Here is a 72,089-nt window from a genome sequence, read left to right as displayed (position 1 = left end):
ATATTAGTTAGTATCTGCAAAACTAGAATTTTAATGTGACGAGCTAATACACCTTCAGTAAATGGGAGTGACTTTTTATGCCTTTTGGTATTGTGGCATATTTAAGTTTGATAATTTCAGGCCAAAAGTAGTTACTACTACCAACACACATACACAAACAACATGACTTTTTCTTCGTATAAACTAAATATATCTGCTTTATATTTGTATATGTGTGTTTCTTTTCAAGACTGTAGATTACTTTCAACCAAAATTGGCTGTATTGTACTTTATTCAGTGGAGCTATAAACATATTGCTCAAATATCCATATTTTAAAATTATTTCAACCATGTTGTATACCATTCACTCAAAATTTAGACCATGTTTCTAGAAATGAGTACAACTTACTTCAGTTTTGCTAAGATAGTAAACTAACAGGGAAGGAAATACAGAGGATATAAAATTTCAAAGGTCAATGTGGGTTGGAACAGTATCTTTACCACATAAAGTCACATACCCTAATCTTGTTCATCCGTTACATCTTAGTTGTTCCTGTTAGAATTGTATTCTCTTCCACTTGTTTCAGAGTCAAAATGACCTTTAGTTTTTATTAAAATGTTGTCTATTAAGATCCAGAAAATGTCAGTGAAACTTACCGACTACACATCTGTCACCGCTTTGAACCTCCGTATCCACGGTGACAATATTTTTAATCTTTCAGGATGGTGGGCTTTACAGCAATTTTCTCAGGGCTGATTTCACGCCCCTGCAGGCTGAGTGGTGGCAAACATGCAGATCGGACCAGCACTGGAATTCAATGGTCAGGCTTTGAGAATTATTAACACTATCACTACTTGTGTGAAATTGGCAAGGTCTTTAATGATTCTGAGACAAGCTGTGTGAGGTGATCACGAAGACCTTACTAGGTGGCTCTTTGAAACGATATTGCTTGAAAAATAACTGAATAACCTGCAAAACCATAGCACACGTTACATCTTATTCCTGGTACTGTCAACAGAGGGGCCCTGTTTACCTAACATAACGCTTTCCAAAGTGGTCCAATGATACCTTACAAAACATGTTTTCAAAATAATTTTCACAGTTACACAGGTTTGGAAAATACTGTATTTCATAGCCCTGCTTAAAAGAGTTCTGTATCACGGTGCATGGAATGCTCCAAGATGTACTGTGGAAAAGGAAACTATTTTATATCGTTTAATTCAGGCTTTTGGGACTTACTTGCTCTAGAAATCTTCTGTATAATACTTCTCATATTCATTTAACTTATGGGGCCAACAAACGGCGAAATTAAATACCCGAAGATAACTATCATACAGAAATCAAAATAGTTTACATCAATTACAGTCTGGATTTGTATAGAGATTTGACTTTTAAACTTAGAGCATTTACCATCACAAGCCCAGGAAACACACATGGAGAGTATCCTGACCAACTTATCTGCTGGTGAGGAGCCGAGGTGTCTGTGTATCGTTCAGATGGACAGAGTGAGGCGTCCAATTATGGAAAGACCCCCAGGCAGGGTGGGCTGCAGGGAATGCATTCTGAAGGAAGTTAGACAAATGATCAGCCACATGGGGTGGAAAGAGAGTCCCCATTAAAGCAAACGAAATGCAATGTTCCAGAGGAGACAGGCAAGTCCCGGGGTGAGGGTGGTGACAGCAAGCAAATGAACTAGATGTGGCATCGCAGGCTGGGAACAAGGAGGGAAAGCTCAATGCGACGGAGTGAAAATCGAATCTTTGGGGTCAGACCAGCTCTGGAAACCGCTGTTTTTCATGGAACTTAAAGATCAAAACATCTACGGCATTGAATCAGCAGTCACCTCTGTTCACAATTCATCATAAGTTATCCTTCCCTTTAAGTACTAATTATTCCTGTCTAGACATTCAGCGAGTTATGTGTATGGTTTGGGGAAGGCTTGATAAATATTTTGAGTCTGCTCCGGAGCATGAAACAGACAGCCTTTGTGTGGTTTCCCAGCCAGCTGGTGAGAGTGACATGAAAAGCACGCAGCGGTGTTTTCACAAGAGTTATCCTTGAACACCCATCGTCCCCCACACACAGGCTTTCCTTTTACGAATCCACCTGCTCTCCCGAAGCCTTACTTCTGGGAAGACTTCCAGCACTTCTGGTTTTGAATAATGACAGCAGAATGCCAAGGAGTGAATTCCATGTAGCCTCACTTAACATCATACATCACATGTCAAGGTGAATCATTAGAAAGATAAATCATCAGAGATTCAAACACTTGTTTTTCAGCATATTTCACATCAGTAGACCATAAAAAGCCTTCATGATACAATACGTGTATTTTTTTTTTTTTAGCCTCCATGAAATCTGAGCCTTGGAGTAATTCAGATGAAGCTGTGGTGAGGTTTACAGAGCTTGTTGACAGAGTAATAAAAATAAATAAAAGATAAAAACAAAGGGAAAGTGTGTTGTGTATCAAAAAATAAGATATTTTTAATACATTAAAGAATATTCACCATGACTATTCATAAACCTAAAAAAAAAATTAAGGGTAATGATAGCTTAGTGGTAGAGCACATGCTTAGCATGCACGAAGTCCTGGACTCAAAATAAAACAAAACAAAACAAAAAAATTAAAAACAAAACAAGAAACAAAACAAAGAAAACCCCAAAACTAAACCCCTACCCCCAAAAAGAATTGTAAAATTTTAAGGGGAAGGGAGAACTCAAGTGGTAGAACACGTGCTTAGCATGCACAAGGTCTTGGGTTCAATCCCCAATACCTCCATTAAAAACAAAAACAAAAACAAACTACCTGCCCTGCAAAAAAATTAAAAAAAAATTTTTAAAAAACACGTCTCTGGTAAGGCATAGTATTATAGAACCTGTATTTGGCAATTTGCTTCTGGCTTGTGAGTCCTGTTCCCATAAGTGCTTCGCAATAATATAATTCTGTTTCCATGACATATTCCGTTATCTTTTGTTCTTTCCAATTCCAATACATCTTCATCAATTATTCTGAATGAATTAAGTGGAACTTCTTTTCAGGTGTTTCCCAAACCAGTCGTACAAGGAAATTTCACACGAATTTGAAGAATTATTGTAGAAACTAAGAACTGATGTGGCGTCCATGCTGGTTTTGGTCAGGTGTGTTCTTCCAGGAAGCCAGGCTGGGTCCCCCCGTGAGCAGCTTTTAGACAGTAGGCTCCCAGAGTTATTCCTGGCAAGCCGTATAGAAGTGAGGGGTCCAAACTGTGAACCCAGCTTCTTTAATGGCATCTCTATCATCCTAGGAAAGTAAAGCAGCTTTTCAGCTATTCTGATACTAATGGTGTGACTGAGGCAGTGTTTACCCACGGGCCACACTAACCCATCTGTCCCCAAGATTTGGTCCTCAACGCGAACGGGCACAAGTCCTTGGCTGTGTTCTTGCCACACTTCCAGCTTCTGGTGTATTTAATTATTTACCCTTTTCTTCCATAAAGGATGCGCACTGGCTTTCAAATCTCAAAGTAAAGAGGGGGCAAGGCCAGGATGAAGGCGGGAGTGGGGCTCGCGCGTCAGCCAGTGTGGTGAACGCGCACGGGGTCTCCTGCCATTTCTGCAGGAGGACGTCGCTTCTGGCCCCGGGTCGCCTAGGAACAAGACAGATGGAGGCCAAGCAGTTACTCAGAACACCGGGAGGATGCGCAGCAAGGAGCAGCAGACAACACCCTTGACAGCATCGCAACTTCACACGTAGTATTGAATTTGATACGATTTTTGGAGCGTTTCTCAGTGAGGCCATTGATTAAGATAAAGGCAGTTCTACAACCTTCCAAATAGACTCCTACCCTTGCTTTAAGCCACGACCCTGCAAGAAAGGAATTTCCTGCGAATCTCATGTTTTCCCTTTCCGGCTCCCTTAGAAGCCAGAGAAATTATTTATGCAATTAGCTATTCCTTTGACACCATCGAATCAGCATCGAAAAGCTTCATTATAAAATATAATCAGTGAGAAAAAGTATTGAAAATAGATTCCCTGGGAGTTGTGCAAAACGTGTACAAATTATAACAATATTTATTTTAACTGGTCTATTTAAACTAGGTTAAATAATTGTTTTCCTTAAGCAGTTTTTAAGCTAATTTTGATGTTTTTATCTGCATTTCAAAATTTAATAAAGAACTAAAAGATGTGAAAATTTCCTGCCAAACGATGGGCATTCTGTTCTTATTCTCAAGGGAATTTTACAGAGACTTTTCTGACACTCAAAATCCAATTTTTGGCGTATTTTCCTCATTAACGTTTGTCTCATAAGTCTCCATCTGTAAAATGGAAGAAAATTTGGCTTCTGAGGTATTTCTCTTTCTTCATCTAAAAGCCTTTAAAAGATAATGGATTATGTAACACGCAAATCTTTCACATTTAGCAGAAAAAAAAAATTGTAGGAGCCAGGCTTCCTGCTGCTGTTCACTTTAGAGGATTACTTACAAATAAATCTAGCTTTTCTTGGTGTTTGAATAATTATTTTCAAAGACATGGATTGACTTCAGTCATTTTTTATCTACATAATAACTGCTTAGAGTAAATCTTCCTGAATATCTCTGAATAGCAGTTCTTGAAAATTGGGATCAAACTGATGGCTAAAAAGAATGGAATTATATAAGTTTCCTTGTATGATTTTATAGGGCTTGAAAATGTGCTTTCTGTCAGTTCTTGGGATTCAGAGATGCAGAAATAAATGCCACCAGGAAACAGTATACTTGAGATGCCACGGTCCCCACCCTGCCCTCATGCCCTGCGGATGCAGTGGGTCTAGTAGCCATGTTGTGGTCTCTGACACTGCCTTTCCCTTTGTACAACCAGTTGGTCCAATGTTCTACACCTGATCCATGCTTAGCCAATTTAATAGACTGAACATCTTACCTATAACCTATTATCTGTGACCCAATAGGAAATGCAGTTGGACGATCTTATCTAGTGGTCATGCATTTGAACTGAGAAACATACCAAGAGTTTCGTCAACGTGAAGAGAGAGTTGAAACAAAACAGTTATGAGGAAGGAAGGGACTCTAAGGAGCCAAAGTGAAATAGGAGCCAAATTACAAGGGAGTGAATAACACATGTGAGCAGGTGAAGGTGTGCAGGGAAACTGATGAGATAGGAACAGAAAAGATTAGGTGGCTCACACAGAACTGATGGGTGATTCTGTCCACATGGATACGTTGATTCTGTTTGACCCAATAGTTGCAGTTGCTTATGCAGACATATTCCTAAATCCTCATTTGCTCGAACCTCCTGCAGAAAGTCTCTATATTTTAGAGCCCAAAGAGCCGGGCAGCAGATAAGCAGGCATTGGGGAATGTGATCCAACGGGAAATGCAGGTGACAGAAAGTCAGATGATTACAAAAGAAAGTTAAGAATGACGTACGTGGTCAGGAGGAGGAGTGTCTGGGAAACCCCAACAACGAGAGAGACATGGTGATGGAGAATGTGGTGCGGACTGTTCTGGGAATCGGAACTCTGAAGCAGATGCCACCTCCAAACCCTGAGGAGACCCTCCCAGGATTGCAGCTTCTTGGAGGAGAAGTGACAGAAGAAAAGAAGAGCCAGGTCCTTATATGAAAGGTCATTGGAACAAAAATCATAAGAGCAAACAGACAGACATCCAGGGATGAGCTCTGGGTACACGGAAGAGAGTTAGACTTGGGAATTCACAGTTGGGACCAAAATGGCAAGGCAGCCTCAGAAGCTGAGTTTCCAAGCAGAGACACTGAAGGAGGAAACTGGCTTCTGAAGCTGGTGATGGGGGTCTGCATGAGGGAGATTTAAAACGTTAAACAGCCTGAGAGGTCAGAGGTCAGCATTTCAAAGACGAAGGCTGAGTGGGCTTGACTCTCGCAGGAGGACCAGAAGGTGGGCGTGCTCTTCTGGGTTCCAAAGGGCTCCCTGGAAGGGTTCTTCAGCCTGCAAGTCTCCGCCTGGGGGGCCTCCCAGACACACATTCTTTAATCTCTTGCTCTGTCTCTCTCAGTGGTTTGCTCTGAATCTTGGCTTTGCTCACTACCCACACCAGTAATGGTCCCGGTTTCCTTTCCTGAGCTCAAGCTGGTCCCAGAGAGACGGGCCACATCTCTCTGCCTGTGACTCAGACTTGCTCCTGCCCCACAGAAGTCTTCCCGGTCCTGGGATGAGGGAGGTGGGTGAGGCGACACCGACCTGGCAGCCTACAGGGATCTCAGCGCTAAAAGCACAGCTTCAGCCAGAAGGAGGTGAGCAAGGGTGCCTCGGCCACGGGAACAGAGTTACTGGAATGGTCTGGAGTCTTCCAGCCCAATCGGTCTGATGTCTTGGAAAACCAAGGGCACGCCCTGAATGTGGGGGGAGGTGCTGGGGAGTTAGGGAATCAATGCTTGGGCACCGTGGCAGGTCTAGTTAATGAGTACTCAGTAATCAAATGGTAAATATGTGTGATCAGAAAAATAAAAAATATAAAAAGATCTAAAACGAGAAGCAGCGATCTGTAGGCGTACCGCAGTTTTCCCTTCATCTCAGTCTAAACGACTGCCACCAGCACGACAGTTAATGTGTCCTGAGTGATTGCTATTTCTTGCACAATGTTTGCAGTCATTCAGTAAAAGGCTATTGCACACTATTACCCTTTGCACAGATGTTGACCGGGCAGTCAGTATCCCCAGCAAAGGTCAGATTTCAAAGCCTGTGCAGTCACCATTCGTATTTGTGTCACGTACACACATGTGCATATGAGTCAAATTCAATTCTAATGGAGTTTCCCTATCAAACATTACATCGGTCACAATACACATATTTTATTCTAAAAATGAAAAGTATAAAACCTCAACTTTAGTAGTTCAGGATAAAGAAATTTAAAAAAAAATCTTATAATGATTTTAGAGTAAGTCACTTTTTAAATTTCTCTGATGTCTATGCTTGCTAGCAATTCATGATAAATAGACATTTAGAAATTATAAACTATTTAGGTATTAGATACATAATTAGATCAGTTATTGACCTAATATTGATGGCTATTGGCTTTCCTCCCTACATCTTCATTAAACTCTTCTAAGAATGAAAGGAAATTATATTTCATGGCTAAAACATAATTAGAAAGTTTATTTCATCTCGTAATTTCCTGATGATGTTACAATTTTACTTCATATGCAGACCTGCAAATTGTCTGGCACCAACCACAGTGACAATGCCTGTATTAATTACAATAAGTTGTTCCTCCTACCAAAAAATAGCAAGAGGAATATCAAGAAAGATGTTAAAATATCTTTCTTAGGGGATACTCAGTGACGACCGTATGGGCAATAATACTTTGTGACTGGCCAAATTTTAAAACGTGTGTTCCAGTGAGGGGCTCTGTCTTAAGTATGGACCTACTTGTTCCTTATTTGTGTGTGATTTATACCCCTTTTTATGTTTACAAGAGCTCGTTGGGTACATTTTATAAACACGAGCCTTGTCTCCTTCAAAAGAAGCTTCTACTTTTTCATTTATTGTTGAGTCAACAGGAAAGTCAGCCAGAAGAGTTTATAAATATTTGTGGCCAGTTTGGAGAATAAGCACTAAAAGGACTATTTTATTTATTTATTTATTTATTTATTTATTTATTTATTTATTTATTTATTCATTCATTCATTCATTCATTCATTCACTTATTCATTTATTCATTTATATTGAAGTACAGTCAGTTACAGTGTGTCAGTTTCTGGTGTACAGCACAATGTCTCAGTCATACATATACATACATATATTTATATTCATATTACTTTTTCATTAAAGGTTATTACAAGGTATTAAATACAGTTCCCTGGGCTACACAGAAGAAATTTGCTTTTTTATCTATTTTTATATATAGTGGTTAACATTTGCAAATCTGAAGCTCTCAAATTTATCCCCTCCCACTCCGTTTCCCCTGGTAACCATAAGATTATCTACTGCATCTGCAAGTCTGTTTCTTTTGTAGATGAGTTCATTAGTGTCCTCTTTTTTCTTCTTTTTCCTCAAAAAACTAAAAATAGAGCTACCATATGATCCAGCAATCCCACTCCTGGGCATATATCCAGATGGAAATTCTAATTCAAAAAGACACCTGCACCCCAATGTTCATAGCAGCACTATTTACAATAGCCAAGACATGGAAACAGCCTAAATGTCCATCGGCAGATGACTAGATAAAGAAGATGGGGCATATTTATACAATGGAACAGTACTCAGCCATAAAATAGAATAAAATAACGCCATTTGCAGCAACATGGGTGGACCTGGAGATCGTCATTCTAAGTGAAGTAAGCCAGACAGAGAAGAAAAATACCATATGAGATCACTCATATGTGGAATCTAAAAAGCACTACTTTAAAATGGGACATTTCTAGTGTCACTGTAATTGGATTCATTCTAGTGTGATTAGACTAATGTAACATGAATAATTCCCCATTAAACTTCACAAGGAATATTTTTATAGTGTCATCTAATTTATAACTAATTTTTAGAAGGTTCTTATGGTATTTCCCAATTTACTACTGAATAAACGCTTTAACAATACTTGAAAGAAGGCTCGGAGATAGTCACAGAATCACTCAAGCTATGCAGTAATCGTTTCTGTTGCTTTCAAAATTACACAAAATCAAGAAGTGTTTCTCTTGTTAAAGGACATAGTGATGAATCTTTTTATTTTCTAAATGTACAGTAAATCATATTTCTGAATATGGAATTATGATGTCATAATAGTAGGAAAACATCTTGCCATATACGCTCTTATATGGGAGCAATGTGAATCAAAATCTTGTTAGTTTGATTATTTTCTGTTTCCCATCAATTCCTGTAACACTATACATGGAAGACATTGTAAAGAAATTTAGATTGCAGAAGTGGGTCAGTGTAATCCCATGCTGAGACTTCAATTTTCACATTTTTCAAATATAACCCCAAATGAGAGGGCACAAGAGTTGAATACATCAGCAAAGTCGCACTAAACTTCTGAGGAAGATCGGTACATTCAGCTGATTTCTGTGTGCAGTGAATCCAAAGAGTGCTTTTGGCAGTGCGTAATTATGAAATGGAATATACTCTCTCACCCAGCTGGAACACTTCTGATGTAGGTACTTATCTAGATGGGAACATAGTCTAAAGTGGAAGAGAGGAACAGAACAGGACAGAGAACAGCTGGAGGGCAGGGTTGTGTGGAAAGGTCGTAGACAGCGGAGTCGGCGACACTCCGCCAGTCCTGAGTACCACCAGCCTCGTGAACAGGTCCATCCCTGAAACCTACGTGGGGATCCTGTGGTGCTGGCTCATCTGCTCACCATCACGGGAGAGGGCAGACTTTCTGAAAGGTTCTCTTCCATGAGGTTCAGATCCGATCAGCTATTTTAGTGGACCTTGAACTTCAGGGGAAGTGGTGGTTTTCGGGCTGTTGGTCACTTCTGAAAAGAAGTGATTCTATTCTTGAACACGTTACGTCAATGAAGTTCGAGGAGAAATCAGACGGAGGTACAAGGCTCTAAGTTTAGAAGACTTGAGTTTTTGCCTCTTCAGTGTAGACTACAATAAAATAAAAAATTAGATTATAAGATGCCCTAAGGCAAATCTTTATTTCATTGATTCAACATTGTTCCTACATCATCTAAATATCTGATTCTGATAGTAGGCTTGCATAAAGCTTATTCTTAATTAATGATTATTAATTAATAGCTGAGAAGCTCATAATTTGTTCACATTTTCCCCTCACACCCTCTAGAAATTCTGAGTGCTTTGTTTTTGATGGTGTAGACAATCAATGATTATGAAAATTCGTTTGTGATTTTCCTGAACTGCGTAGTAGAAAAAAAAAAAACAAAACAAAACCCAAAACAACCAGCTACAACCTAAACAGAACATGAGAAAATGGAAGCTTTCTGTTGAAGGAATAAAAACAATCATTAAGTATTTGGCTTGCATGTTAGGCTGCAGGAGACAAGCAAAGGGAAGTTGTGCTAAAATAACTAATGAGAGTGTCGCAGTTGAAATGAATAAATTCGCAGAGCGGGTTTTACAGCGTCCCACACCCGGCAGTGAAATCTGCTTCACGGAAGCCTGGGTCCTGGCCTGCTTTTTGCGCTGTCTGTCATTCCCATCAGGGCTTCGGTGATACATTCTCAGTGGAGGGCTTGTTAACAACCACAATTCCTGCTCAAATCTGGGTGTTCCATTAGCTCACAGTGAGGAAGGCCCAGCTGTGGAATATGACAGGACTGTTCAAGCTGAATCTGGGCAGGTGGTGGAGGACCTCCGAGCGTCTCAAGGCCACTTTTATCTTAGCCCTGCCGTCTTTGGCAAACCCACAGGGAGCCTTGTCTAACCACTGCTGAACAAGCAAGGGGGCTCTTGTTTCTTCGTTTTGAGAAGCACTCACCCTCAGAAAGACATTTAAATCTGCAACTTTGGAGTCCACTTTGCTAATAAGCCTGCAGAAAACCACAGGGTTTATGAAAACACGGATCAATGCCAACTACTTTATTACATGGCATTGCCAAGAGCAGGTACCTGCGGTGAACTTTTCTGCTTTTAGAACACCCCCCACACACATATTTCTATCTTTGGATGAGAGATTTTATACCAAGTAATCACCCACAGTAATTGCTTCATAGCTGACCTCATAATTCATATTTTAACCACATAGTTATAACTGGCTTTCTATTGAAGTCCTCTTTAACTCAAATGAAAATATAAGCCAACCTTTATTTTGAGAAATAAAAGGAAAGTAATATTTATTCTCGATGTTTTTCTATTTTCATAAAATAAACCAGTGAGAATTGCTCCGCATTTTTCAGCATTAATGCTCCTCAAATGACCAGCCAGAGCATATTTTGAGTATGTGTACTTCTCCTGACTATGAAAACTGTGTTCTTTAAATGAAATACCGAGAAGTTCATCTTAAGAGAACGACCAAATACTCAAATCTTAACTATGTCATTACATGAAATCAAATGTGTAGCTGCTTCTTATAACTCTAGAACTTCTTTTAAATGCCCCAATCTCACTGACGTTAAGGAAAGAAATGTGCTTAGAGATGTTTAAGGAAGGTGTTGAAAGAAATAAACATATCCTGGTGTGTGTGTGTGCACACACTTATACACCACGTGTGTCTTTTAGAGATTCAATCTATCACTTTTCAACTATACTTTAACAATTTCTTCTTGTGTGTGAATGTTTTCACAACAGTTACATGCATAGAAAGTGATTTTTTCACAAATACAGATTTTTTTTAATTTTTAATTTTTTATTAAGTATAGTCAAGTTACAACTTTGTGTTAATTTCTGGTGTACAGCATAGTGAGTTAACTATATATGTATAATATATTCCTTTTCATAATAGGCTATTACAAGATACTGAATGTAGTTCCCTGTGCTATACAGTAGGACCTTGTTTATCTATTTGTTTATGGGAATTTGTATCTGTGAATCCCAACTCCTAATTTATCCCTCCTCCCCCTTCTCCCCTTTGGTAACCATAAGATTGCTTTCTATGTCTGTGAGTCTATTTCTGTTTTGTAAGAAAGTTCATTTGTGTCTTCTTCTAGATTCCACATATAAGTGACATCATATGATATTTTTCTTTCTGTGTCTGACTTACTTCACTTAGTATGATGACCTCCAGATCCATCCGTTACTGCAAATGGCATGACTTCATTTGTTTTATGGCTGCGTAGTATTCCATTGTATAAATGTACCACAACTTTTTTTATAATCCACAGATACCTTATGCCCAATGTTTTCAGCTTTGGGGTTTGCTTGAAATCCAGAGACAAGAAGGAAATTCCCATTTTATCCATTTCACACAAGTAAGAAATGCAAGGCTTTTACTGACCCCCAGTCCTCTGCCCATGGGGAACTTGAAATCAGTCATTTTAGGATCTCAACCTAATTTTTGGCATATGTTGCTCAAAACACGTATCTTTTCTCCCACGCCCTAGCCTTTCAGACCACACCTATGTCCTCCAGCCACGGGCCTTGAGTCACTTCCTCAAGGTCATCACACCCTTGTTCCTCCAAGTTCCCCAAACTTTGTTTGATGTGATTCCTCTTCTCCTTACTTACCCACCTCAAATGTCAGCAAAATTTCTACTGACGCAGGTAAGCTCTCTCTGTTCCTCCACGCTGTAGCAGGTTTTCCTTTTATCCAAACTAAGAGACTCATTTGTTTTCTTCCAGGCTGCCTGCTGACGCTTGTAGTTACTTGTTATTTCTGTAAATACTGTGTCAATGTTTCTTCTCCCTTTAGACCTTTAGAGCCAAGACATCAGGGACCGTGACTGCTTTGCTCATCATAACGTCTTTGGTGCCTGACAAGAGCCTACTAGGTGCTTGATGGATATGTTCTATTATTCATTTCTTATTTTTATTTTTAAATTATTTTGGAGGGGAGATAACTAGATTTATTTATTTGTGCATTTTTTTAATTGACTGAACCCAGGACCTGGTGCATGCTAAGCACACACTCTACCACTGAGCTGTCCCCTCCCCTTGCCCCCTCCCCGTGGATATGACTATTGATGGAATAAATGGATGGATGATCTCAGACAAGTCCCACTTAAGCCTGTTTGTACACTGGGGAGATTTCTAAAGCTCCTCAGGGATCTAACAACGGCTGAACCAGAGCAGGACCTGTGGGGGGCTCCCTGGTACAAATCCTTTTTGGCTCCCATCTCTCTTTTGTAAGAATTAGGCTTCATCCAGCCCCCTAGACCTTCCCCGAGTTCCAAAGGGCAGAATCAAACAGATGCTAATCAAGGAAGGGAGGGAATGCAGGGACAGGGGAGGGACGGTCAAAAACAATAGTGCAGCCTTGGGACAGAGTCCTGGTTCCCCCTCAAGGGATATACTGAACAATATCTTTGAGTTCTTCTGCAGGAACTAAGGTCCCCACCCAGGTGGAGGATGGTAACTTCAGGCTGAGCACAAGATTCCGGGAGCACCGCCCTGTTACCTCCCCAGCAACCAATCAGAAGAAAGTCACATACCCTGCAGCCCTCACCCCAAGTTTTGTTTATAAAAACCTTTCTCCCCAAGCCATCCATTGAGCATGAGCCAACCATCCTCCTTGCCTGACCCTGCGGTGAACCTTTCTCTGCTCCAGACTCTGATGTTGCAGTTTGTTTCGCCTCACGGGTGCCAGGCACGTGAACTTTCGTTTGGTACCAGCTCTGCTGTGAGAGAATGCTGACGTGAAGGTGAACATGGGAGTTTCCTTTAGGGAGGCCACTGGCCCCTCAGGCAGGGGGCTTGTTCTCCCTGATGAGCGATGCTCAGAGGACCGGTTCTCTCACCACGACCCAGCTGAGAGCCCAGAGAGCCCCTGGGTACCACACGGAGCACCAACCCACACAGAGTCCCGAGGGGGCTGGGTCGCTTCTTCTCCCAGGATCAAATTGTGTCCTTTTATTCTTGGAGGTGAAGAAAGAGAAAAACAATTCAATAATGATGTAAAATCACCACTGTTTACTTTTTTCTCCTGCTTTATTTTTTCCCCCTCCATGTAGTTCCTTTGAATGGGTGTGTGTATGTCTGTCTGGGTCATTTAATTTTTTCCCAAATTTAATATTAAGTTGAAAAGAAAGCAGAATTAGGTTAAAATCAATATGAAAACAAAAACAAAATCAGAAAAAGCACAGAATAGAAGCTTTCATTTCATCTTTAGTGTTTTTTCCCCCCGTCTCCCTCTCTCTTCTTTCCGCTATCCTCTCCCACTGACTTATTTCCCTATAATCTTTAGGGGAATAAATGACAGGAAAGTACCAAAGGGCTGAGCCCTAGGATTACCAGCAGGAAGGAGGAAGGTCAGTGGAGGGTGGGACCACAGCGTTCGACTCTCTCATCTAGTCCAGGGGCTTCACATAAACTCCTTGGATCATCGCTGAGAACCTGTTACCCAGCAGAGGGATTACTACCCTCTCCCCCATTTTCTAGGTGAAGAATCTGAGGTTTGGAGAAGTTAAGTGTTTTGCCCAAGATTAGGCAGTGGGTCTGGGTGGATCAGGAGTCTGAGTTCAGGTTTTTCGGACTCCAGAACTCACATGAATGCCACCTCACCTACTTGTAAAGAAGAAACATGACTGTGAGGCATAAAAAAATCAACATTCTAAGGAAGTAAGCCGGAATGAGAGCAAAATATACGGTATGGTATCATTCATATGTAGAATCTTAAAACACAAATGGGGAGGGGGGACACAAATGAACTTATTTACCAGAGACGGACTCACAGACATAGAAAACAAACTTATGGTTATGGAGGCGGGGAGGGAGGTATAAACTTGGAGTTTGAGATTTACAGACAGACACTACTGTATATAAAAGAGATAAACAACAAAGTCCTACTGTATTGCTTAGGGAGCTATATTCAACATCTTATAATAACCTATAATGGAAAAGAAATATATAAATATATAATTGAATCAATATGCTGGACATCAGAAACTAACACAGGATTATAAACCGACTATACTTCAATAAAAAAAAAAAAAGTTGTTCAATCTCTCCCCAGCTGGTCGTACTGTGTAAGAGCAGAGTTTGACCTTGTTTAAGTTGCAGTGGACCCTTTAATTTAAAAAATGTTCAAGGATTTCACCAGGGACATAAATCTGTTTAGTGCTCAGGAAAAGAATAGCAAGAAATAAAAGAAGATCCATTGAAAACACACATGCATGGTGCCACCCCAGGGATGCACTGGGAGCTGTGTTTTGTGGGCACACCCACTGCCATCTGGGCTTCAGATTTTCCAAGAGAATTTCTGTATTTACTCACTCTCATGGCAAAGCCTCTCAGAACACTCCTTGGTCATTTCAAAGTCCATGTTGACACAAGCTTTTCTGGAGTTGCTTGTAAATCTGTAGTAACCAAGGGCCTCTCCTAGCCGTTTTCTTGGCTTTATTCCTCTGTTTGCCCTTCATGTTACAAATCTGCAACCGTGTCGAGTTTGTAGCATCTCAGTTCTTTCCTTGTGCCCAGAGACCGAAAGGGAGAGGAGAGGGTGGAGAAGTGGGGGAATCATCAGCCAAATTCAATGAGAAGATTGAGGCAATTATCTGAAAGATACACGTGAAAATCTGTTATCACTCAGACGACTTCAAATTTCTGTGTCATCGGGACTGAGACGACTCGAAGACGTTGCAGTCTCCTTCCTCTCCGGCGCAAATCACAGAGCTCACATCTGCAAGGATGGAGGTGTCACTGAAGCACTTGTTTAAACATAAATACTGCTTTTCGCAGAAGGGCTGAATTCACTCTCCAAGGAGCCGTCGTCATGGTAATGACACTTCAGCACGAAAATCAACACTACCCTCTTTGATGAAGCTACTTACTGCCTGGTTTACAGAAGTGCACACAGTTGGCTTACTTGAGTATTCAAACCATTAAATTACTGTTCTTAAATTTCTTCTCTTCAAGAGTATATGTGCTTCCTTCTCACCTGATCATAAAGGCTACTATTATGTTATTAAGTCAACTACTAAACGCAAGGCTTACCCACTTTCTCGGGCAAAAAGTTTATAATCCATGGCAGGAAGATAGACTTTCCCCCCTCATATTCGTAGGTAGGTGGTGACGGCTTCCTCCACACGTTATTTGCAGAATGAGAAGCTCACTTCAGGTTTTTGGTTTATGGTGTTTTGATGTATTTTTTTCTGTTTATATGAGTTTGTGGTAGATACTGAGAGAATATTCCAAGATGAAGGAGAATACAAGTCACAATTTACAACTTGCATTGAATATAACTATCATGTTCATCTGGACCTCGTAAAGTTCACCAAATGCATGCATCTGTACATCTATTTTTTCCCATTTCACACATCTCAAGTATTTTCCTTGTCGATGATACTCTGTAGAAAACTATTTGTAATGGCTGCATACTATTTCATATCCTAGATGTCGTGTAATGCCCTTAATCATTTGAGTTTTACATACATAATATCTACAAATTGTTGTTTCTGTTTATACAACATTTAAAACTGTTTTTAAAGAAAGTAGAGGGTAATTTGTTGGTTTGGAAATTTTCTTAAGTCTTGATCTTCTTCCAGAAAATACAGTGGAAAATACCAGAAATGGGTTTTCTGCCCTTACTTCTGGAACTTTATTTTATCAATCTTTATCATTCATGAAAGGTAATTAGGTTTCTACTCAATGAAGAAAACTGCAAATGCCTGGGACATCAAATAAGATCTTTACTTAAAGGTGTTATACATATAAATAAGACGATGTTTGGACAATTTGTGGGTCATAGATTTCCCACAACATAACTCATGACACTAAACTTTTTTTTATACTTCTTTGTTTAATTCTCTTCTCCACCTAAGATTTTATTAATAACACTTCTTCTTGGGAATTGAAACAGAAAGCATTTTCATTCATTCCTACCAGTTTTTCTGTTTTGTGATTTGAGTTCAAAGGAAGGAGACCGTCTTCATTCTCTGAACCCCATGGCTGGGCCTCTCTCAAAATGTAATAGTGAGAGGAGAGCACATGCTCAGCCCGCCTCCATTCTCCCTCCTCTGTCCTCACCCCATCACTTTAGTCTTTGGTCCCCCTGAGCAGTGGGGAATAGCATCTCTGGTGCAGCAGGAACAAAATCAATTGTCTACAAATGGGCCATCTGCCTACAGAGGCCTTTCTGTTTGTTTTCAACACCTGTGCTTTTGATCCTCGGTAACAGAAGAGAATTTCTGGTAAACATGAGCTTTACTATCAATGTCTTTAACACTCAAAGACCCCCCACTCCAACTGCTACTGCTTGAAGTATACAGATAGCTCTACTTAGTTATTTGGAACATGCTGATCATGACTTATAACGTTATTATTTTTGAAGCCTTGTCAACATCTGTAAGTGCTGAAGAAGAAGGAAGAGGAGAAGTTGGAGGAGGAGGAGGAGGAGAATTCCTTCCCCTTCCCTCACCCCCACACTTGATGCAGAGTCTGGGCATGGAAGACAGAAAAGGCAGAGGCAGTGGATAATGGTGACACCAAAGCAGGAGGCGGAAAGCCTCATTTTCAAGTTGGTTGCACGTTTGACTCTCACTGGGGATTTTTCAAAGGAGTCACCTCTATGTGTTCTGCTTACTCTTTGACTGATGGGCTTTGCCTGTTCTCTGATGAGCTGGGAATTGACTGCATTGGGTGCGCAAGATCCAAGGGGCAGTTACAGAGCAGGTGATTGGCGAGAGGAGAGGTCAGAGGGGAGGAGAGGGGGAGCCATGAGAGTAGGGTCCAGAGGGATCTGGAGCTGAACCGGAAGAGAGATGAGGACAGGGACACAGCTGTGTGCCAGTGAACACTGGACAGGTGACAGCACGAAGTTGTGCTGGCAAACCCATCGTAAACTCCTCTCTGGTTGCTGCCCTGTTTACCATTTAGAGCTCAAGGGAACAAAACTGATGAGGAAAGTCATGAACAAATCACCCCCATTTAATTAATTCCCTGCTGTTTCTGTCGACGATCTTTTCAAAACCAGTGAGGGAACCATCCAGTCTTTCTCATGTTGTGTCTCTTACACATTTTTCTGTCTCATCTGACATTTTACCAGGATCTGTCTCCAAAATTTTGCTTTCTGGCTAATTATCCAAGCTCATCACTTACACGTTCTTCTTTCTACATAACCGCAGGACACTGTTCTGCTAAGCTTTCTGCCACTACATAGTAAGGATCCCTTTTCCTCCAGTTTCTGGTGAGACGTTCCTCACTCCCATCTGAGTCCAGCCCAGCACCGCCAGGATTGCCCATGTTTCTACTGACAGTCTGTTCACAGCAACTTAGGTATTCTCTGAGGAGATTTAGGTTTGCTTTGAGGCCTGGTGACTCCATTTTCCTTTCATTTTCTCCCCTTTAAACTGGAATGAATACAAATGTTCTCCTATGCCTGCCTCAAAATTGTATTTTGGGAACTGACAAATTGTTTTCCAGTTTCCCGGATCCGCAGAGAGTAAGGAGTTGTGCACTGGGATAAACTGCATTTAGCAGGGCCTCACCAGAACCTGACTTCAATGATTTTGATGATAAGATTGGGGATGTTGAGCTGATGAGAATTAGATGAGATCGGGGGGGTGCTTTTAGTTGATGAAATAATGAGAGGAGGAAGTCTTTGGGAACCTTGGAAAGGATGAATGGATTTTGCCTGCTGTATGAATGTGAATCTTTGGTCTGTAGAATAACGACTCCTCAAGGATATCCGCGTCCATGGGAATATGTTATGTTACATGAGAAAGAGAATTAAGTTTGCAGATGGAATTAAGGTTGTCAATCAGGGCACTGCTGAGATGGGGATGTTGCCCTGGATGTCCCAGTGGGTTGGATTCAATTGCATGAGTCTTCAAAATCTGAAACCTTCCCAGGAGGGTCAGAGATACAGGATAAAAGACGAAGGAGGGGAGACTCAAGATGTGAGAGGGACTCGGTTGGGCATTGCTGACTTAAAGATGGAGGAAAGATATTCCTGGCTCGGAACGTGACCCCAGGCCAAGGAGTGTGGTGACCACTAGAACCTGGGAATGACCTTCTGCTTACAAGCAGTGAGGAAAGAGCATGTCAGTCTTACACCCAAGGGGCACTGAGTCCAGTCAGCAAGGAAGTGAGAAAGGCTTCCTAGAGCCTCCAGAAAGGAACACAGCCTTGCTGACTCTTAGCTCACAGAGACCCAGGTGGGACCTCTGATCAGAAGAACTGAAAATAAATCTGTCTGATTCAAGTCACTAAGTTTATAAGTGGTTTCTTATGGCAGCAATAGAAAATACGTCATTCTTTAATAGTGCTATTCTGATCATTCTACTGCCTTGTTTGAAAAAAAAAATCCTTCAAAGCTTCCAACCTCCTTCCTTACAGTAGCATACACAACCCTTCACAAACTCATCCCTACCACGCACCAGCTGCATTTCCCTCTATTTCTGAAATTATATCCTGAGGTTATTTTTTCTCTTTGATAAATGTTTTTCCCCCTCTGCTGTTTCCTCTGGTTAGAACATCCTTCTAGTCTTTCTGCATGCACGCTTCTAGACTTCAGCCAAGAATTAGATCCGGTATTGTCCTCTGTGTGTTTAACTACAGGGCATTCTCATTCGACTTCCTGTCACATCCCACTGCAGGGTGCAGGAGCCCATGCACTAGCATATATCTCAGTATTTCGCACCATCTATACATTTATTTCCTTTGGCAGATTGAGTTCCATGGGAAGTTCTCAGGAAATTGAAATGAAGAAAATATGGACAATGACGACCCATGAACCAGAGACTCAAAATCAAGTTGACTGCTAAAAGCACTAAGATTAAGTAGCTTAACATTTTAGACCTCTGAGAGAAATGTTTAATAAAAACAAACTAGTGTTTATCACAGTAGAGATTTTCCAACGCCTTTTGAAATCCTTGGATAAGATTTATTATTAAGCATTGCATTCTCAACTTTCAAGCATATGCATCTATAGAAAATGTCACATTTTATATCTAAAGTGATTTGGAATGACATGGAAAATTTTGTTTTATGGATGTCAAATAAATGCATCCACAGTGAGACTGTTAATTAGAAGCATTTGGATGAGACTGAATACTTAAAAATTACTTAAAACCTGTAGTTATGGCTCACCATGGTCCTAAATGCTTGGAGAATTTTGATGATAAAATTGTTTCTGTAACATATTGATGCGGTTTAAACGTTTGAAGGATAACAGGTTTTCTTCCCATTGGTGATTATTCTTGACAAAATATTTCTGGACATCTTGCCCAGATTAAGTGTTGGTTTTTGTGTAACAGTAAGTTTGAGGTGTTAATAGTGCCATGCTAATAATTGGACTTTAAAACTTCTCTTCTCTCTATAAATATGATACCATTTACCTAAAGTCCAAGAACTGGCAAAAGTAACTCACGGTGACAGAAATTAGGAAGTTGGTGCCCAAGTAGGAAATGCAGATTGATTAAAAAAAGACAGGCAAAAACTTTCAGACCCAACAGCCACCAGGGAGGCTATTGAAATCATTTTATTGTGTTTACTTCTTCTTTCAATACTTTCTGTCCTGGGCGGATGTTGGCCTTGGAGCAGAATGCTGACTGTGGGAATCTGGCTGACAGGCTGCTTGTGTCTAAACCTCTCAAATCCTTTTTTTAGCAGATAGAGAGATTCCCCAATGAGAAAGCCTGCTGGAAGTGTGGTCCTTGCCTGCTGGTTGAGAAGGAATTCTCAGCAGAGGCAGAGAGACAAAGTGAAAGGCTGGTCTATTGCTCAAAAAGAGGAGAGAAGGGGAGAGGGAAAGCCCTGGAGTGGGGAGCCGCCAGCCAGGGAGCCGGTGGAGACAGCTCCAGCCCCGGATGGGACCACGGGGTCTTTTACTGGACAGCTCTGCCATCCTTATCTTCATTCCAGTGGTGCCGTCACCTTCTCTAATGGGCTCTTCCCCCCACGGAGCTCAGCCCTAAAGCAGAAACTTCGGCAGGAAGGAGAACAAAGAAAGAGATGCTGGGGTATGTCCTTGAGATCAGTGGAGCAGTTGTGCAATATAGGCATCCTGTTGGAGGGTGATGTCCTTGGAACCAAGGGGCCAGCTGTGGGACAAGAGAAAATGTCCTGTTTTTCAGCAGCCTGACACTTTGTTCCCTTTGTTGATAACCAGCCAGGGTCATACGCTTGTCTAATCACCCATCTCACTCTCCTCTTTCTTCATTTTGAGAACATTATTCACATAAACTTTTGAACCCTTGTATGTAGTAAATGCAGTATAAATACTAATTTAGTGCCATGTGTTACAAATATAAAAATACAAATATGTATTTCCATTCATTTCTTGATTATTACCAATATTTAATAAAAGGTCTCTTTCTGTGGGTTTTTTTTTTTTTTTTTTTTTTTTTAGTACTTATCATTTGAACTAAAGCAATGGTACCTAACTTCACTCACTTCCCATGAGAACTATTGGAACTAGCTCCCTGCATTCTAAGAGTGTACTTTTGGAAATTGAAATATGAAAATAGATGCCTTAGAGTTGCACGTTTACCACTGCAAATTCATGTAATTAAATCAATAAATTTAAAGCGAAGTTAAAGAAGGTGTTAATGAGTTTGCTTGTGTAATAAAAACTCATCGTGCCGGAGCAAGAATGAGCAGAGACTGAAATGAGTCAGCAGCTCTAATTAAGTCTGCAGTGAGAGATGCAATTCCAGGCAGAATGCTGAATGACCCAATTCCTCCTCCCTTTTCTACTTTGGAAGTGGCTGCACCAAATGAGCTGCCCTCGCCAGTGTGCCGTGTTTATTTTATAAACTCTGATGATTAATATTTAAAATGCAAGTGAAGAAACATCCTAACCAACAAATCATTTAAGACATCCCTGTCTGATTACCCAAGAGTGTGCTTCAGGTGGAATTAAATAACATATTGCCGTCACTGAAGACAGTATTAACCGTACGTGTGAAATTTCCAGCATGCACCATTTGGCACTTGAGTCCTCAATTACGTCCCGCGTAACTGTGTTAGAGAGCTGCTCTTTGCTCTGGCCGGGAGGCTATTCAGCCGAATATAGTCCCATGAGACTGTGCTGTCCTTAAAACCACACAGGACTCTTAGGTGTAAAAAAAAAGTTAATTAGTAGAAGAAATGTTAAATGATCATTTGTTTTTGAACACCATTTCATTATTTGTTAAAAGGCGCTGTTGCCAAGGCTGACCACTTCAGACCCCGTTTCTGTGAGTACTTCCAAACCAAACCAGAGGGAAGGAAACAGGTGTAAGGCAGAAGGAAGGTCACGAATTGTCAAATCATGGGCTCACAGAAGCATAGAGATTAAAGTCTTTTCAAAAAGTCAAAGTCAAAGTCAACTGTCCAACCGCCGCACACAGAGGAGCGTTGACACAGTACTGGGAGGACTCGTATGCTTCTTTTTATTACACGGTGGCCAGATTTAAGCTCTTGGAGGGGACAGCCAAGTCTCTCCAGGCTGATCTGTCTAGAAGCTTATTTTTCTGGAGGAAGAGTTGAGTTGTCTTTGCCTAAAACTGGTATAGAAGGAAAACGGATGAAAGGTGTTCCTCACTCTATGAGTAAGTGTTGTAAATGGCCTAAGATACATAGACTTTTGATGATCACACAATTTGGTTTATCAGAATCGAATAAAAAATATAGCCAGGAACAATGTTCTTTTGTTTATATTTCTTGTCTTGTTTGTTACCTGGTTTGCTTTTCCTTGAATGTTTTGCAAGACAGTTTTATAGGCAGAATGAGGCTTGATATCTTTTTTTTGGAGGCCAAAGAAATGTGGACATTGGCTCTGGGAGCTATAAACTCTGAGAGGATGATTTAGAAGGTGCGTGATTAATGTCTCTTTCTTCCCAGGAGCCTTCATCTTCCAACCTTGTGTCACAGCACCCAGCATTGTTCTCAGTACAGCGTGAAGAATAAATAACTGTGCTCACAGAATACCATCCCTTTGTTGCCAGGAAACCATTACTGGAGTGTCCAGACATGGTCCAAAAGACAAGCCATGCGTTTGAGATACATACATAACAAGTACATACACATTTTTCTCCTAAAATCATAATATTCAACTTGAAGGCAAGGAATAGAGGATAAGAAAATGTTGGCCTTTGTATCTTTTTTTGCTACAGTAGAAAACATACAGCCTAGAGATTGATTTAACACCCCTGTACCAATTGCTCGACTAGACAGTGTAAAATGGAAAGCATCCTAGTTCCTTTGATTTTTGTGACATTTCCTCTGTGGTTATTAAATGAAAAGCACCTACCATAGAGAAGCTTTAACATACAAAGATATATAAAAGAGATAAAAGAAGTTGTCCATAAGCAAACAACTCAGACATGACTACCTAGTCTGCCTCTTACACGTATACACAATTACATCAATATTTGTGGACACAGCACATGACATTTAAGAAACACACAGTGAGCATTAGCTACCATTAGCAAACAGTAATTATTATGATGATGATTCTATAATGTAATTTTAAATTTTTAGATCATATGGACTCCGTAGATGTATCTGACTTTATGAAAGCATTCTCCTAATTTTGGACAGTTATATTTTACATTGTGTATCATTAACATTTTTCTACATAAATCTCTCTATATCTCAGAATATTACTCTAAATTTATAGAAGTGAAAATAGCTGGTCAAGACAGAGGGGCATTTACAAAGTTATGAAGCATAAGGTAAGATTTCCCTGTAGATATAAAATGCATGAGCTTTTATCTTAGTGACAGTGACCACATCCATTCTCCCTAGAAAACACTGGGCATTACTCATTGGAAAAACGTCTTTAATATTTGTTAGATAAAAAGTAGTAGCACCTTCCTTAAATTTGCATTTTGACCTGCTGCATTTCTTTTTTTTTTTTTTTTCATTTCAGTTATTGGTCACATGTGTTGGTTCTTTTTTTCCTCCCTCAATTTTCTTTTCTTTTTTCCTTTTTATTGGTGGGGGTGGGTAACTAGGTTTTCTTATTTATTTATTTTTGGAGGAGGTACTGGAGATTAAACTCAGGACCTTGTGTGTGCTAAGCATGCACTCTACCATTTGAGCTATAACCCCCCCTTCCTCCCTCAATTTTCTATTTGGGAAATCATTTAAAAAGTTCATAGATGTTAAGGATTGCCTTTGTGTACAAAGCTCTCTTTTGCCCTAGTTTTTTATTTTTTTATGCAAAAATCAGAAATTTCTAAGTTTTATGTATTCAAATACTCTTTACACATTTTTAAGAAAACACACATGCAAACAAACACACAACAAAAAAATCAATTGAAAAGATTGGTAAGTAGCTTTATAGTCTTTGACCTCGAGAGCACATCTAGTTAGATTGTTATTGGGCAATTTTGTTTCTCTATATCATTGTGCATGTTTTATCTCTCTTTGGATTGTTTCTAACATAAAATAGATTATCAAGTCACCACTGAAAATATTAGAGATCTTACTGAAGATCAAGTTTTACTAATTATTTAGTAAAGAGTACAAGTAAATCATGGGTCACAGAAGAAGCAGAAAAAGTCTAAGACCACGAGTGCTGGTTCTCAGACCCGTCTTTTTTCCCCATGACTACGTTCTCTTGCACAGATTAACCTGTGAAGGCTCTAAGGGATATACACTTACTAAAACAGAGTTGTTTGCATTTAATTTATTTAACTTTTAAATTTTAAAAAATTTTTAGTGGAGATACTGGACATTGAGCCCAGGACCTCATGCATGCTAAGCGTGTGCTCTACTGCTAAGCTCTACCTTCCCCTCCTCAATTTTAAAATATTTCTATTTTGTACTCTGAGAGTTATGTAGCTTACATGACATTTTCCTGGGAGGTACACCCCGTACTTCACAGATTCAAGCTTTGTTTACTGTACGCACACCTAAACAGACCAGGCACACCCCACCAACACAGACCACAGAGTAGTGCTCTGTGTTAGAATTTGCTGTCAGTGTATTTGCCAGAAGGCCTGTCATTTGAAAGATTCCAAGACATTTTGACCACATCATCTTCCTTTCTTCCTTTCCAGACATGTGAGTGGTCTTGGTTCCTGTCCAGTTTGATCCTTGAGATAACTGTAACCCTGTCTAACACCTTGATTACAGCCTTTCAAGAAATCCTGGGCCAGTCAATCTGGGGCCAGATTCTGATTTACAGAAGCTGTAAGACAACAAGCAGTAGAGAATGACTTTGTGGAGTTTGTTAGAGAAAGCCTGAATTGCTTCAGAGAGACGGTAGAGATCTGGACTGTGAGGATGTTGCCAGCAGTGAGAGCGCCCCCCACGCCCCAAAAGTGAACAAGGTGTTATTAGATGCTGGAGAAAAGGAGGATCCTCGATACGTAATGACTGGAAATCTAGCAGTACTGTCACCTGCAATAACACACAGCATAGAAAATGTCTCTAATGGAACGTGTATGTAGCTAGGGAGATTGCCAAGCAACTTGTTTAATCCTGCCTGATTTCCAGCCTTCCTTCCTCTTTCTCTCTCCCTTCCTCTTTCTTCCTCTTCTTTCTTTCTTTTTCTTTCTTTCTTTCTTTCTTTCTTTCTTTCTTTCTTTCTTTCTTTCTTTCTTTCTTTCTTTCTTTCTTTCTTTCTTTCTTTCCTTCCTTCCTTCCTTCCTTCCTTCCTTCCTTCCTTCCTTCCTTCCTTCCTTCCTTCCTTTTTTCCTTCCTTCCTTCTCTGTTGTAAAGTGTGAAAGGGGAGCAAGACATTGAGAGAAGGAGCCAGAACATGATGGTTGTGAAAATTCTTAGCTTCTCCAACTGATAAATGATGCTAAAATCAAGAGATGTCTTTGAGAAAGATCAGTTCCATGGCATTGCCGAAAAGACAGATGGTCTACCGATGAATCTGAGAGTGTTACTATCCCATCTTTGGTCAGCCTTTAGAAAGACCAATGGCAGTACCTCAGAGGGGTAGTCAGTCACACAAAAGGTTTGTTAAAGGGCAGCTTAAGGGTTTATGTCTGAAAGATTTATGGACTTGGTTTTGTCTAATGGAGTGACTCCAGTGACATTCACAGGGAGTCTATAAAGTCACAGAACAGAGTGAAAAGAGGTTGTTGGATTTTCCTTTGCCCCCCACAATTCTCCTAGCAGTTAACCGTACAAGAAAACTACTCTGCTGAAAACAAGACTTACCTTTCATGAGGAAAGAACGACTCAGAGGGCAGAACCAAGCGTCCAGAGGAAGAAGCAGAGGGGCAATTAAAATTATATTTTGGGGACCTAATGAGAAAATGTCTGACAGTCACCAGGCTGGATTTCAGAAACGCTGTGGACCAGGAATTCATGTCTGGTTTCCATCTTCCCCTCTTGCTGCCCCACCATGGTCTACTGGGTATGTGGGAAGGGGCGGGGGCAGATACCGTGTCTCCTCAGTTTAGCAAGTCTACGGGACGTACACAATCAACTGTAAATGGGGATCTACCCCTAAGGGATTTCACTCACATCTACTATGTTATTTGACCCTCAGTAAAACGTTATTAATAAGCCAAAAGGATAATGTTTTATTTTTTCACACAATAGTAGAAAACAACAGATTTCTATGTTTATACACTATCATTAGAAATTTTAATACAGAAGTTTGTGGTTAGGCTTGCTTAGTTTGATATCATACTTAGGTAAAATTAAAATTTCTGTATCCAAAGGGTAATTACATTACTTACACAATAGAAAAGTAGGTAATATCAAACAATTTCCTGGATGGGAAGAGGGGGGTGGAAATAATCTTTAGAATTATTAGTTTCCATTCATATATTATCCTGTTTTAAAGAAACATTAACACCAATAATGCTGGGAGCTGTTTAGCAGTATGTATTTAAACAGAACACCTGCATAACACGACTATACTCTAGCAATGTCATTCATAGGTATATTCCTAGCAAAGAAGTGTGCATGTATTCCCCAAAACACATGTAAATGAATGCAAATAGCAACGCTATTCATAATAGCTCCAACTGGAAAAAATGTCCACCAGTGATGGAATGAATAAATAAATTGCGTTGTGTTTATATAATGGAATATTTGAGAGCATGAGAATCCACAAATTACCACTACCCAACAGCATGGTGAGTGACAGAAACCAGACACAAAAGACCGTATGCTGTATGTTTCTTTTTACAGGGAATTTAAAACCAGTTGAGAGAAATGTACTGTTATTTGAGGTCAGCATAATAGTAATCCTGGGGGAGGAGGGGCTAATGATGGCATTGTGTTGTATAAAGGGGGGTTCTGAGGCTTTTGATCTATGAAGACTGAGTACATGGGTTTTTTTTTTCACCTTATGAAACTGTAAAGCGAAATGGTATTTTCACCTTGCCAACTGCAAGCTTACCATTTGTGCACTTTTATAAATGTAAGTTACACTTCAGCAAGTTTATTTAACAGAAAAGATAAAGTTATTTTAATGATAATGCATTAGACACAGTAATCCAGACCAAAAGAGATAAGAATTTCTTTGGAAAATATTTTATAGAAGGTTTATATTTAATGTAAGCTAAGAGAGAGAGCAGGTTTTGTTTTAAAATTATTTCTAGGAGTAGTTATCTCATGGATAAAGTAAAAATATATACAAGATTTCCTTAGCATTAACAAATCTACTACATTTTCTTAGAAAGCTACAGCATCTCACATTTGAAATAAGACCTCATAGATTGTACTATTCCTGAATTTTCAGGCCACAATGCTTTCAGTTTTTTGCCTCATAGGGTGAGAATGACCCTTGGATTAGCTCCCAGACTCAAAAGGAATGCTGCAGGAGTCAGGATCTCTCTCTTTCTCCCTCTTTCTGCATCTCTCCACACTTCTTGTGTTTGTTTGGCTTTATTTTGAGTCAGCTTCCTCTGTAGATGGGGAGAAATCTCATGGATCCTCATCCTCAGCATCTCACAAGAAGTGGTATGCCCCAGGGCGTACTTTCTTCATGGATAAAATGGGGAGAACCGTACCTGGCCCCAGAGATTGTTGTGGAAACTGAGTGCACTGTGCAAGAGTCCGGAAGACTGACTGGCACGCAGCAACCTGCTTCGGCCGCCCCGCCCAGACTTCGCCCTTCAAGCTGGACTCACACTTGAGATCTTTATCGGATGCCTAATAAGCCCCTTCAGTTGAACGTTTCAAAAACCAAGCTCCTGGTATTTCCTCCAAACCTGCTTTTCTCATGCTTTTCCATCCTTGTACTCAATTTTTCTAACTGCTCAGGCTGAACACCGTCCTTGACTGCTTTCTTCCCCTCAGATCCCACTTCAGATGTGTCAGGAAATACCCTTCGTTCTATGAGGGCTGCCCAAATGTCTTTCTACACTGATGAAAAATGTCAATGATCTGTGCTGTCCAACGGCACCGTGGGCTCACGGAGCTAACTGAATTTTTAGTTTTACTTCATTTTTAGTAACTAAAATTTTAATTTAAATGACTGCATTTGGCCCTACTGGATGGGGCAAATAGATCTTCAAAGTATGTACAGAACCTCACCCCTTCTGTTATCACCCTCCAGGTCCAGGACCCCCTTATCTCTCGTCTTGTTCTGTGACTAGCCTCCCTGTGTGCACAGTCCCGGCGCTGAAGCGATGCTGTTGGCGTCCGTGTCACCCCCCAGCAGTGCTGCTCTCGGAGACCCCCGGAGGCCTCTCCTCTCACCGGTGTGGCCTTGCCCCAGGGTGCCTCTCTGAGTTTGCTTCTGGCGCGCTCCGTCTCTCTCGCTTGGCTTCAGGATGCTGACCGTGGCATCAGCAGGGGCCTTCCCAGAGAGGACCATTGCTCCTGGGTCTTTTTCTTCCTGGCCTGCCCTTCCTCGAGATCTCCCCAGGGTTCCCTCTTTTACTTCTTTTGTTTCTTCCTTCACATTCTCCCGAAGGCCCTTCTGTCTAGATCTTCTAAATTTTCAACCCTCCCCCAACACTTCCTTTCACCTTCCACTAATTTACTTTTCCTTCTCAGCATGGATTTCCTACTCATTCTCGAGGTAGTCTGCTTACTCATCGCATCGACGGTTTCCTTTGTTGACATGAAAGCTTTAGGATGGAAATGATCCCTCGTTGTAGTGTTTACTTCTCCACCCCGAGCACCCAGAATCTGGCCAGTCCACGGTAGGTCTTCTATAAATATTTATATCCATCGGGCAGATGCACTATATATTCCTCCAGACTTACTCATAGGGACTTTCTTAAGTCTTGTGAGTATTTGCTTACTATGCATACACACACGTGACTTCCATTAACTAAAGTTTTTAGCAAGACATTTGAATTGTGACTAAAAATTATGTATATGCCTAGTCTGAAAAAATTTCATGATAACATTACCTTAAAGAGAAGCTTTTGCTTAGTCCTTAAAACCTCGTAGACAGGCTCCTTTGCAGACTCCTTCTGCAGTAAAATCCATTTACTTAATTTTAGACGCAATATGTGTGAAGAACACCAAGATGAACAAATGTTATTTTATTTTCTCCTTAAACTACTGTGTTCTACACTATATTTAAAACTTTTTTCAAATGTAATGAAATAATGCCAAATTAATTCTCCCTTAAAAAAATCTTTTCATGAAGTTTGTCACTAACATAGATGTTGATTCTCATATTTTCAGTTAAAAAAACAAAAAATTCTATTAAATGTTAGTTAACATTCCTTCAAATGTATTGTTAACATTGTTATGTTATACATACATATGTTATAGTAAATTATGTTGTTCGTTATGAAAAACATAAGCTCCAGTGACTGTATTATTTTCTTAATTCATTACAACTTTTGTAAGTATAAGAATATATTGTCGTACATTATAAAATACTACTTTTAGTGTTCAGTAAAAGTCATTTTTGTTACTGTTGGCTTCACTCCTGTCAATACTTGCTTGATTATAAATAAATGGATACTGAAAATCCTGAAATGATTGGAAGATAACTTAACAGAACTGATAAAACCCACAGTTCTCAAACTCTGCCCTAAGGTACCCTGGGTGCCATAGTGAGCTCATAGACACATATGGAATATATTTCTAAAAGAAACATAGAAACACTCAACATTTCTTGGACATCTGAGCTACTAGGTCAAGGTAGTTCACAGTTTCCATGTATTTCATGATACATTCCTCTCAGTGATGTTAATATCTCTACCAACCTGGGATTTTTTTTTTTTAAGTTTTAACTTTTTAAAAAAATACAATAAACACCAAATGCTATTAGAAAATCAGAGTAAAACAGGAAATGAGGTAATGACTAATCAGGTTTCAAGGACTGAGAAGTTGTGTAGGACTTCACTAGGCACACATAACCCATTAGTAATTGTGGTTACTTAAGAAAAAAACAAAACTATTATTTAAAAAAAAATTTATGTGTAGTGTCTTTGAACATGACCACTAAGTTGTTGGGATATTAAAACTTATTGTGTAGACCTAACTACTTAATAAATGAACCTGCTAGAGGTTTCCTTTGGCATAGGAACATTGTGAAATTATTACTGATAACAGAAAATTTGAGAACCTGTGGAGTCAGGTTATTTGTTTTCTACTTTTGTTACTTCCTGGAATTTCTTTTTATTTCATATTTTCCAGTTTTATTGAGATATAACTGATACACATCTCTGTACAAGTTTAAGGTGTACAGTACAATGGTTTGACTTACGTATTTTGTGAATTGATTACTGTGAAAAGTTTAGTTAAATCCATCATCTCATACAGATGCAATAAAAAGAAAAAGAAAGAGAAGAAATTCTCCTTGGGATGAGAATTCTTAGATCCCTGTCAGCATCTCCCTCTGTGCTGTACAGCAGTGCTGCCTGTGGCCACCATTCATACATCACTTTCTTAGTATTTGTCCACCTTTTAATTGAAAATTTACACCCTTGACCACCTTCCTCCAGTTTTAGTTTTTATAACTCTAAGGGACATTTGTAGGAAAACGGTACGATGAATCCCTTAAGGCTATAAAACTATTTGCGAAAGTGCACCTGTGGTCCTGGTCCGAGCTACTTTCAGTTTGTTTATCACCGATAGAACTTGGAAACACGCTTCAGTTTGGACTTGTAACAAAAGATGATCAAAAATAGTGAGGTTTCAGTTTCAGAAAAACTTCAAAACGTAGTTTTGAAACTCTTTGGATTTGACAAAACCCAACTGAATCCTGCCAAGGCACTCCTTCCCCTAATTTTTCAAGCTCTTGTGTATTTGTAGGGAAATTTAATCCTTATGTTACTGATTCATTTACACTTAACTCATCAAAATGTTTGGTAAATGCTATTGCATTTGATATCCAAAGAGTTTTATGAGAAGTTACGTCTGGAAATTTTAAAGTTTTATAAATCATTCTCGAACTTCTTTTCCTTAAGCCAGAAAGTCACATCTTCCCAAAGCATGTAGAGCTAGAATCTTAAATTTGACTTAATTTTGGTAGGGTTCAGAAACTGAGTTAGAGAAAATTAGTAAAACGTTTTGAGTGTTCCTCTTGTAAGCTATCTCAATCTACTGGATTGGGGTTGCCCCTAATAGAATGTTATTTCAATAATTTAAAACCTAAGCAATAGTCAAAATTTTATATATGCTTTTAATGAAAATATTCCAACTCTAAGAATAAAAGATTGCCCTTTAATCATTTTACAAGCTCTCTTAATGCATAAATTTAACATAATGAGCCATAGTGGCTAATTTGTTATCTTATATTTCATTGGCAAAAACTTCAAAACAAACATAATAGCCCTGTCATTGCATTTTAAGTGACATAACTCTTGTCTATGCTCTCAAGAATGTGTCCTGCAGCGAGCAAGTTAACATGTTAAAAAACAAAAACTGTAAAAAAATGCATTAGATCATGTCTGCAAAAGACAAACGTTTGTTAATCACACTGTGTTATTTGGCCTAACTTTTTAATGTCCTCAACATAAGGCATTAATGAAATAAAGTTAAACTCCAACCAAATACTAAATGTGAGTAATCATCTCTTTTCAGCAACCAGCTCACTAAAAACACAATGTGAATTTCCCTTAGATACAAAACAGAAGACACATTTATTATGGCAAACCATACAAAATTGCTACTTTTAAGTAAGAAATGGGTCCAATATGGGCAATTTCACATGGCACAATCTGTATCTGGCCATACACTTATCAATGTATTGAAAGTATTATTTCTAGAAGAATTACTTTATCAGGAAGATCTAGTTTACACATTTTTAAAGAGCTATTGGGGACGAATGCAGGATATCTAAAATGCATTTGAAATTAAGAGATCAGCAATTTAACACAATCATGTATATATAGAGAGAGACTTCTACACCAAAACCTTGTGGTAACTGCAAACCAAAAACATATAATAGATAGGCACACACAAAAGAAAGAGGAATCCAAATGTAAGTCTATAGTCATCAAATCACAAGAGAGGAGAGCAAAAAGAAGAAAGAGAAAAAAAGACCTACAAAAACAAAAATGGCAGCGAGAATGTACGTATCACTAATTACCTTAACTGTAGATGGATTAAACACTCCAACCAAAAGACAAAGACTGGCTCAATGGATACAAAAACAAGACCAGTATATACGCTGTCTACAAGAGACCCGCATCAGAGCTAGGGACACATACAGGCTGAAAATGAGTGGCTGGGAAAAGGAAACCAGAAGAAAGCTGGAGCAGCAACACTTATATTAGACAAAATGGACTTTAAAATAAAGACTGTTTCAAGAGTTATCTGTATTATTATCATATTTTTCTAATCCAAATAATTTCTTAATTAATCTTGAAATAGGCTTCCAGCCTTAGTGGTTCTTCAAGCACCTCAATCAAGATAACCAGGTTCTGTAGTTGTAAGCCCTAAATCTCATGGATTAAGAAAATAATGCATTTAATTTTCACTCAGGTGACTGCACTGCACCTGTTGTCTTCACTCCAGGGCCCGAGCTGATGGGGCCATGACGGTGAGGGAGGCAGAGGGAAGGACACAGGGCTCATTAAACTTTCCCTGGAAAGTCCAACAGTTCACTCCTGCCCAGTTCATTGGCCAAAGCAAATCAGATGGCAAGTAATATCAGTGGAAGAGAAGAAATGCAATCCGGTCAGGTGCCCCGAGTGAGAAGGCAGAGGGTTGGTGACTAGTCCTGATGACTACAAAACCCACACTGTCAACTGGAGCTTCTACATCATGGGAGACCCCCTCAGAACGCAGACCTTCAGTAATACTTGATGTTCCTCCAAGCACAAGAGAAGAAGGATCTGCAACAATTCATGGGAAGTTAATGGTGGGGTTATAAAAATTCATTATGCAGTAAATTTAGCCAAGGCAGTAAAAAATACTGTGTTTGGAACAAGGAAAGAATATTTCACCACTATCTTAGGAGTGAACTTTCTAGGCTCAGACTAGGGTAGCACAGACCACAGGAGGACTGGGTCGTTACAAACCAGTGGGTATGATGTGAACCAGCGGGAGCTGACCATGCTTCACAGAGATGGACAGACCGCTGACCGGTGGCCACTGTGTCCCTCCAAACAGTCATCTGGCTGATGTTGACCTAATGAAGATGGAGGGGGAAAGAATAAGCCCATTTTTTGGTTTGTGGCTCTGGGGGGCGTGCTGTGTGATGACAGAAGTGTACTCAGACACACCTTCCTTTCCCTATTTCTTCTTGTCTGTTATTTGTAATCATATGATTTTAGCATGCTGCAGCACCAGGGCCAGGAATGATAGACACCACCACAAAATTTATCATTCTGTTTCATAAGGAAGCAAGTTGCATTCACAAGGTGGTCAAAGCATCCACACATCAGTGGGCGTACATTCCTTAGAGAAATCACTTTTTACAGGAGACCACAAAATTCAAGAATAAAATTAGGAGTAATAAAAAGAAATCATAATTTGCACAAATTGGACCGTGCATTTAGTGGCTGAACTCTAAATTTCTTTACGTGAACCAGTTAACCGACCTGGATGATTCTGCAGTAACTATTAATGACACGTTGAAGAATCTTGTGAGCACCCACATTGTGATCCTCTAGCTTCTGAAATAAACTATTTTCAAATTCGTCTTGACTTCTTAGTCCAGGATGTTGGATCAGACACAGGGGCAGCATCTGGAACGGCTCCCAGTGCAGCAGGAAAGGACAGAAGGACTGAACTGATGTTAAACCCAAGGCACCTGGGTCATTTTCTCCAGCGTATAGCTTCGCTTTGTTTGATATAAAAGACATTTGATATTGTTATAGGCTGGGAAGTTGACTCATTAGAAAGGAATGTCAACCTCTTGCTTCCAGACCACACTGCCACCCGGACAGATTACAAGGTCAGTCAGCAAACGACGGGGAAAACACAGCTCTAGCGAAGCTGTACGGAATGACCTAATTAGATTTATTCAGCCTGATCTGACCGTGTTCATTTTCCTTTTAAGTGTAACACACTCATTCGAGGAAGATAAAACATCATGACAACATCACCCAACACTGAGTAATTCAAATACCAGGCATTCCACTTAAAATATTATAGCACATGCACTGTTGATGTAAGTATAATGTCCTATGTAGGATATAAAGTAGCCAATGTGATTTTTCATAGAAGAAGGTCTTTCTTTAATTAGCCATCATTTACTACTGGCTGGCGCTTTGACAATTATTTTTCTCTTGGAGTTTAACTTTCTGCCCAAGGAGTTTTGATGGTTGTTAAACAACCTTGTTTTCCACGGTTGAGTCTGTCTACTTCGGCCCCAAAACTGTTTTATATTCCCCATTCCCTTTCAACTTTATTCTTGGCAGCTACCTTTGTGTGCATCACCCTGTTCTCCAGATGGTGGGTCCTTGCCTGCGAGCCGTGGCTCAGATATTCCGTTATTAACTTTTCTAGCGTCTTCCCATAATACGTACCCTGATCTGCGGTGTTTTATTGAACTGCTCAAGGCTGTGTGGTTTCCATTGCTGTCTGCGATGTTATTTCACTTCAGGGCCTTAAACCAAGCCCTTTTTCCTCTCCTCTGCTGCCTCCAAGATCCAATTTTCACACTCCCACTGAGCACAAGATCAAATCAATGATTCCACCTTTTTTTTTTTCTTACATTGATATCCCCTTCAATACATTTTTTCATAGGATCTTGGCCAACTTTTCCACATTTACCCGTGTGATTCCTTCAGAAGCCACCCCCTTCCAAAGTTATCTCTTTCACATTTAGTCATTTGTTCCTGCTGTACAATGCTAAACTGAATTAAGTCACGAGTTGAATATTAGTGAGACATGAAAAGAAATGAGCAGTCTAATTTAAAAAAATCTTTTCTCTAGCATTTCTACCAAGTAGAAAAAGACTTCATATTTCTGTGGATTCATGGTTTCTTTCTTACTCTATGTTAACATTAGGAAGAATTGTTAAATTTATTATTAGGAAGGATGGAAAAGTTAGATTTTTCATGCATTTGGTTTGGCTTCCACCTTTCAGTACACATTTAGCCTGTTTAACATAGAGCGTTCTGCTTTGAGGAAGAGTTTTGGCATGATTTAATATTGTCTATTAATTCCTTATGTTGCTTCACGGGAGCCTTAAGGAGTCCTATCGACGGACTGCCGTGAGCCATTTTCCTTGCATTTGTACCTGGGAATGCCCAAGGACTTTCTGTACCTCTCTTAACGAGCTCCAAGCCCCGAATCTCTGACCACATCATGGGCAGTGACCCTTCACAGCAGAGATAAGTCTATTATTTTCATGAGCTTCAGTTGAAAGAAATGTACAGCTTATACTGGGAGAAACTCTTTGCTGGCCTCATTTTAGGAATGACTTTTATTGGAGCTGAGATAAGCATTGTGTTCCTAAAAGAAATGCTATTTAAAAAGGTGGAGTTGAGTCGAAGGAATAAATATTTATAAAATGTTATGGTTCAGACATTCTAATGGATGCAAATTTTTTTCTTTCTTCCCCATTCTATGGGATGATTATTCTTCGGTTTAATTCAGCATCTTACATAAATGTGGGCTGAGTTTAAACGGTAAGTCACAAAAGCTGCTTGTCAGCTCTGGTTTCAGATTGCACTGGAAATTCCTCCATCTTTATGTTAATCCTCATTCCAATACGCAGGCGTGACAGCAAGGCAGATGTAATTATTTAAATAGAAACAAAGAAGGTTCTGTCCATAGTTGCAAATGATGTTGACGCAAAACCACTCCCTTGGCACTGAGTGGGGAGTACTCTGCAGGTAAGAGGTGGTAAGCACCAAGGGCATCTTTTAGGGCATAATCCCCGGGACCATCGCAGAACGTCAGACGCTCAGACTTCCCGTCAGGGGAGATCACTGACAGTCACGTGCTCAAGTAATTTACAACTCAAATAAAAGACTTTGAGGGTTTTTTTTTATCTTTCTTTCTCTTTGAAAGGGAACATGTTCTATTCATTTAACAACAGGAGGAATTATAGTGAAAATCATAAATGGAAAGGGAGGAATTATAGAAATCTGCATGATAAGATTAGCAGTTTGCACAGTAAATAACTATTTGAATAAATAACCAACTATAACAGGGTTGAAATTTACTTGCTTGACTTTCCTATTAATAGTAATCTTAAAGTTGTAAACAAACAAGCAGCAAATGAGATGATGCTGTTTAGATGTTGAGTCAGGACACTTAGACTTGTAGTTACCTGAATACTCTGACAACTTCCCACATATTGATGGAACTTCAACAAATGCATGATCATTTTAGACTAGTTTCTTTAAATGAGTAGGAAATAATAATATACTACTTGAGTTTTTTTTTTCCCCCAAAGAGATGTTGTATGGGAAGAAATCAAATGAGGTATGTGAGATTTCTGTGCTAATTAAAACATAATGGAAGTTCTGCTGACTTCAAACGAGCCTTCCATTCTGTTGATACTTTGAAATTGTGACAAACTACCTCTGCATCCCTGTCTCTTACTTGCTGTTGGTTTCATTGCAAAGGGCTTAATTTAAATATCCTCGGGATAGCCTTATGTATATTTTGTGTGTTTTCTTTCCCACGTAATGACATAATCAGCATTTGCAAAGAGTTCTTAGAAGGCGGGTGTATCACAATGCATTCATTCCCACGTTCACTTATATTTTAATATATTGACTTTACAGAAATCTCCTTACACGTTATTTTTTAAGTAACAAATGTCTAACCTTTTAGAATATAGTTGCACCTCCCTGGAAGCACTCGTCTTCTCTAGTTTTGTGTTTTGATACAAGGTATCCATGCATGAGTAGACACTGATGGAATGTACAAAGCTAATACACACAACACTGAGAATTGTATTTCCACCCAAAAATATAGGTTGGGTGTCACAGACTGGTTGTGCACCCCCAAAATTCATCTATTGAGAGCCCTGAACCCCAGTGTGACAATAGTTGGAGACAGGACACATAGGAAGTAACTGAGGTTAAATAAGGTCAAAAGGATGGGGCCCTACTCTGGTAGGATTAGTGTCCTTATAAGAAGAGCCCCCTAGAGCTCCTTCTTTCTCTCTCTGCCCTTGATGTGGACACAGAGCAAGAAGGAGGCCGTCTGCAAGCCCAGCACAGGGCCCTCACCAGGAACTGAGTTGGCTGCAGCTTGGTCTTGGCTTCCCAGCCTCCAGAACTGTGAGAAATAAGTTTCCGTTGTTTGCTTAAAGAAACAGTCCCTGATATTTCCTTATAGCAGCCTGAGCAGAGTAGGACATTAGGATTGAAGCATTTCACAGAATGGAAATCAAGATTTTGTTGTGCTTTCATTGCTACACACTAATAAGTTCTATTAACTTTTATTCCCACGGAAAGGCTGTAACCTACCATCAGAATTTTCACCGATTCTAAAGATGATTGGGTGAATGGGTCTTAAAAATTTCAAATTGCAAGGCAAGCACTATCCTTATCATGGGAAGTTTTCCTTAATTTGCAGCCTTTGAACTTTAGGTTTTTAAAAACAATCTTTTTTTTTACATTCAGAAAAACAAATGCCAGTAAATGCTAAGTCCAAGGCATCTGAGTAGGACTTGCTACCTTGCTATTTTTGTTAGGCATTTTTATTAATGTACTGAGGCTGTAAGAACAAATCAATCTGCTTTACATGAAGTCGGTCATGGTTCAACTGAGCAAATGTTCAGGACGAGCTTCCATGAGGGCACAGGCAGGATAAATGCACCAGAACCCAATTAAATAGGCCCGCATTTCTTTTCCAATTATACATACACGCTATGTATTGAGTGCTTTTAGTGGTAAGTTTGCCACAGACACAGAACAACATTGCTGACAAATGTCACTGGGTTAAGAGTCCATTAATGAACCTCTCTTAGCAACTGGCTTCTTTCAACTTGATCAGCTATGTCTCTTCTGATGATTTAAACATTTCAGTTTCCGGAAACCTTGAAATTAAAAGCAGAAGGTATAGTATAAATCGCTGAAATGCAAGTTCTTTTAAATTGCATATTTATGGTTAAAAAAAAAAAAAAGACATGCTTGTTCCCTCTGCATCAGAGAACACAAACGTTCCTTCCATTTTCCTTTTGCATCCTGGGTTTCCCTCCGGCTGGTGTCCAGTGGGACCGTGACATGTGTGACTCATCCTCTGTGGACAAAGAATTCTGGTAGGCAGGGAAGAGATAACATGAAGATGATGTCATAGACCAGAACTGTGTTTTAGAAAAAGAGGAAGGGGGTGTTTTCGTTCAGTTTCACCATAATTTGACCTAAGGATTCTGCCTTTGGTGTGTGTGGTCCAGGACAGCAGTCAGTCCTCCTACGGCTGAGGTCTGGGGCCCTGGCCCTGGGGTAAGTACATTCATGCATTATTTTCTTATTCTTCACAACCTGCATCAGGATGACAGTAGTGTCACCACAATTTTAAAGTCAGGGACCTGAGACTTAGAATTACTTGAGTAACTTTTTCTCAGTAACGCTTCTTATTATGGTGGCGCCAGGGTTAAATCTCAAGTGTGTCTGATGGGGATGCCCGTGTGAACTTGCTGCTTCGATCTAGACTCTGTAAAGAGACTGGCCTCTTCACTAACATGAGCCTCTGTCGCCAGTGCGCGTTCCTTAACCAGACAGTCAGGTCTCTGAGAATGCGGCAAAACACACATGGAAAAATGCACTTTTAGTAAAACTAACAGAACACAAACCCTTGTGGACAGTGGCATTTTCATCTCACTGATCTCTAGGGTCCTTTTCTCGGGCTACCGGCAGCACAGTCAGGCAACGGAGGCAGGGGAGCAGGCCTTCCGACTGGGGCAGGGCAGATCCGGGGGCGCTGACTCAAGTCTGGTAATAAAATGCATGAGGTCCAGTGAGAAGAGCGGTTTCAAGTCGTCGGGAGGGTCTGAGGTACAGTCGTTGGTTTCGCCAGTAGATGGCAGCAAAAAGCAAAACACTGGGGGCAGCACGGAAGAATCTGCATGGTTGGGCAGAATCAAAACCGAAGGATGCCGCTGCAGGGAGCAGATCCAAAGGCGAGGACCTGAGACTCAGGACCCCGTCTCCAGGTGACTCGGCTGCTTTGAGAAGAGCCGAGAACTTGACCATCACAGAGACTCTGTGGACCCAACCCGGGCAGCAGCAGGTCATCAGATTCACGGCTTCCACTGTCACGATAGCTCAACATTTACAGGCAGAAGCAGCACATGTGACCAGCAACGAGGCAAAAGAATGCATAAAAGGTCAGAGCTGAGTAAATAAATCTCATCATTGCCAAATGCGGGTGGGAACTGGATATACATCATCGTGCAAAATCCATGCATCTCTTTCTTGCTTTAATTTTCCTGTTGGCGAACGTCCATTTCCCCATCACTTTAATCAAGTGCATTTCCATATGTCGACCATAACACGGGAGTAGGTAAAAGTCCTCACCTCCATTGCAGTCCCTCTCAGCGTGTGGAGTCGGACGCTGCTCCTTCCACTGCTGGTTTCCTTCCTCTGCCTCGACCCCTCCTCCCCTCTGGACCAGCTCCTCCCTGTATTCGTGCTGTCAGCCTGCATCACAGCACCACTCGCCAAGGCGACAGGCAACGTGGGCGGCGACTGGCCAGCCCAGGAGAGCCCGCACGGGGGCCAGCTTGTAGGAAACGTGGTGGATACGATCCGCTCTGCTACCTTCATCAGATGTTTCAGCAGAAAGCAGAGTTTTGTTTTCCGAGTCCACGGTGATGGAACTGGTTGGGTCTACGATGCAGTGATGACCGTTTCCATTACAAGATTCTTCCTAGAACATCAGGAGATGAATTATTAACCTACATTGTACCTTCTATTAGAGTGAAAATCACCTGCGTGTTGAGGAACTTCCCAGCAAGATAAAAGCCTACCTCCATGTATTTTGCTATGTAAGGGTGTGAGGTAGAAGGGATTAAAAATGAGGAAGAAATAAAAAAGATAAGCATTACTTTTCCCATTGCTTTAACATTTTTCTGTATTTCTCTTTTAAAGATTCTTCAGGGAGTTAACATACAATTGAGAAATCATACAACACGGAGCTGATCGTGGTAAGGTGGAGGTCAAGTGTATCACAATGTGGAAGGATCAGCTTCACCTTGCTGATGTAAAAACTCACAATCATGACAGTAAATTTGATCAATGTCAGTGATACCGATGCAGCCCAGGTCCCTGAATTCCACATTTTCTGTGGGGGTGACTGCTGCGGATTTTTTCTCTTGGAGGGGCTCCAAATTTTCACATAATGTCCCTGGAACAGATATTACATTTCAAACGTGGTAACCTTGATGTTTCCAAACAGTTTTTGAATATTTAGCTGTGAATACATATGAGAAAACCTAACGGCAATACAGCCCATTTTGAAAAGTTAAGGACAAAGACATCAGTTCTTGCCAACCCAGTTCAGCCTTTAATTTCTTTTTGACTATTTGCTCTATTGAAACAATAGAGTATCTAGAACGTTGAATTCTACAATTCAATATTTACAAAATTTTCTCTTTCATTGATAGGCTCATAACGTGGTTGAGCTGACTGATTTCAGCTCTAAATATACAAACACAGCCAAGTTCTCATACACTACAACAGAATCCACACACTTTTCTGCAAAGGGCCAAATAGGACATATTTCGGCTTTGTGTGACATCTGACTTCTGCCATCGTACTCTTAACTTAACTCTGCCACCGTAGCAGGAAAAGCAGCTGTAGAGTATACGCAAGAAAATGGGGAAGCCGTGTTCCAGCACATCTTTTTTTTTAAATTGAAGTGTAGTCAGTCACAATGTGTCAGTTTCTGGTGTACAGCACAGCGTCCCAGTCATGCACATACATACATACATACATACATACATACGCCTTCACATCCTTTTCATCAAAGATTATTATAAGACACTGAACATAGTTCCTTGTGCTATGCAGAAAAAACTCATTTTTAATCGATTTTTATATATAGTAGTTAACCGTTGCAAATCTCAAACTCCCAAATTTATCCCTTCCCACCCCCTTTGTTTACAAAATTAAGTAGTCGGCTGGGTTTGGTCCACAGGCTGTAGTTAGAGACCTCTGCGTTAGAATTTCTCTCTTTTTCTGCTTTGACCCTAAATCATTCCCCAACTTGCAAAAGGCTCCAGATAGAGCTTTTTATTACTACATGGAATAGTTGAACATAGCTGTACTCCTGACATCTTACCAGGCTTAGGCAGGTGTTTGTGGTCCTCTGATTCACCTTTTTCTCCTAGGTTTACAGACAGCACCGTTTGGTCTAATGGGATAGTTAACGAGAGAGGAAAGACTATCTACCATCACCACTTCCTCCTTCTCAATTTTCTGTATGAAACAGTCTTGTGGAAAGCCAACGCCATTTACGCAATCATAGGATGTTAACCTGAGACAAGACCTTAGTGATCATTTAGTGTAAGTTTCCATTACACAGATGAGGATACAAATATAAAGAAATTAAGTGATTGCCTAAATCAATCTGGATCTGGAAAACCAAACAAACAAAGTCCCAGAGTTGAAGTCTAGCCTTCTCACTGTTTGATACCATTAGTGTGTCTCACGGAGACCAGTAACATCCCAACTGTCCACCACACTCCCTTGATTAATGGGAGTAGATGGGAGGGAAGTACCCCAGGAGCAGCCTGACGTCCTGGGTGTCACCGCGATTCAAACAACGCTGGTTCCATTCCTCCGCTTTGCTCGGAAACTGGCTCCAAACGAACCTGGATTCCTGCAACTCCGTTCATATCACTAGTTATCAGGCATGACATATTTAGTAAAGTGTAAGGGGCATTTTTTTTCCATTTTAGCATTGGAGGCTGCACACCCACATTTTTAAAAAGCACACCTTTCACAATTGGGGGGGGAGGTAAAGGAATTAATTACTGTAAATCTCTGTAAGCACTTCAGAGTTAACAACCCAGCTCTGCTCTGCATGTTGGACAAATGCGCTGGATGTGAAAAGTAGGGCCATTTATTTTGGGAGGGTGAAGGTCAGTCTAGTTTGGGTTACTCTGTGTGTGTGGGTGTGTGTGTGTGTGTGTGTGAGTGTATTGTCTCCCTGTGAGCTGTGGAGATGCGCAGGCTGTGTGTGGAATGTGATCTCCAGGAGGGTACCAGAAGCTGGATGTGAGGTTGCTAGGAGATTCTCCCTATTGTTTTAAACAAACTGCACAGGGCTGGCCGCAGCTGTCCGAGTTCCTGGCTCTTAAGAATAACAGAGCTGAAAAACACAAAGAACAAAGGTCTTCCACAATAAGTGGCAATAAATAACAGAATCTTTCTATGCCAGTAAATGCAGGCACTTGGATGTTAAAGCAATTAATAAGGTGAAGAAACACAAGAGGGCATTTGAATTCTATTTGTGGTCAAATACTTTCCCTCCCAGACATTTTGATTTAAATGGTAAGACAATCTGAAGAGAGGTTGGTAGACTGCGATTTTAATAAATTAGCTTTTTAAAATTGCCGTCTTCTTTCTTGTTTAGTTTGACTTTATTCACGGAGAATTTCACCTCAGGGGCAACAGCAAAAACTTACTCTAAATATGTTTTCAAGACCTTAAGTAGAACCAAATTCTACGATTGATAGTAGAAAGCAATTCAGCCCAAGACCCTTTTTACACCTTTCCATAGGCCACACCCACTCCTAACCCCAACCGTCCTCACCCTGGAGGTGGTCACGCGAGGCTACATGTGTAGTGAAACTGACAGGCAGGTCCCACACAGCGGCTGAGGTCTGGACCACCACAGTCAGGGTCTTGGTTGTGACAGGACACCATGGTTGTGTGAGAGATCGCCCTTGGAAGACGCAGTGACGGGGGAGACCTGTCTCTACAGAGTTGAGCGAACTCCTGTGAATCTAGAATTATTTCAAAATCAAAAATTTATAAAAGCAAAACAGGTCTTGATTTTTCATATTTCAAAACTAGAGATTTTTTTTCCCCTTAAACAATGAATCATAGTCCCTTTGGTTTAGCTCCTGTCCATGTGTGTGTGGATGGTTGTTTCCTTCAATTGACTTCTGCTTGAACACCCATTTCAAAATAATTTGAAAGGTGTAACTCAGACATTTTCTGGGAATCGATTTTTTTGACATATTGTTGGACTTACAGGTTGGTTGGATAATGATTTTTTTAAGCCTATTCATGGAGTCTCAATCATTTGCAAATTCAAAATCAAAGATCATTCTTAACGGAATCAAAGCTTAAGAGTTTGTACGGTAAGAAGCAAAGCTTTCAAAACAATGGTCTTTGTTTCTCCAAGTGTTTGTGTGTGTGTGTGTGTTTTAACTTTTCATTTTGAAATAAATACAGATTTATGGGAAGTTGCAAAGATAGTGGATAGAGGTTCCATGTGCCCTTCCCAGAGTCCCCCCTCATGACTGAGTGTTATGTAAGTACCATCAAAATCAAAACCAGGCATTTCCATGGGTACAGTGTGTGTGAATAGTTTTCTACTTCTTCAACACATTTGTATGGATTCTTCTAACCACCATCTCCATCAAGATTCAGAACTATTTCATCACCGCCAAGGTCTTCTGGCGTTAATATTTCACCAATTCACTTGAAGTATAGAAATTTTACCTCCTTTTAAGGTCCTTAGTCTCCACTGTTTATATTTGTCTTAAATATCCCTCTACATATGCTGGTATCCACATCAGACAACACTCTACTTTTGCTCTGTCAAACATTTTAAAACAATCAAGAAGAGAAGGGAAACCTAGTGCATTTACATTGACTTTGTTAGTCTTTCTTCTTTCCTGATATTTCAAGATGTTTCCTTTTATAATTTTCTTTCTCTTTAATAAAATTTCCTTTTGCTATTCTTTTAGGGTAGGTCTACGAGCAACAGATTCTCTTAGGTTTTCTTCATCTGAGAATGTCTAAACTCCTCTTCTTTTCTGAAGGATATTTTTGCTGGATATAAAATTCAGGGCTGGTAATTCCTTTCTTTCAGCATTTGGCAAACATTTTGCTAGCTCTTTCTTGGTTTCTCTCCCTGGCTTTCTGATGAAAAAGATGCTGTCATTTGAATTGTTTTCTTTTCTATATATAAGTTATATTTTCTCCCCTGTTGTTTTTAAGGTTATTTATTTTCTTGACTTTTCAAAAGCTTTATCATGATATGTCCTGGTGTGACAGCACTATTATTTAGAATAAATAATATCCAGATTGACTTTTGAAATATTATCCAGGAAATTCAAACATTTAGCAAGTAAAAGTCATTAAAATTCTAAATTCGAAGAGCATACAGTATCTTACGAAACTCACCTTGCGCCCTTTTCTCCAGGTGTCCCAGGTTTGCACAGAGCTCTCAGCTCTTTTGTTTCCATTTTTTAAGCATTTAGAAAGTTAAGATGAAAAGCTAAATACTAAACTAACACTTTTTTGTTACTAGGAATACCTATACATAATACATTTTCTTACATTTTCATTGGACAGGTGTTTAACTTTCTTACTCGAAAGCAATCAGCCTGTCAGGTCAGAACTTTGGTTTCTTTCTTGTCCTCAGTGTCTTTCTATCATCACAGAAGAGCAGGCAGTTAATCCTGCAATGTAATATTTACAGGCAGGAGTAGAGTTTTTTTAAGTCTTACATAGAGAAACTAAATAGAACATGTAAGATTCTGAGTCCAAGAGAATTTTTTTCCTGGAATATAAAGAATTGTCGTGTAAGTCAGAACAGGAACACTTGGTTTTGAAGTTCCTTCAAATTACTCCCATTTGAATGGTTGGAGGATAATCTGAAAGGTATAAGTAGACTATATTGTTTGGATAGAAGTTACATGTAGTAAACAGAAAATATTCTCCTTGCAGGAAAGCCTTTCTATAAACTTAGAAGGTGATTAAGACTGCTACTCCACATTATGAAGTCCACATTTAAAGCAGTAAATGGCCAGTTCACACTGGTAACTAGTTTGTAACCAATATGGCAGTTATAGCAGTATTATAAGGGTACCTGATGATGTATCCTCTGATACATCAATAAAAATTGAGTACATTTAGAAGTTTTTCAACTAAAGATAACTTCAACACAGGTAAATGTAATTCTATATGTCATCAGAATTTTACATAATGCCTGAATGTACCACATGCTCTTCTAGGAATAATAGAGTGTCTCTAGTCCTCATATGAAATCTTTATCTGGGAAAAATAAAATTGCCAAGAGCTTTCTGATTTTATAGACCAGGAAACTTCCAGCATTCCCTAAAACATCAATAAAGAGCAGCAATTATCAGATGATGTTATAAGGTTTTCCTTCTAAATACACAGAATTGAATTTTGTTTGTGTATTTCCCTCCTAAGTATAATCAGTGTTTTAAGACAATGGTGTGGACTCTTTCTCCCCAACAGCACTTAACGCATCCTCTCTCCTTCTTTCCATCTTCATCTTTATCCTTAAGAGTCTTGTAGTTGACATTTGGACGCCATCCCTTGTCGACGTCTCTCCAGTACAAACCCTCTGCTCTTACTGTCTTAATCTGAAACTTGTTGGGCTCATTCATCCCTCAGAGCTTCGTTCCTGTCATTTTCTCTGTTAGAAATGTGTCCATCCAGGTCCTCTCTGCCTATTCAGGTATTCAAACCTCCAGGTTTAGTTGAAATCCTGCCCATTCAACAAAGACTTCCTATCTATTTTGTTTGACAATGTAATTCAGTATCCTCTTGTAAAGACCAACAAAATTCCCTTACACCCCATTACAAGGGACAGTTGTGTTTACTCCGAGCATCTCGTTTGATTTTAACTTATTAAAATTGCCAATTATATAAGACATTTTTGTGTTTGTGTTTACTTGGTTAACTTGGTTAACTAAGTTTATCTGCTTATCAGGAACTCTGAGCCTAAAATGTTAGTCCATTTTAGCAGCTGTAAAATACTTCAAAGCATGCCAATTACTACTCTAAACTGATATATAGATTAATTAATTCTGCTGCCTCTGTTTTCCCATCTTAACATCATGTATGTTTGTATCTTAATTTTTGCATGTATTACACTCTAAAAATACAATTTTATCTCACAAAAAAAAGAATCTTAAAAAATAAAATGCTTGTAAAAATTATTGAAAAAACAGAAAAAAATAATATAAAACAAATTCAATTACCTGGAAATAACCATTCAAATAACCACTTCAAATAATTGGATGTATTTACAATAGTTTTTTATAAACTTGTTTTTATAAGTATTCTAACAGGCTTGGAATGCACTAAAATACAATTTTACATGATATTTAAAAATTAAGATTATAGGAGTATTTTCGTGTCACTGAACATTATTTGAAAACATGATATTTAGTAGTTTAATAATAACATATCACATGAGTGTATCATCATTTAGTGGAAGTGTTTCCATATAGCTGGCCATTCATGCTGCATTCAGTGGTTAAGACATTACTATGGTGAGCAGCTTTGTTTTAAATATCTTCATTGCTAAATGTTTAACTTCATATTATTAAAGTATATGAATGGAAGTAGAAGTCTCAATTTGTAAGTTGTGCATATTTCTAAAATTATTAATATTTGTAGTCAAATTTCTCTTCACACAATTTCTTTGTTCATTTGACAATTGTGAGCATTGTGACTCTTTTTTCACTTACACCATATGCATTCCTACAAATCACTTCAGTAACTCTGGAGGAAGGTGTGTGAGTAAATAAATGAATTAAATGGATGTATTTCCAACCCAAACTGGTCTCCCTTTCTAAAATCATATATGAATGATATGTTATATATATTATGTTATATTTAATATATGATAGCTGCTATATTATTTTACAGCTTTTTGTTCTGTCTTCTTTTTTTTACCTTTTTTATCAATGAGTTTTTTTCTCTTGAAATTGATTTAAAATTCCCTTTAAGGAGACAGTATGTATACTATTTCTTCTAAATCTCTATGTTTTATCATATTTGTGGGACTACAGTTACAAGTCATAGTGCATTTGCAGGTTGTCAATTAGACATGACAGTTCACATATAAAAAAGGAGGAGACACAAAACTTCATCAAGAAGTAGTGCTAAGTGTCATAGTGAGAAGACAAGTAACCCTAGTCCTTGGTCCTGTCATCCGTGATGACACGGAGACACGAACAATAGTCTTTCCCCACTTTGTCTTTATTCAGGAATGTTAGACGGTGACAGCACCACATTAAATTCTTTCCTGAATTCTGTTCATAACATCTCATGTGTCACACTCCAAGACACGGACCCCCTAGAGTTTCTAAAAATCATGACGATGATATATTCAGTTGTCAGATCTCAAAACTCAGACAATGCAGATACATATTCGTAAAAACCTTTTACTCAACAGAGAGAAATGCACAGAACACACACGAATGACTGAGGGGTCAAATAGCAAGACTACGCGGGGGAGAACGGGCCGTACCAAACCAACAGTGCTGACAGGGCTACTTGGGCGGACGTGGACAAGCTCACTGGACATAGTCGCACTGACTGCCCAGATTATGACCTTGAAATACTTCTTTTCCATCCTTAGGATCTAGGGCTCTTTGGGGAAAGAAACAGTTTCAGGTTAGGGGCAGATAATATACAACATGAGGCTGAATCAGCTTCACAAACCGGAGAATAGAGAAGCTGCCAAAGCTATTAGAGTCTTGTCCAAAACACTTAGGAGCCAACTGGAAGGGGCTCCCACTGGCCAAGGAAAGAGGGTATTTGGTGCATCAACCAGAATGAAAACTGTGATACATGGAAACACATCAGAACAGAGTTAGGGCGCCCTTTCCTCTAGTTCCCTATCTACATCACTACTCATCCACCCACTTTCCACCTTTGAAAAATAGCTTCCCTTCTCCGACGCCATTGCCCCAACTGGTCTGTTTCTGATGTTTTGTGCATGTTCACTAATAATTTGGAGGGCCTGAAAAATCAGCAAAGAGAAACACATGTTTAATTTCTCATTTAACCCTGTGAAGTCAGGGTCTAAGATTTACTCTTCACATATTTTTAAGAAAACACACACACACACACAGAAAATCTGTTCTGCCAGATAAAAATAATGTGGAAAGTAGGTTTGGCTTTCTTTGTAGAAAGTTGACCCTCTCTGTCTTGTTTCAATTTCATTTTTCTCATGCACTTAATTTCTAATTTGAACAGAAAGAAGAGGAAGAATTTGACTGCTTCTCAGGAAACCCCTTCCTGTGTGGTTCACATCCATGGGGAAAGTTACGTTATTGTTAGAGTTTTCTCTTGTTCACAATAGAAGTTGAGTAGTGGCTTCAATTAGACTTTCTTAGATGCTACTGTGTGCAGAGAAAATTCGACTGCACATCCACCCTGCTCCTCAAAAAGCTTTAATTATACATTATTCAAGGTCATATTTGTCCATATTAGTAACACAAACTATGACCTGGCTAGGAGATAATCACCATGTGAAGCAAAAATAAGTAGAAACATTCAATAGTGTAGAAGGACCATGGAGATCAGCAAAGACAGCACTAGGTCTGGGTTCAAATACTGGCTTTATTTCAACTGTAATTTTACTGAAGCTTTTGATTATGTGAGGCTATCTCATCATGTGTAAATTTATGTTATTGGAAAATACAATATAACAACCTTCTGTCCATAAGTGTTCCGTGATTCTTCATTGCTGAACCAAACTATCCTACGTACTGATTTTATGTCAAAATATTTTATATTCTTGGAATGGAAGGGTGGTGTTTAGAAAAGGAAAAACAATAAAGCATTTCCAAATTTCAGCATTCATTTTTAACTCAAAACTTCTATTCCCAAATGTCAAGTTCATTGGTGCCAAAGTATAGCATTATGTTTCAAAAAAGGAATTCTATTTATTATAACGTTTACTCCATATTACCAATTATACTTTGACCATCTGTTTATATGATAATTTACTAGTTATGTACATTACCTGACTCTGCAAGTATTTCTCAAACACGTGTCTATCTCTCATGAGGAAATTTTTAGAAATGCAAATTCTTAGACCTCACCCAGAGCTTAGGATTCTGTTGGCCGGGTCAGGGTCTTGCTGTCTACACTGTTATTGAACAACCAGGCAATTCTGAATGGAAACTCTACGTATCACCTTCTGAAAATAAGGGCTAAGTACGCTAGCTGGAATTTCTTTCTGTAATAGTATTATCTGATAACTAAAATTATTTTTAATTTATCCATGTAAAGGAAGGACACAATCCTTCATGTAATCTAAACAAAAACTTTCTACTTACATGTAATAATAAGGATAAAAGTCTTAAATTTTGCATGTTGGACTGACTCTGTGTTTCTTAGATCACGTTAAATTGATGTGAAGAGAAAATGCAGGTTTAAAACGTTTACAGTCTGTCTGTCTATTTATCTATCCATCGTCTATAATGACCTGGACATTGCAGCTTCAACTCGAGTTTGCACATCGGCCAGTGCTGGGTAGACCTGGCTCAGTCACGCGGTTCACATACCGCAGGATAAAGACAACCAACATCTTGGTTTAAACAAGCATTCTTCCTAGACGAGCACTCTTGTCACCAGCACCAGAAAGCAAGAACACGAAGAGATAAAAGAGGCAGAGACAATACCTTTGCATGACTGTGATTCAGAAGTTAGTTTGTCTGGGTCTAACTATTCAGTTTGACTCAGAGATCAACCCACGTAATTTACTCAAAGGTAATTTCCTCAAAGGTAAATTACGTGTGAACATAGGTAATTTCACAGCTGAAACAAGCACTCCCAGAGGTTCGTATACAGACACATGCCTACATTAAAGCGTGTTCTCCTGTTACTAACTACTGTATTTCTGGAATGTAATACATATACATGCCTAATTTCTCCTCCTAGATTTCTCAAAGGCAGGTGATTTTTTTTCTTTTTGGGAAATTCTAATGCTAAATTGAAGAGCTGTACAACTAAAACAAGATTATTTAAGAGCATGGAGGAAGGAAAAAATCATCTGGCATGTTAACAGACTCTAAGACTGTACTTTGCCTCACATGCATTTGACTTATGATTCATATCCAAGGTATGTAAATAATATTTACAGATCAATGATAATCAAACAATGCAATAGAAAAATGGGCTAAGAACTCCACAGACAGTTACTGAAGAGGATAACAAATGGCCAAAAAATATTAGAAAAATCTTAATCATCAAGAAAACCCAAACCCTCTAACACGAACCCCCAAATGACTACAGAGAAAGGACCATTTTTTAACTACCAAATATTTTTAAGGGTTTCAAGTTAAGCAACAAGAATTCTTTCCAGCTGCTGCTAAGTTAATTTGGTACACTCATATTACAAATTGCCAGTGGTGTCCAGTAAAAGTAGTCAACTTCCTACATATAACTCAGCGTCCACTCCTAGGTGTATTTGCAGTAAAAGTATACCAGAAGGTGGTGAGATTCTGAGAACCAAGGCTAGACTGCATACACCACCACCCTGCCCATCAGGTCCAAGGACTGCATAGATTTTGTCACACTGGAGAGGGGAGAGTATAGCTCAAGTGATAGAGTGCATGGTTAGCATGTACAAGGTCCTGGGTTCAATCCCCAGTACATCTTCTAAAAACAAATAAACCTAATTACCTCTCCCTTGCAAAAAAAAATTTCTACAAGATTTTGTCACACTTGGAATGATTTATTTTGTCTTCTACTGATAAGTTAGATATAATTGCTTTTATTCCAATCTAATTGGAAAATCAGCTAAAACAGAAATTGATCAAGCCAGCTCAGACAATCCAGGCTGTTTTTAAAAAGTGAGTGTTTTCTCGTCAACTGAAGAACATCATGTTTGTTATTCTTTTACTAGAATACAAGTCTGTTCCTTTTATATCTGACAGGAATTTCTCAGGTTCAGGGGTTTTGGGGCTTTTGTGGTCCCATAATTGCAACTTGCAGTAACTCATACGTGGCGGTGGTATTGACAGGAAAGTCCCAACAGAGTTTTGAAACGTGGAGCTGCTGGGATGCTCACATGTGCAAACCATTTCTGTTTCCAGTTATTGTTTTGAATGCTTACCATCATAAGAATGGTCATGATTAATTTGGCGCCATATTTATACCCTCTAAAATGTAGTTTTCATTGAATTTGGCTATGTACTATTTTCATTTTAGGGATGAAGACATTGAATCTCAGTATTCAGTATAGCCAAAGTCATACGGATGATTTATGACATAGTTGTATCCAGTGTTCTTCAGTGTACTTTTTTAAACAATCCATACATATATATGATCTGCATATTATAATTCATCAGTCATACAGTAAGTGGTTCCCATCATGGTTTTCTGTTTTAGTCGTAACTAGGTTCAGATGTTAGCCCAGGAATTCACTAACTGGAGGAATTCAAGCTACCTGTTTCACCTCTCCAAGCCTCAGCTTCCTCCTTTGTGCAACAGGGCCCCTAATGAACAAGGATGTATAAATGCATAAATGAATTTCTATATGCAATGTGCTAAGTTTATTTGAAGTTATTAATATTATTTGAGATAAATTCATTTATATTTTACTATAATTTTCAATTTTTATCTTACATTAGTTGGAGACATCTGAGATTCAAGGTTAGATCAACTAAGAAATAACTTAAACTGCAATTAAACATTTTCACAAAATATATGCATACATAATCAGTCCTATATCTTTTCAAGATACAATCCATTTCTCACTTTTTTCCCCCAAGGGAAATGGCCCTAAAACTCACTGAATGGAGGTAGTTTATCATAATTCTTTTGTTAAATAAATAGGATGATAAAAATGATAGTAAATGATAGTAAATAAAAATGATAGCCAAGCAACATTTATTATCTGGAAAAATAAAGTCACGTGGCATAAAGTGAAGAAACTAGGTTCTTAGAGCACCACAGAGTTGTGGTACCCAACTTTTGTTTTCTTTTCACATTATAGGTGCATCTTCTAAGTTAGAAATCACCGTTTTGGACAATTCAACTTTTGCTACTAGACTCATGCAAGATTGTTTATAGTGCCTGTCTTTTTCTTTGTTAAGGTCACATATTAATAAAACATTTTCATAGTTAGAGCTAATTATCTAAGAATGAAAATCTAACTAAACACACTTAAAATTGAGAAACTACTGAATTACCCAGAGACTACCCAGACTTTTTGTTCTAAATCAGCAGCCAAACTCTGGGAGGGTGTATCATTGCTACGTTGTTTGAAAAAACACTCTCAAGTGCCAAGATCATCTGCCAGAAAAAGAAAGCAAATAATAATATCACCGAATATCAAAAGGTACTTCTCACAGTTCAGCTCTGAAACAGAGGATTATAAAAACATCACTTGTTACAGTCATAACAAAACCCCAAAGTTTTGTGTCAAGGCAAGGATAGCTTTGAGCCTTTTAAGATTCCAGCTCAGATGGGATTCTTGAGTAAAATATTACAAAGGAAAAAAAGGAACATGCTTGAGGTGCCAGGATTTAGGATAATTGCAGGTGAAAACCCCACATTTGAGCCATAATTCAGCAAGAACATTTATTACACCAGCTTTCCAGTGTTATTCTTGAGCAGCTTTTAGGCAGTACAACCTTTAGCATCGCTTTCCTAAGCTGCATCCCTGAATTTAGACTGTGAATAGGAGAATTGTGTCCAATCATCCCTGAACTTGCATTTCTGGTCTGAGTGGTGGAGAGAAAAGGGGTAGGCTTCATTAATGATTCCTCATATTTTTCTGGTTTTCTAAACCAAAATAATTTAATGACTCTGAGGAACAGCCTTTAAAAGAAACCCTATAATTTAGGATTAAAAATTCTCACCCTCACCATTATGTATGTTCTGAGAATCAGATTAAAAATAGAGTATGTAGAAAAGCACCTTTTCAAAAGGAAATTTCCCCAAAAGGTACGGAGTTGGTTTTGTTAATGGGGTAGTAGAATTTGGAGTAGGGTTTGGCCCTAAAGGTAGAGTCCGTGTGTTACAAACAGCTGGTCTCCTGCCATTTTTGCAGCGAAGGAGTGAAGCAGGGCATCAGAAGGCCATCGTGTTTGGGTGGGAGAGCCTGGAAAGATGTCAGCCAATGAACAGGTCGGCTTGTGACGGAGTTATTGATGGACGGTCAATTTCCAATAAGGAATATGAACAACAGAGTAACTTCAGGGCAGGAAGCTCTGTTTACAGTTTTTAGGTTTTTTTTTCACACCTTGATTGTGGTTTCGTTTTGGTTTTAAATAGCAATCTGTCTATATGTTTTGCTGTAACATAACTTAAGGATAATTAAAATACGGATGAGGTACTTAAATATTCTTGATGATGAGAATTTGAATTGTTTTTCCTCAGTTGACACAATCCTAATTCGTATTTTCATAAATGAGATATATCAGTGTTACATGTTCTCATCAATGTCTGTAATATTTCAGACTAAATTATAGCTGTATGAATACCATATGTTTTTGCTTATCAATTTGACCAAAGGCAAGTAATTAGGTATTTCAAAAGTCATGGTCAAGTAACTCCTTTCTAATTCAGCTGTTTAATTCTGGTGAATAAAGAGCTATTTCTATTATAGGTGTATTATTTAATCACTATGAGATACATTTTTTGAGTACCCACTATTTGCTGGGTGCTACATGTGGGAATGTGTAAGATTAATAAAATCTGCTCTGTGCCTGAAAGGATGTCCTGTCTTCCAGTGGAGATGGATATAGAATTTTCACAGCATTTTGACTGTGTTAAATGAGGAAATAATCTGATGTAACACGACAAGAATATATAACTTCTAACAGGCATACTTTATAGTAAATAATATTTGGACTTCTATATAGGTCTTATACATCTTATTTTTAATTTTAATTTTTTTTTTTTTTATTTTGGGGGGAGTTCATTAGGTTTATTTATTTATTATTAGTTTTATTTTAATGGAGGTACTGGGGATTGAACCCAGGACCTCATGCTTGCTAAGCCTGCACTTTACCACTTGAGCTATACCCTCCCCCAGTCTTACACATTTTAAACACTAGGTTATTATATTTTTAATTGCAAGATTGGGGTTTCATAGCACACCTATCAATTCTAGGAAGTAAGAAAGGAAAATTAACATCAGGGGAAAGTTGAATGATTTTGACAAACAATACTGAATTATTTTTTTGAGTAACAAACTTTTTTTCTGATTACTAGATGTGTCCCTTTATAAAGGTAACATGGGTCCAGATTACCTGATCTGAAAGATACAGGTAAAGGCTAAGTTGTATAATCTGTATAGCATAAGGAAGTTCAATATATAGAAAGATGAGAAAAGTTAAAGCTTTAAAAGGGATAGTATCAAATAATTGGGAATTATACTATTTAATAAATTAAATAATTGGGAAAAGGAGCAGATGAATGCCCTTTCTGGGTATTTTGACTTAGTAATTCAGAGCAAAGACCACATGGAGACAAACAGCCAATGAGAATAGAGGAATAGAGGCTTGCTGGAATAGAGGCTGTGACATGTGACATGTGACATGTGATTGTAAATGTGTCACAAGGTGTTGTTGGGGATGGTAGCAGGAGCCTTGGGACCAGAACCAGGATCCCATCCTGCCTAGAATGGTTATTTACATAGAATCCAAACTGTACTGAGCATAAAAAAAGCTATTTTTAGCTCACTTTATAACTTTTTTGAAAAGTTGAACATTCCATGGTAACTTTTAAGTCTTTGAGAAATAGTAATAGGCACTTAGCAAATGTAAGTTGACTTCCCTTTTCTTATTCTTGCAAAGTGTTAAATCATTTGTGAATTAATATCCACAGTATTTTCGACTCCCAAGAATCCCTGTCACTTAGCACTTTCTACAATTAAGGCTGAACAGACAGGTCAATGTTCAACTCAGGACTTATATGCAGAAATTGTGGTGTGTATGTATACACACACACACACACACACACACACTGGGATACTACTTAGCCATGAAAAAGAATAAAATAATGCCACTTACAGCAAGATGGATGGACCTGGAGATTGTCATTCTAAGTGAAGTAAGCCAGAAGGAGAAAGAAAAATGCCATATGATATCATGTATATGTGAAATTAAAAAAAAAGACAAATGAACTTACTTACAAAACAGAAAGAGACTCACAGAGATAGAAAACAAACTTATGATTACCAGTGAGGAAAGAGGTGGGAAAAGATAAATTGGGAGTTCGAGATGTGCAGATACTGACTACTATCCATAAAATAGATAAACAACATAAGTCTTACTGTATTGCACAGGGAACTATATTGAATATCTTGTAGTAACCTATAATGGAAAAGGATCTGAAAAGGAATATATTTATGTATATGTATGACTGAACTATTTCGCTGTACACCAGAGATTGACACAACATTGTAAACTGACTATACTTCAATTAAAAAAAAAAAGCAGAAAAGACATTAGGAAATTTCAAAATCTAAATCTGACTGAGTGCACTGAGGATTTTTTATTGTTGATTTTAATTATTAGCCACAGGACATGGAAAATGTGAAGTACAATGTAAGGGAGGGTCTTTCCACGTAAGAAGAGAAAAGTACTCCTGGCAGATTTTAAAGGAATGAAACAAGGAAGATGCTGTCTGGTTCCCTGAGAGAAGACTCAGTGTCTTCATTATCCAGGCTTTGGCCAAGAGTGGAAGAAGGAGACAATAAAAACCACAGATTGAGGGGAAATATGCTTGCAGGGGCGCCCTGTGCCCTGCTTCTCATTTGGAGCTTTGAGAGGAGGTCACCACCCAGTGGGCTCTGTGACCCCATGGGGAGGCCCCCTTAGTGTGAAACAGTGACGTTGTCTGATGAGGCAGAGAAAGCACCTGGATTAATGCCCCCTCCCCACCATTTCCTGCTCATGATGGAAACTCAGTCATTCCTGGAGCTCCAAGGATCAACATAGGTGAGCTGCTGGCGGTCCAGATGGAGACGGGCAGAGTGCGGGAAAATCTAGCCGTCATAAGACCACTGACATTTGTAGGGATGCTAACATGAGCCCAAGGGCCAGGAGAGGACCTGGAGGGCAACTCGGGTGACAGACTATTGCCTTCTCCGTCGTGACGTTGTCAGTTTCCACCTGTGCCCAGATGCTCCCGAGAAGGAAAAGAAGGAACGGGAACAGTCTTAAAGCGACTGGAATTAGAATCTTCCTACTTCTAAGCAGATACGTCGCAGGTCCAATCATTCAGCAATAGCTGATGTCCATCACAGGAGAGAAAAGAGATGCATTTCTGCGCATCAGAATCGCGCAGCTGGTCATAGAAAACATTTACGCCTCTAGGCTCGGATTCTAACCATTTTAAATGTATAAACTCACCTTATTCTCTACACACCTCTTTGAGACAGGCTCTATTTTTATCACCAATTTGGAAATGAGCAAACTGAAGAGAGGGGGTGCACCGAGCGGCTGGGGTAACACACTTGATGGAAGATGGAGGCGGTTCCCATCTGCTTAGCTTTATGCACTTCTTCCTGATCTCCACCTCCACTCTTCATGACACACACCCCTTGCTGACAATAACTATTGTCCCTCTTGCGTGTTTTATTTTTAACGTCGCCACTTGGAATCTTTAGGCTTTTATTGCTTTCCCGCCCTTGACACTATCACTCCCACCACGACCTGTCACTTTTATTTGTGATTTTGTGTTATCAGGCAAGACAAGGTAATAAAAGTCTTCACTCTACGTGTTTCATGTCCAAATAATGCATTGGTGCTGATGGGCTTTCACAGGCTAACTGTAAGAATGAATTCACGGAGTTTTATACAGTGACTAGAAGGGAGATAAATAATAACTGTGTCTAAAAATCAAATGGATTTGTTAAAAGACATGATGAACACTGCAGTATAGCATATTCAAGATACTGACCGTATACAATAAACATAATTCTTTTATTGGTTAGAGGTCCAAGCAAGCATAAAATTAACTCCCCTGAATTACGACTTTAGGGATGATAGACTTATACAGGGTAAGAACGCTGACTTTGAAATATGACAGACCAAGCTCAGGTGGTTTACCAGCTGTGGAATTTGGGACATATTCCTCAGCTTCTCAAGTCATGGGTTTTAATTTTCATTGACAAAATAAGAATCATAATATCCAGGTGCCATAGTATTTGGGGGGGATTTGGGGGCAATCATGGAAGCACGTTTCTTAGCCCCGGGTAGAAGACAGGGTAATCACTCATCGTGGTCAGCGTCACCATCACTGCCAGCATCACCTAACCATGCTTCTCCTATTTACTGAGTACATCTGAGCCCTGCGCCTCGCAGAGGCTGGAGAACCCACGTCGGAGCAGACCTGCGCAGCGCCGCCCGGTGTTGGTCAAGGGAGAACTGCATTCAGTGTGAGCTACGCATTGTTTCAGGCGATTGGGACACGTTAACGAACAAAGCAGATGAACAATAGTCTTAGCCCGTTCAGGCTGCTATAACAAAATCACCCCCTAGGGCGGCTGATAAACAGGAGAAATCTGTCACAGTGCTGGAGACGGAGTCGGAAATGGGGGGGCACGGTTGGGCGAGGCCCCCTTCCGGGTTGCAGAGCGCCCACCTCTCACTGTGTCCTCGCCTGGTGGCCGGCACGAGGGCGCTCCCTTGGTCTCTTTCACAAGGGCGGCTCCGCCCCTGGTCTAATCTTCCCCAGCAGCTCTGCCTGCTGACACCGCCACACTGGGCATTGAGGTGGCAGCGAGTGCACTTACGGGGACACAGTCAGACCATAGCAACCAGTCTGCTTTTTTGCTGTTTACATTCTATGGGGATATAGATAGATATACAGAAAATTAAATACGTAAGTAAATCACACAGTATTTTTTTAATGGTCAGCCCGTTGTGATACTTATGCTCTTTTTAAAAAAAATTTTATTTTATTGAGTTATAGTTAGTTTACAATGTTGTGCCAATTTCAGTGTAAAGCACAAGTTTTCAGTCATATATGAATATACATATATTCTTTGCCACATTCTTTTTCACCGTGAGCTACCACAAGAGCTTGTATATATTTCCCTGTGCTATACAATATAATCTTGTTTACCTATTTTATATATATACCTGTCAGTATCTACAAATTTCGATCTCCCAGTCTGTCCCTTCCCACTCTCCTCCCCACTGGCAACCACAAGTTCGTATTCTATGTCTGTGAGTCTGTTTCTGTTTTGTATTTATGTTTGTCTTTTTCTTTTCTTTCTTTTTTTTTTTTAAGATTCCACATATAAGCGATCTCATATGGTATTTTTCTTTCTCTTTCTGGCTTACTTCACTTAGAATGACATTCTCCAGGTCCATCCATGTTGCTGTAAATGGCATTATGTTGTTTTTTATGGCTGAGTAGTATTCCATTGTATAAATATATCACATCTTCTTTATCCAGTCATCTGTTGATGGGCATTGAGGTGTTTCCATATCTTGGCTATTGTAAATAGTGCTGCTACGAACACTGGGGTGCAGGTGTCTTTTTGAAGTAGGGTTCCTTCTGGATATATGCCCAGGAGAATCACACAGTATTTTTAAAAGCCATTAAATGTCATGAAAAGCAGCAAACAATACAGCAAGGTGAGCTGTTATCCTGATGGTTTAGTTTTGAAGCGACTGGGATATGGAATGGGTTACAATGAAAAATACAGTGGTAGTTTTTACCAGAAAGGTAATATTTAAGCAGATGCTTACAGGACATGAGCGAGTCAGAGGAAGCAGCGTCAGACAGGCCGCGCAGGTGCCCTGAAGTGGGAGCAGGGCGGAGGGATTAGGGGGTGGGGCCTGGGCTGGGCAGAGTGCCTGGGAGAGAGGCGGACGAGGTCGGGGGTCGCCATGCAGACAGAGCGTGCGGTGCCTGGAAGCTGCTCTAAGTGCTTTGGTTTTATCCTAAGTGAGAGGGGCCACGGCAGAGCTTGAGCCGGGAACTGATTCCGTATCCTCGTCTTCCCGAGATGCAGTCACTCAGGACCTAAAACGCTCTCACCCTGTAAAGCTCCGACCCCTACGTCGTGTCCGACACTTACAAGAGATCTCACTATTGACTTGGCGGATGTTGCTTTAATTGGGCTTCTTCATTTTCTTGCATCTTTCAGTAAAAGAAATTGTAACAGAAACATTTCAGAATCAAAACTCATATTTACAGAACATAAAAAGTATGGACTCGTGGAGCAAGGGAAAGGGTAGACTGAATGCAACAATAGCATTAAATTTGTATGTCACTTAATCTATGTTCTTGAATCTATTTCCAAATATACCCCTACAGCCATAAGCATTTTTAGTTCATTATTTACTATAGCTACACTTCACTGACTTTTAAAATATGTCCTCAAATATATACTAGACTAGATATAGCATGTTAAGCTATGTGGATGTAAGTAAGTTGAAAACATTCATTAAAAATAATACATGTATGTTTATGTATGACTGAAGCATTATGCTGTACACCAGAAACTGACAAAACATTGTAAGCTGACTATACTTCAATAAAAAAGAAATATACAAAAAATAGTTTTATCTTTTCACACAGCTCAGTTTGAAGGTAGTGATTTGAAACATTGAATATACAACTAATTTGCATTTGATTTTCCTCTTTTCATTTTTATGTCCTCCTGAGGAATCATTTGATTTAGAAACGTATTACCATACTCAGCTTGAATTATGTTCACATAAAGGCTTGGCTGGGGGCCACTCAGGGGTTTCCCTGGTTTGCATGGACAGTGGGGCTTGGAAACAGCAAAACAGGTTGGGAAAGCATAAACTGGGAAAAGAATCAGAATCCAGAGAGTCTTCTAGAAGGACAGCCCAGAAGCTACTTAGCGCGTTTTCTACAAGGCTTCTTTTAAGTCCCTTAAACTGTTCATCACAACTCAGTGACTACACAAGAACTACATGTGACCTCACACTAGAGTTGAAAATACAAATATCACTCATTTTCAGCTTCGCAAGACCAAAACTACCCAACTTCTATGAGCCTTGAATCTCCAATCACAGCTCTGCTGGATGTTTGAAAGGCTCCCTGGCCCTGCCCTTCACTTAAAATAGAGACACACAGGCAGAAACACTAAAGGGCAGCCCGCAGTCTCACAGCGGGGTACACGGAGCTTGCCCTCGGCTCTCAGACACATCCCTGCTCTTCGCGCACCGAGTGTGAGAAAACAGTTCTCAAGATAGGTAGGAGAGGCCTACTACCGTCACTGAAAGTATGGTGCGGGTTTTTGTTATAAAACCGAGGGGATGTGGTTGCAAAGGAACATCTGAAGGATTCGAGAGGGGAAAGTACAAATCTAAGTGATTCACAAAAGGGTATCTTGGAAGTGGTTAAATCTGCTAACCCAACTGGAAATTCCTTGATGACTCAAGGCTGCTACTCATCTGTTCCTGGCAAATCCGCAGGGAACAGAAGGCTTGCCTCAGACAGGGAATCAGAACATAGTGGGCAGTTAAGTAGGAAAGGACAGCTTTGCAAGAGGAAGAATAAAAAAGCCTTTTGTCAGGAAGCGGACTTGAAGCTTTTTGTCTCCAAGGAAAAGGTCATCACTCTAGAAACCGTGTTGCCACAGAGCAGCTGAGCTGTTCGCCTAGAAAAGAAGTGAAGGAACTAGGTGTGAACAAATAAAGCTCTCAGACAGGGAACAAGATGGAACAGATTTCAGAATGATGTTCTCTTGACTCTTGAATTATCTAGTTATTGAAATGATACTTAAATTATCTTAGCGTAAAATTCAAGTAGAGTGGTTTTTGAGTGGAACACATCTTACAGTAAGGATATGAGTGGTGTATTTGGCAGCCACTGTAACGAAGGAAGGGACTGTAGGTTTTTAGTAGACAAAAGCCAAGGATGCTTCATATCCTGCAATATGACAAACACAAATAATCATTCCATACAAAATGCTAACAGCTCCACCATTTAAGAAAATGAGGCAACTCAAAGGATAACAAGATTATACTGCATAGCACAGGGAAATATATACAAGATCTTGTGGTAGCTCACAGAGAAAAAAATGTGACAATGAATTTATGTATGTTCATGTATAACTGCAAAAATTGTGCCCTACACTGGAATTTGACACAACATTGTAAAATGACTATAACTCAATAAAAAAAAAAAAGTTAAAAAAAAGGATGTCTTTGTGAGGAATGCAAGTGTCCAGTCCAGAGACAGATGGAAGGTGCTCAAAATGTGTTGAACAAAACCCAAAAGGAAGCTACCTCTATAAACTAATTAATTCCTCTATGTTTCTGTTTTTCTTTTCATTAATATTTGGCTGAGTGTTGGGAAAGGCCTGGAATATGTCTTCTATGGAAGTCCAAAGTTTTCTAATCTGAAATTTGAGTACAAAGTTCTTGGTCATTTCAGAACAGGTGTGATGACAACCAAAACAATGAACTGGTAAAGACAAAGAGTGGTACTGTTAGAGCAGGCAGGTAGCAGAAGAAGGGGGCCACAGGCCGAATGCAGGAAACCATACATCATGTGAGTACCAGGGTCCCTGGGTGGAGAAGGAAAAGCAGGAACCTCTGGGCTGATAAGAGATCGTACATTTTGGGGTGACAAGTGCCCCAGAGGCTGACAAAGAAAGATGGGAAAAGGAAGGAACCTCCAGTGTCTGAATATAACCTTTGGCTCATTATGCTCTCATTTCAAAAAAATTAGCCTTGCAGATTAGAAGTCCCCATCATGCACTGATGCCATGACACTTCTGATCCAGACTAAATAAGGACAAAAATCCCTCCTCCCCTCGGGAAGGTGGAGATGGGATGGACATCAGGGAATACTGCCCCAAACCCCTCCCTCTCCAATGCACATTCCACCATTCATTTTTACACTCTGTGTGACCGGCTTGTAAAGAAGCTCAGGGCAGTGGCTCCGTGACTGATGACTGACGTGCCGGAGAGCTGGAGGAGTGGTGCCGATGGAGTGCTGCAGTGAGAACAGGTCTGCATCCAGAGCGATGCCCAGAGAGCTCCTTCTCTGCTCTGGAAACAACTTAATCTGAAGCAGATGCCTCCCCTCAAAGACCTCCTGAACCACCCAGCTTCATTCCAAACTCTTAGGGAGTGACTTTGAGTTGTTCAATGTGCCCATGTTTTGCTTTAAAAGTCAGGATGGAATAATGAGGTCACTGACTGCCACACCCCCATGAGAGCTCAGAACATGATTTTATGACCCACAGCAAGCAAATTCGTTTTTCAGTCCTTAAATATCGTATCACAGTTGTTAGCCCAAGGTGACAACACAGGAGGCAGAAGCAATGAGAGTAATATACATGTGTATATATTCAAAGGGGAAAAGGTGATAATACTTTGCATTAATAATTCAAATTTCTATGTTCCATTTGCATTCGAATTATAGTCTTTGGCATTGCTCTGCCAATTTATTGATAAATGGCGTCAACTCCACAGAAATTTTCTTATTTTTTTAAATTGAAGTAGACAGTTACAGTATGTCAATTTCTGGTGTACAGCACAATGTTCCAGTCATGCATATACATATGTATATTCATTTTCATATTTTTTTCTATTAAAGAATATTACAAGATATTGAACATAGTTCCCTGCACTATACAGACAAAATTTGCTTTTTAATCTATTTTTATATATATAGTGGTTAACATTTGCAAATGTCAAACTCCTAAATTTATCCCTTCCCACCTCCTTTCCCACAGTAACCATAAGATTGTATTCTATGTCTGTGAGTCTATTTCTGTTTTGTAAATAAGTACATTTGTATCATTTCTTAGATTCCACATATAAGTGATATCATATGATATTTGCCTTTTTCTGTCTCATTTACTTCACTTAGAATGACATTCTTCAGGTCCATCCATATTGCTGCAAATGGCGTTATTTTACTATTTTTTATGGCTGAATAGTGTTCTATTTGTAACTATACTACAACTTCTTTATCCAGTCATCTGTCAGTGGACATTTAGGTTGCTTCCATGTCTTGTCTATTGCAAATAGTGCTACTGTGAACATTGGGGTGCAGGTTCCCTCTAGATACATGCCCAGGAGTGGGATTGCTGGATGATAGGGTAACTCTATTTTTAGTCTTTTAAGGAATCTCCCTACTGTTTTCCACAATGGCTGCACAGAATTACATTCCCACCAGCAGTGTAGGAGGGTACCCTTTCCTCCACACCCTCTCCAGCATTTATTATTTGTGGACTTTTGAATGATGGCTAGTCTAACTGGTGTGAGGTGACACCTCATTGTAGTTTTGATTTGCATTTCTCTGATGATTAGTGATACTGAGCATTTTTTCATGTGCCTATTGGCCATTTGTATGTCTTCATTGGAGAAATGTCTATTTAGATCTTTGCTCATTTTTGGATTGGATTGTTTGTTTTCTTGTTATTGAGTGCTATGAACCAAAATTTCATCTTTAATGCCTTAACTAATACTGTTATATTTTTAATATGACAGCCTGATTTTCTTTTTGTAGAAAAATGCAGCCACACGTGTCCCTGTCTTGCTGTTACCCAATTCATTTGACTCCAATAACTTTAGCCTGTTTACTGCCATTTCCTGTGTTCACAGAAAACCAGTCTGGGTTGCATTCAGCCCAAATAGCAGGCTGCAAAAAGACACGAAACAGTAACTATCATATATCGATCCCTTAGCACGAGCTAGATGCTGTTCCAAGGACTTATGTGTTATCACTTGTGTCTATAAAAATCCTACAGGGAAAGTATTATTTTCCATCTAAAGTCATGGCGTGGAACTCTAACATTTGTGTTCTTTATAGCAGACCAAGTATTTCTTATTAAACTTTTTATTTGTTTCTTAAACTTCAGACTTAACCTAGTATCATAAACAGAACCTTGGTTTAGCAGAATGAGTCCTAGAGCAGGACTTAGGATAGCCAATCTGTCTTCCTTTTGTCTGTAAGTAACTGGGCTACCATTTGCTTTTCTTATGAAGTTAGTACAGATGACTTCCAATTAAAGCAATGAGATCCACTGGGAATATTAAAAGCCTTGGAATCAGACATATGAAGTTCAAATCCAAGCTTCATCCTTATTATCTGGGAGAATGTAGAAGTTATTATTTTTTTTAACTATTCTCTCAACTGAAAATCTGAAATAATACCTAATTCAGAAAATTATGCTAAGAGTTAAAATTGTGCATGTAAAATGTGTATGTCATTTAATTTGGCCAAATAATTCAATATATTTAATACAAATAATTTTAAATAATTCAAATAATTCAATACAAAGTTTTAATTTTTTGCTCAAAAATTTCCATCACTTGTAACACTGCTTTTTGACTATTTGGTGAATAGTTAGCCCCATTTATTCCAATTCTAAATTTGAATTCTAAATTCAAACACCTTTCTAGATCCTCATTTCTCATTTCCCTTCTGCCTCATGCTTCCAAGGCTGTGGCCATTAAAAATAAAACAAAAACAAAAACCAACCACATCGATCGTGTGTACTGTATTCCTGCCTAGTTTCGCCAGCCGTTTCACCCCTCATATTTTTCTAAGGACTTGAGATGTTTTATTTTTAAAGCCTACACTCTAGGTCAAATCGAAAAATAATTCTGTGTAATTAAACTCCCACTCACTCGAAGCAACGCTTCCCTTTTTCTTTAATGTGGTGTGTGTGTGTGTTTGTTTTCAGTGTCACGTACATTAAGGACAACATGGCTTTATTACGTTTCTTCAGAAACCAGTAAAAATGTATGCTGTGGAAAGAGGAGGTCCCTAGTAACGCATGACTTATTTCTTGATTGAAAATCCGAAAGAGTTTGAATTATTGAAGTAAAGATCTTTGAGTGATGCATATTTAAGTAACTCCTTCTCCTGGATCACAGAATCACCCCTCATTGTTTACGTGTTATGATTCTCAGCCGTGACATTTGTTCTGTTTACCAGGGATTTCTTCTCTAATTGAGACTGGACATTCCAAGGGGTAAGTCCCACAGTCTGTTGAAAATAATTTATTCACATATCATCAGTAGTAATTTTACAAGCAAAGGAAAAATTTGAGCATAGAGTTGAGATTTTACAGGGAATTCATCGAATCAGTTCATAAATTAAGTAAAGGTTGGCTTCTCACACTTCACGCCTAGATGTGGTCAACGGTCTAGCTGAACAAGGTGAAATAGGACTTGGAAAGTTCAGACTTCCTGTGTGATCAGAAGAAGAGCGATCTGGGTGAGCACTAAAAGCCCAACCATAGTAAAGCCGCAGCAGCTGCCTTTATCTGCTGGATTCTGTGTTGGACGGATGCTAAGGTATCAGACATTGAGATTTTCTCATTCTTACATCGCTTACTTTTCAGAGAGCATCTCCACCCTCCATCCTTAAACAAATAGTGCAGCTCCCAGCCAACCCGTTGGCTTCCTTCTCCATCCAAACCAATGGCGTATGGGTTTCATGGCTGATGCGAGGGTAAACACTTCCATTTGACCTTGAATGACAAAGTATCTGGTCCTTGGCACACTTGCATGGGTCCTTCTGGCCTAAGAAAATTACTGCCTTGCAGAGATCCCTCGCTGTGCACCCACATGTGTAGTGGCTGCAGCCTGATTTTTGCTGTTGGACTATGTGCACAGCATTTGCTAGTTTTGTCAGGCAAGTGGGCTGAATTCAGCAGGTGTTATGTTAGATATTTGTTCCCAATCTAGGTAAGCAGCACCAGATGCCAGGCCCTAAATTCCACTTTGTGCAGCATCGAAAAGGGAAAGGTACAGATGACATTTAGATGCGTGTGACTCGCCACAGGCTCAAGGGTGACTCCCTCTCTCTGTGACCGGAGATTGTAACCCTAGGTTGTTAATTACATATGAGGAAGTGATTTCCGTGAAAGGCCAGCTTCACGCCTAAGTTTGCTGTTTGTTTGTTTTAGGCAAAAGACAATGCCACCGGCTTCTGCATCACAAGACCAAGAGAGTTCGGAAACTAATTTTTTAAGATAATCTTTTCTGTTTAAACAGTGGGCTGGAAAAAAAGAAAAATGCCATATGACATCATTTATATGGGGAATCTAAAAATAATGACAATAATAATAAGGGCACAAATGAACTACTTATTATTTATAACTAAGGTGACTGATTTCTTGAATATGTGCAAGCACATCTGACTGTCCTTTAGGATTGGATTACCGCATTCTGTTGATTCTTATTTTGTAGTTGGCTTTATTCCTTTGATAACTATGTAAGTTTAAAAAGCTAAAGCTCAAATCTGTTCTTAGAAACAATAATCGGTACATGTATGTAAACTAAAAACAAGTGCAGTGTACCGTGGATATGTATCTACACGCCATATAACGTGTATGTGCAGTCGCACTGTAATAATTCTACCTAATAAAGCTGGAAAAGGAGAAAAAAACATGTGCTGAATGGAGAAATGGAAATTAAAGGGATTTAATAGACTTAAATGGATTTAAATATGCAATAAAGGAAAGTGAGACAAATAAAATTCAAGGGAAACTCAAATAATGATAGTTGTAAAGAAAGAAAAAAAGCAGAGCCCCCACAGAGATGGAGGTGACATCTGGATGCTACCTGGGATACTAGTGGCTTCCATTCAAAAGTAGCCCATTAAAACAGCCACTCCAGAGGTGGTCATAGGTACACTTGACCCCATACAGACAGAAGTGACAGAGGCCTCGGTTTGGAACTGAATAATTTGCCAGCGTGCTGAATCACCTCATGCAAATAGCATTTAGTATTCAAGCCATTTCTTGGAGTTGGGTCTGGCTGAATTCCACAAGACAAAAGCTTTAATCCTGGCTACGGAACAAGTCATTTTGAACGATGAGACCCCTTGAACAAATGTGCAATAGGACATAACAAATCTAGGCTGCAAAAAAACGAGGCCTCCTCATCTAAAAACCATTACACTAACTGATTCCTTGCCCCAAACTATTTATCTCTTTGATTAAACTGCTCATAAGAAATACTGATCATGTAAACTGTTCTTCAATAAAGGAGATCTCAAACTGCTCTGGGCTCACAAACCATGGTTGTTTTTGACGTGTGGTAGCTCCTTCAAGGGGGCCGCTGTAATTCTGGTTTCTAACATGATCGATAGGATTCAACCTGATTTGGTACTTCATTAAATTGGAGTAAAAGGGCACACAGTCTTTAACATTTGACTTTGATTGCTCAGCCCTGTGTTTAAGATATCCTCTCATATTATTGAAGATACTTGTGGATGCTTCTTTTATATTGGTATGTAGAATGCCACTATGTAAGTAAACCACAGTTTATCCATTCATTTTACTGTTGGTAGACATTTGAGTAGCCTCGTATTTGGGGCTACAGTGGATACCAGATACGGGCGTTGTAGTGCATGTCTTTTGGAGGATATAAGCATACATTTCTTTAGGGTGTACATCAAGGGTGGACTCTCTAGATCAAAGCATATTCATGGGTCACTCTTTAGTAGATAGTGCCAAACAGGCTTCCAAAGTGGCTGCGCCAAGTTACGCTTCTATCAGTAGCACACAAGAGTCTCAATGGTTACACATTCTCATCGACATTCGACATTGATGATATACTTTGTTACAATGTGGTTCACTTTGCCATTCTGGTGTTATTACGCTATGGTTTTAGTCTGCACTTTCTTGATAACAAATGAACACATAACTGAGAATTGGTCATGGGTTTGCATAGTGTCCAGCGTTGCACACTTTCATAGCTCAGGTTCAGTGTGTGGTACACGCAACTTCAGGTCTCAGTCTTGGTTCGTGGTGGTCTCGACTTGATGGAAGCAAACATAAACTCCTGCTAACAGAAGGTAGTTTTTCCCTAGGCTTCCTAGAATCTATGAAAATGATTTTTCAACAACAAGACGAGGTGACAGAATTATCTAAACTTTTACAGAAAGAAGGTAACATCAGCCAAAATCAGCAAAATATAACACAGCAGAAACTGACTCAGACTTCAGATATTTGGAATTATCAGAAGTAGATGATAAAATTACCATATTTGCAATGTTTCAGGAATTATAAGTAAGCTTGACAATATCTCAGCGGACAAAAAAATTTAAAGATCACCTTATAGATTTCTTAAAAATCAGAAAGAATTTTTAGACATCAGTAGCACTCAAAAACAAAAATCAAAAGCTTAATGAGCAGGGTTCGCATCAGATTAGACACAGCTGAAGACAGCAATAGTGAACCATAAACATGGTCAAATTAAATTATGTGGAGTGGATCACAAAGTTACATCCCTAGATTTATTTAGATGTGGAAATTTCACGTGAAGGGGGATACAGTGAGTTCTGACATATGTTTACTCAGGACTGAGGTGGAGAAGAGAGCCAATATTTAAAGAGCTTGTGAATGAAATTTTTCCTGTATTGATTAAAAATACCAATTTGGGAAACCTAACAAATTCCTTTTAGAATAATTTTTTCCAGCTTACATGATTTAGACACCACTTAGGGAAATGTATTAAAATGTCAAAAATAAGAAGAAATTAGTAAAAGTAACCAAATGACAAAAGATTATGTCATAAAGGTGTAAAACTGACAGCCATCTTTTCAATAGCAGCTACTGTGAGCTGACAGTCGATGTGCAGAAAAGGGGGTGAGGACTGGGGTTGTGGAAGTCTGCATCCAGCAAAAAAAGTTTTAGTAATGGGAATATTATGAACTCATTTTCAAGCAAAAAACATGCTACTAGTAGGCCTCTGGCAGGAAGCAAATGATTCCGGAGAGTTTTGAGAAGGAAGAAGGAACAAAGATTTTAAAAAAGGGGTAAACATGCTGATAAATCTAAGTAAACTATGTCTGTACAAACAAAAATAATAATGCATTTTGAGCTAAAAAAAATCAATGCAGAATTAGAAAACTCAATAATAACTTTATTAAAATACTGGAAGATGGTTACCGCATTCTAGTCCACAAAATGATCAAGGAAGACAGATTCATCAATAAACAATTAATTTACAATGGTGCAGAGATTCATAGCATACTCATGGAAAGTAGAGAAATAAATCATACATTCTAAGCAAGTAGACACCCCTTGCCTATGACCCAGCAATTCTATTGCTAGGAATGTACCTGAGACAATCAGGTCCCTGGGAAACACGTACAAAAATATTTATTGCAACATTATTCAAAATAGCCCCCAACTGGAAGTAATAATTATTTAAATCTGTCAATACTTTGGTAAAGTAAATAACATTGCAATCTATACTCGTTGATTAAATCAGATGCTTTTTCAAGTGTACTATATACCATAGAAAAAAGATTTAAAATGTATGTATATTGAAGCTACAGAAGGCCAATTATTATAACTAGAGTAACAGGGATTTGGGTAACAGTGATGTTTAACAGTCTTTTAGATAATGACGGCCCCAGTGCGGCGTGCTTTTTATTTGAATTTACCTTGAATGAGCTAGCAATGTAATTAGCAATTTATGCTTTACAAATGTCTTGATCTACATTGTTTTCACTGATGTTGATTACAGGGTTAAGAATTAACACTATGTGCACTATATAGATGAAGAAAGTGAAACTATGATGAGATTTTCTCAAGAGAGCGAAATTAACGAGTGACAGCTCTAAGTATCGTGTCTCTGACTTCAAATCCAGTGTTCTTATAATAAAACTTCTTGCATTTAGTAGGGGTTCCATTAATGTATGATAAACTGATATTTTGCTAAGAGAAAGAAAATAAAATTATTCAAGAGACCAATCCAGTGACATAAACTTCTATATAATATTTGCCCTTTATTTCCCCCTCCAATATATATCTACTTTTCTGGGATAATTATGTGTTTCTAATTGTTTTTCTTAAACAAAAATGTATATACTTAAACTTCCAAAGAGGTCTGTGTTCTTCTGAGAAAAGAAGTGGGAAAAGAATATCCTAAGTGTCTCTGAGAAACTGGATGTGCCGCTATGATGATCCGGCTGTGACTAAAGTATCTTTGTTACATCATGATGATTGAAATTGTCTGCAAACTAATCAGAACACATTGTGCAACTGTAATAGAAAAGAATAAATCGGACGCCACATTAGATCTGTTCCTTTGGCTTTGCGCCTGTGCCCTGGGTTCTAGGCTTAGTCTTGCTGGCTCTGCACCTTTTGTAAAACAATGTTGCCTTTAGCCTGAAATATGCAGGAGAGCCTATTCTCAAGGCTCTGACCTTTAAGGATATTAACACTTTTGCACTTATATAAAGATAACAAGTTGCAGAATGGAAAATAACATTTGTTTTGTTGGAGGTTTACAGGGACACCATGATCTGACCCACATGGACAGCTGCAAGAACAAAGGATTCCTACACCAAGAAGTTTGCAACAACCGACCACTCCCCCACTCCTTTTTAGTATAAAAGGAGCATGAATTCTGATTTGAGTAGGATGGTTCTCCAGACGGTAGTCTGCCATCCTCTCTGGCTGCTGGCTTTCCGAATAAAGTCACTATTCCTTGCCCCAACACCTCATCTCCCGATTTATTGGCCTGTTGTGTGGTGAGCAGAACAAGTTTGGACTCAGTAACACAACCCAGTATGAGATATTGCCATTCAATCATTCCATTCAATCATAAGTTGACTCAAGAATTAATGCTTTTCTCCATCTGAAAATATATGTACATATGTATGTATATGTATAACTGAATCGCTTTGCTGAACACCTGAAACTAACATTATAAATACTACACTTCAATAAAAAATAAGAATTAAAACAGAAAAAAAGAATTAATGCTTCTTTGATATTTAATTAAAGTTATAACAGGGAGAGTCATTTTTAAGCATCAATTGTTGACTACAGCTTGGTGGAATAGTGACAAATATTAAATATTAAATATTAAAGCTTTCCTTCCTAGAGATAGCTACAAGTTTGGAAATACAGTATGACTCTACGTATAAATTCAAATGCACTTGCTTCCAAAGATGTCTCCAAGGAAATCAAACATGCTTTGACTAGACGGCTTAAGTTATCTTCATGCCAATGTACAAAGATTTCTCATGGACTCCAATCTGATTGGTACCTAAATATTTTATGACTTTGGACTGACCACAGTGCTTTAAACCATAATAATTTTTCAGATTACTTTAGTTTTGTTCAGTAACTGAATACTGAATTAATTATCATTTTATTTCTTAAACATCTTTCATAAACATCTTAGTTCCCTAAGTGGTTTAAATATAATGTGGAGAGAGAGAGATGAGAGAATTTCCTGTTTCAGGAACGTCTTCAGTTTTTAATGACGAAAATTCATGCTGAATCTCTAAACTGATGTTCAGTACTTTAGCAAAACATTATGAACTGATACAAGAAAAAAATGAGCTATGTTTTGATTTCCCCCCTTTTTCTGTGCTCTCCTTTAGAGCCCTGGTAACCCTCTGGATAAAAAAGAAGCAAATCATGTATTGTTGGCATTCTATAAATAATTTTTATAATGATTGAAGAACTATGAGCCAAATTAAATGTGCCTTCCTGCCAAATACGCAGTTAGCCCTGGAAGCAGTGCCTAGAATCCTTAAAGACGTGTTCTTGTCCACTTTCAAAGTCAACTACCCCATTCAATTACATGAAGCGACAGACTGGTAGCTAAGTCAACAGGCACAGTGCATGAGGACAAAGTCAGATTATTTATCCAGAGCTTGCATGTATTAAACTGGGGTAACTGGAGCCTTGGGAAAACTGTGGACAAAGAACAGATTTGGGGTTAAATTTCCTCTTTGGAGAAGAGCAAATGCCACTGGTGTTAGTTCTGGCAAATATAATCAAGTTGTGATGTTTATAGTGGATGCGTTCAAGGAAAGATACTGTGCATCAAAGAATAAGTTCTTCACAACATTAAAGATAACCAGAGAGTGATAATGGTTTTCTTTTTCTGTTCCTGTATGATTAAAATTTCTTCAGCTCTGACTTGCAAGTAATAGATTTTTCCTTAAGGCTCTTTTTCATTCACATTCAGGAGCTCTCCTTGGGCAGATGAACAGTTTCTACGTCTCATTAGCCATCATGTAAATGTGTAAAATCTCAAAAAAAAAAAAAAAAAAAAAAAAAAAAACCAGAGAAAAGACTTTAGAGAAAAGAGGTGTTTCAGATATGTGAAAATTTATTACAACTATACATTTCAGAGAGATTTTTTGATTTCCTAATTATTTTTCCTTCTCTGATGGATGAAAAACATCACCATTACAGAACATGGAAGACACACCCCCATTTGTCCCCCCAGCCCCTTGTGGGATAGACACAGTTGAGAAAAAGACACACTTGTGCTGGACCAGATAAATGATTTCCTTCACATTCGTTTTCCAGTGTAATTTTACTCCCCTTTGGTAGTCAAGCATATTCATTGCATTTAGTAATTTACACATAAATAATCCTTTAAGACAAATGCAGTTTTATTTTATTACAAATAGACATTTTAGTCTCAGTTTATTATAATGTACAGACTTAAGCAACTCCATGAT

This window comes from Camelus ferus, chromosome 2 (assembly GCF_009834535.1).
Source record: "Camelus ferus isolate YT-003-E chromosome 2, BCGSAC_Cfer_1.0, whole genome shotgun sequence".
Taxonomy (NCBI): Eukaryota; Metazoa; Chordata; class Mammalia; order Artiodactyla; family Camelidae; genus Camelus; species Camelus ferus.
The sequence above is the reverse complement of the archived record's forward strand: the minus strand, read 5'-3'. Positions refer to the sequence as shown.